Consider the following 68,269-nt stretch of genomic DNA (forward strand, 5'->3'; position numbering starts at 1 on the left):
AACTATTTGGCATGGTTATTCTGAAGAGAAAGCCAATTATGTGTTATTTTCCACAAGACAAAGCTCATTTCCCCATTACGATATCCTTGCCAGATTTCTTTAAATATGTTTCTCCACCACCCAGGGTGCGATGAAGTCCCCATTTCGTATTGAGGTCTATCGGCAACATTTGATCCTGTAGGAGCACCCTATATGCAGCTTTGGCTTTAATTCCCCGCAATTGGCTTTACCTAATGACCACTAATGGGCTGTCAGGCCCCTAGAAACAATGCTTTTAGTTGGCCAAATCCTCGAAAACTCTACTCAAAATTGAATGCATAAAAGCCGTTGAGTTAGGTCTTACCTAGCCACCAATGATGGGCTCTCAGGCCCCTAGAACCAATGCTATCAATCAGCCAATCCTTAGAAACTCTACTTAGAATTGAATGCCTAAAGGCTTCCTCCCTCACATTGAGGAGAAACCGATAGCTTATCTCTCCCAGGTGAATCCAATAGCCTTTACTAATATCCCAAATGTGATCCCAGTGGCTTATACCTTTCCTAAAGAGGGTTTGGGAACAAGAGACATTTAGGAGGGCCAAGGACTACCCATCCACAACAATTGATTTACTCCACCAAATGCACTCCCCAAAGCTGGCATCGCCCCGCAAACCTCCCGATCCTTTCCATGAGCACTTGCCTATGATGACTTTCCATGTAGCAACGAGACTCGCTATCAGGTCTGAGCGCTCCAAGAAATTAGAAAATAACATTTCATACTAAGAAAGCCTTGGCCATGTGCTTGCCCCATTACTCTTACCATTTTCCACAAACCGACAAACCACCTCCACCCACAGAGTTGCATCACCAAAAAGCTTTGGCGACCACTTCATAATTAAGGAGATATTTTTGAGGGCCACATCAATAATTCCAAGCCCCCGTCTCATTCCTTGATGGGTTCCCAAGGAATATAGTGCATCCAATGTTTACCACCCTCGTCAATCGACAAGAAGGCTTGCAAGCATCTCTCAATGTCCAACCAACGGGATTGACGAATATTCCACACTTAGGGCACATAGGTAATTGACGCTGAGAGAACATGCTAATAACCAGTGCTCTAGCATTCCACCCATGGCACAAGCCATGCCACCCCTTTAACTTAGCCTGATACACTCGCTAAACAACTCAAACCTTTGCCTTAAAGTCACCTCCAAACTCAAAGGTGCACCAAGGTAGCGAATTATCTCACCCCTCGCTAGTGTTTTTGTTCGACTACCTGGAAAAAGAACTTGGATGGGCAATCACCAAGCTCCAACCAAGTCTACCTACTACGTATTCTGGCCAAATTGGCCTCCTTAAGCTCCCTACTCTGTAGTTCTTCCTCAACCTTAGCTATCAAAGTAAACATAACCTCTCATCAGGAGAAGTTTTCACTGCCATTCTTAAACTGACAGCCACCGAGTCCTCAAATTTCCACTTAGCAGCTCGATCCTGCTTGTCCCAAGCAAGGGCCTCCTTCAAAATTGCCTAATAGTAGAGTCCCATCTAACACATGGGTGAGCACAACATGGCATTTCGAGTCCTTCCAAACCGCCCTAATACGCATGCAAAACAACTTAGAAGCCAGTAACTTCTTGTTAAATTTGAAAGGGATGTCTAAAGATCTCCCACAGCCGAAGTTCGGAGGCTAAATCTCCATGTTACAAGCACATAATTCGGCAGAGAGGTCCTCACACCCTTCGTGGGAGGGCACATCCACCACCCCTCACTAGAAGAGTACATCCTATTCACTCTACCTGCCTTGAAGTCCTCTCCCTTCCTTACACCAGGAGAACTCATTAAGACCAGCAAGGTCCAGCTCTAGACAATCTATCAACCCCAACTCATGACAAAGTTCATCCCAAACCACCGACTCATCAGCACATGACGACACTCGAGAGAGATGAGATCTATCCTCTATTGCCTTTGTAAAATTCCAATCACCACCCAACTACTAATACTCTCTTGAGATAAGCGACCTAAGGGTAAGCCGACAATTGCATCTCTCTGTGGAAGGAGTAGGGGCACACAAACTAAGAACGTCGAAGAGAAACCCATCAACACACACAGACACTGAATAAACACACACAGATGCTACAATAAACCAGCAGTCTAGGTGACAGAAACATACCCGAGCAACAAATGACGATCTAGCTAGGACAACACACCCTCCTTTACCCCTAACCGAACAATTTACAAACACATCATACCCAAGGCTCGGCATCGTAAACAAAAAAGGATCACTCTCTCCACACTTGAGTTCTTGTAAAGAGAATAATATCATTATTGACATTTCTTAAGACCATAAGGCATCCTTTCTGCTTAATTGGGTTGCAAGGTCATCATCAATCTCCATGAACCCAACCCCCTAGTCTCCTAGCAAGTGTCTCAACAAAGGATAATGGAGGAAGAAGAGAGAGACAGAGAGAGAGAGAGAGAGAGAGAGAGAGAAAAGATGGAAGATACAAATAGCAAGAAAGGGAGACAAATAGCACGTGCATGTGTACAAAAATTCATGAAAAACGTAATTTTCACTTGCACTAAACGAGTGAGCCTTGACTATAGCCTACTCATCTAGGGCAGGCCAAAAAGTGGCCCAATCAAACGGTGGAGATCTGACATCCAATGGTTTTGTTACGAGAGGTTTGGTGCACAAGCGAGGCTTCCTCGTTGTCTGCTTGCCGATGTGCTAGTCAGGCCAAGTGCTCGAGATGGGTTGAGACGTACGGTGGGGTTGAGACGTACAATGAGGTGCATGTGAGGGTTGTGCAATGTCCGAGGACACGTGTGGTTCCGAGGGTTGTGGTGAGCTGGTGCGGGTGCTCTCAGTTTTCAATTCGCCCCCTTTTCAGTGCACCATCTGGGGGAGGCCACATGAATGGAATTCTGGCCCTCTCGTATGAGATTCCAATATAGAATAACCAGCCCATAAGTATACTAACCTGCCCACAAAAACAAAGAATCAAGAGGTCCTCGGAAAGTGCCCGCGCGCGGTCGCCTTTCCACCTCAGTGGGCAAACCCATGGAGAGTATATTGGGGCCTTTGTCACAGTAGACGTTCTCACTTCTGGCGACGAGAGTATCTCTGTAGCGCGTGAACTCAATCAACAACACTACAAGTGAGAAGATTGGCTTGCTTCGGTATGCCACTCTGCCCTCTTCTTTTTTCTCCACATATGCCTTCGTAAACTGCATTTGATTTGCAGCTTGTCAACTCAGAATCGGTGGGTAGGACTTTGAAAACAAACTCCTGCTTCTGCCACAAAGAATGGCCGACTCAAGAATGCTTGAGGTGGAAGAGCCATACTTTTACAGGCATGCTGCAATAACAAGGCCTTGGCGAATGGAAAGTCCACGCCCACATAATCAAGAATGTGAGCCGAGTTAAAAGGACCGTGCCAATCGTTTCGCATATATCTGCTAGATGTGCGCTAGTTGAAATGCGCAACATCGTAGCTGGTCGGGGGAACAGGCCTGGGTTGAACCGTGACTAGAGTGACTAGAACCAGCGGACATGGATGAAGCCGAACTACCTCGTGACTGATGGGAGCAGGCGGCCTCACAAGAAAGCAAATGAACGAAGCCGAACCGCTTGATTTCTCAGTATTTCACAGAGCGGCTTAGTGACTGAATGGAGCCGTTGAAAGTGCAATTGTAGCTGAACCGTGAAACGAGACATGGTTAATATTTTAAGGAGCGGAGATGGAAGGAGCCAGGGAGCCAATCTGGTTAGGGGCCATTCAGCGCATGATATATATACACCAGCATGAGGAGCGTTGAAGATCTCAAAAAATCAGTATGAGGAGTTAAGGGTTTTTGGTGATATGGGGAGAGGGTGGATCACAAGGACTCAGGAGAAAGAAGGCGGTGGTGTGGTGAATGGCTTTGCTTGCTTTCACTTGCAGGAGCAGCGAACTGACGTCAGGTACAGCGTTATGAGATAGATTCGATGATTGGAAACTGATGCAGCCCACAGAGAGCTATCGACGGGTTTCAACTGGATGAGTTTAACATCTTACATGCATCTTTACAAGCTTTCTCCTTCACACGAATTTCATGAATTTCAGCATTTTACAGCTGTAGACAACGGTCATGGATGAATGCCTCATCTTACAGGCATATCTGATGCTCCTTGCGTATCCATGTCCATAAACAACGCAACGCCAAGCTTTGTTCAATTTCAATGCGAATTGGTGTGAAAGACCATATGCTCTACACAAAGCATACAATAGGTGGATCCTTATGCAGCTCGTATGGTGTGTTCCTCTGGAGTGAGGCTGAAAATTCTCTTGGTTGAAAAATGACCTCTCTCATATAAAGAAGGTTATAAGCTGTGACTGATGAGGTGATTTGGCGCAGGGATATCAAGGTTGTACTCAAATACAAGCATATCATCTATTATGAGACGCTGAGGTTCAAACCACATGAAAACCTAGGCATACCAACACGTAGATACACGTGTTCGTAAAATGTACGTGAAGACTCTGGTGCTAGCCAAGGTAGACTGTGCACTTCATGGAGATGTTAACTACAGCGGTTCTGATCCCACATGTTGCGAGAAATCAGCTTTAGCAAGCCATTGAGGGTGCACATATACTCAAATCAAGGTTTTCCAGCACTTTCTTGTATCTTAGTGCAAGTTTGCATGTAGGTCAAGGTGGTTTTCTACCACAACAGCTAGGGCCTCAGACAATGGTATGCCTCGTTTGGAAGAGAAGCAAAATGTTACAAACTTTGATGTGTGGCAGGTTACAGTCAGCATGCTTTTGATCGGCGAATGATTACAAAATATATTTGAGGGCATATGACCCCTTACAGATGCCAAAATTGTAGGTGACAAAGATGGGTATCTACATGCATTATGCTTTTCTCATGCATCAAATGAGCTCAAACAAAAGCTACTTGATAAAGCTGATATTTGCCTTTTATTGACAACTAGCCAGGGACTGGATTTGGTGGCACAAAACCAGAGGACATAGATACATTCGGTCAAGTGTTGCTGTTCAATGAACTGTATCCAGGCCTCCAGCACAGTAGGTATTGGAGCAGAGGTCTTGTTACATCTTCAATATGATTGACCAGGGCTTGACCATGATTGTAAAATGTGCTCTACTATCTAGAGCAGCCCAAGACCTAGCCGTAGTTCCAAGGCCCTTGGGCACCACGTGGTGGTATGGGACACCAGGCTGGTTGTGAACTGGTTGGATGATGTGCCAACAGCTCAGCTCTTGGCTCGGGGGGGATGTCCGAGATTCACGAGTCCTTCATTTGAGCTATCCTGCCCTAATCTAGTTGTTTCCATGCGTTTTGCAGGTCTAGGTTTCTAGGAGCTTTGGGATCGTGACAGTTAGTATCAGAGCCAACTCTTGGAAGGCGAATTCCTATAGATGGAGTTGATGGCCAAGGCCTTCCTCAAGATGAAATTTAGGGTATGGATCATGGTATGTACCTGCTAGTGGGTGACGATGAAGGCTCACATGACGATTTGGTCACCAAATTAGTTTTCCAGGACTTTTTGACGACGCTGGATGTGAGATAGTCAAGGCTGCAAGAACATTTCTGCAAGACAACGCAGAATACAAGATCAAGTGGAAGGCTCTTGTAGAGGAGGATTCTACATGGGAGTCATTGCCTATCCTTCAAAGAGAGTTTCCTTACCTTCTTATGAACTCGGGATTGAGTCCTTTGAGGAGGGGGACTATGTCATGTGCATGGACTGTTTCTGATGTGTGCTCTGGTCACACAAGGCTAACTCAGCAAGCCTGGGGAGGCTTGGAGCTGGTAGGCAAGGCCACAGTTGAATTAGGGTTTCCTGCTATTTCAGGCGTATTGGGCTTGAGCGTATAAGGAGCCTAGAGGTTCAATTGTCAGCGGTGCAAGTGGGAGCGAGTCATGTTCCTCTTTGCCGGTCTGATCCTTGATCCTGTCCGGATGTGCGCTGGCTATTTAGCGTAGCCCATGACTCAGTCGCAATTCCAAGCCCCTTGGGCGCTGCCTGGTCGTATTTGGACACCAGGCTGGTTGAGAATTGGGTGGATGATGTGCTAGTAGCCGAGCTCGTGGCTTGGAGGGGACGCCCCAGATTCAAGAGTCCTTCATTCTGTCATGGTTGGGTGGTGAGCTAGCGATCGAGTTGTTTCCATGATTGTTTCTTTGTGCTAAAAATTCTATTTTGGACTTTAGAACAACAAAAATCTGATTTTGTACAGTTCGATATATTTTGGTCTTACAAAGGTATATTTTTCTATCACCTCAGCGGACATGGAAATTAGTGCAGCAACTCACGTTGTCACTGGGTCATGCAACTCGAAAAGCTGATAACTTCATTGCATCGAGCTAACACATCCACCGTAGAACCATGCTCTCAAGTTTGTAATTAGTGCACGAATTCATTTGACCCTGCTCTCATACCAAATTGTAAAGAACAATATAACCCTTCTCTAATCAAGAACTATGCATGTAAGCCACACAAATGCGCAAAGGCGAGTCATTTCCTTCCTAACTACTCAACATGCACAAAGGGTCGACATTTGCTTGATACACCACCTATGTATCTTTGTCATTCTTAACTTAATGTGTATTGACACACTTTATCCGAGAAGGTTCCTATCTACCCTTAGCATCTTGCCAAGTATTAACCCCTTACGCTTTCCCCCATAGGGCATTCCTGTGCTCCTTCTATAGGGATTACCATTTGTCTCTATGCTCATTAATTACCACTAGGCAATTTCCCATATAACAAATACATATCCACAAATAAAGGAATCCTTGGAAACCCCTAGTCCATCAAGCACCTTGACAAAGCTATCTTTGACTATTAGTTTCACCATGTAACTTGCAAACCAAACACAAACCACACCAGATTTCAATATAAAACCAAACCGATATGAACAATAATTTACATAATTGGGTTACATCAAGCCATTTTATGGTCTCTCTAAAGACTTATGTCAACCGATCCATCCAAGGTCATGCTGATTCAAACTTGAACACAATAGTGTCATGTAAAGAGTGAAAGTAACTTCTCTTCCCTACTACCATATTGGGGTTATCCACATCAGAGTTATGTAGACCAGGAAGACTTGTTCTTTCCCAACAGATATATATATTTTTCCAGACTTTAGAACAATAAAAATCTGAATTTGTACAATTGGATATATTATAGTCTTACAAAGGTATATTTTTCTATCACCTTAGCGGACATGCAAATTCTTTGAGTTTTCATCCTAGTGGTGATCAGCTGTTCAATTATATCGAAATATCTTACGTGGGCATAAAAGCTACAACAGCTAAAAATTGTATTTTGGACTCTAGAGCAACAAAAATGTGAATTTGTACGATTGGATATATTCTAGTCTTATAAAAGGTATATATTGTTTCTATGTGTGTTTTTTGCAGGTCCTGGTTTTTCAAGAGCTTTGGGATCGTGTAACTTTACATTGTTATCAGAGCCAGCCTTGAGGTTTCTAGAGGAATTTGTGTTTGTTTACCGCACGCTTGTGTTGGAAGGGATACAAGAACAACTTTTGATAAGGTACTTTCTAAATTGCAAATTCGAATTTGTAATTCTTCCAAATTCTTGTTACAAGACTATCCAGTTTCAATACACGACAATGAGACTGTTGTGAAGGTCTTGTTGGTGTCAACAGAGCGAATTGTTGACGACTAGTTTTGGAATTGTGATTGCCATAAAGAGAGTTTGCAGAAGCCATTGCCAACTGGGTGTTTTTGCAAGCTGGTAAAATCAGCGATCTCCTAAAATTTTTTCATGATAGGCACAGCCATGGAAGATACCACTGGAGATACCACATATCCACAATCTGGCTGATGAACAAGCCCGGTGGGGAGCTTGACAGTTGAGGGACAGTCTTCAGAATGTCCAAGCAAGAAGTATTGCCCATTCTGGACCTTGAATGTTCCAATCCACAATATGTACAGCAAATATGGACATATTCCTTGAGTTCTACTCACTACGTACATGCTCCCCTTGCTTACGCTCAACCAAGTTGCTTTGCTCAAACTCATTTTGCTCCTCTGTATGCAGCTATTCTGGTTGATACCCTCCTCGTCAACCCAATAATCACCCTATCGTGTGCAGTGTGGTGAGTATGAGCATTTTAAAGGAAGATGTCTAGTTCTCAAAGGTGCATCCCCTCATCAGAATCACCCCGAGGCCAAGGATCATTATACAAGAGATTGTCCCAAAGGCAAGACATAGTTGCGAAGGTATGTTTTGAATAAGGGACAGGTGTCTTTTGATGAAGCGACGTTCTTTGCTGAAAAGAAAAAATGGAAGTTGCAAAATGTGGCCGAGTATTGTGATATGGCAAGATAGATCAGGATGGGCAAACCTGTTTTCCAGTGGTAGATTGTGTTGATGCTATGTTTCCTTCACTCATTGCAATAATCGACAACTTGATTGCCACATTCAAGTTAAGGAAGAGATTGTAGAAGAGAGGGACGAAGTTCCCTTCAGTAAAGGAGGAAAACATCATTGATGATGTGGTTATATGTGAGGAATTGAAGGAGATGGTGAGTGTCCAAGAGGGCACTCTAGTTGTGTGTGATGAGGTGGTCGAAGTTTCAAATGCTTTTGACAAAGGATGTGAATGAGGTTATTGTGGACATGATGTGTAGGTATTTTCTGGGAGCGTTCTTTAAATGGATGCTTGCTTGCTCTTGGGATTCGTCGATGACTTAGGTGATGTGTCTGAAAGTATTACAACTTGCAGGGATGAGGCAGTAGAGCTTGTTGAGAGATCTTTGGGTATAGATCGTGGGCTGGGTTAGTGGAAGGGATCTATCTTTGTGGAATTGACCTCAAAGGCTGTGGCTTTTGTGGAGATGGGCCAGTGTCATGGTATAGTTGTGATGCCTGATGACCATGGAGTTATGTGGTGTTGCAACCTGGGGTGGGTTGGCTGATTGGTTGGTTACTATGCATAATCATGTTGGTTTGATGTCAGTATTGAAATTGCACAAAAGGAGTGCCCGCCCAGAGAGAGGTGTAGTATGTGAGTCCTTTCTCACTGTGTTTTGTGTAGGGTAGTTGGGAGTTTAGTATGGTTTGGAGGCTGTTTAGGGCCAGATTTAAACAGCCTCATCAGACAGGGTTGGGGGCCAGATTTGGCCACCCAACTAGGTCGGGTTAAGCCGACCAGACTCAACCCAATTGTGTTGGGTTAGAGTGACAAGAAGTCGGCCCAGTCAGTAGCGGAACTCCCCTGAGAAATAGGCGCTCCTGTCCTCTTGTATCTATACCATTCGTGGAATTTTTTCTCAGCAGTCAACACATAGTTTTCCCTGACATCTCCTTGGCATTTCCATCTCTCTCCACTCGCATCTCTTTGCTTTTTCAGTTTGCATGTTCTGATTGCATATCCGCTGCACTTTAGTTTTGCTGGAAGGTGTGAACAGTTCGGAGTTTGCTGCTGGTATCAAACCTTCAGAATTTGCTGACTCTGAGATATTGTCGCCGCCCATATCCCACCCACCCTTACGGCATTGCACATGGATGAAACTGCATTGTGCATGGATGAAACATTGCCTGTGTCTTGATGGTGTGGTGACTGCGCATGTAACATCAGCGCACAAGATTGTGTGAAGTCTGATCCCGGAGAGCGTGAGGGGCAGACACAAGCTGCTGCTGATTTCTGAAGATGTGGACAGATTGGGAAGAAGACAAACCACAGTAGAAGGTGTGGGCAGCAAGGGAGTCGAAGATCCGTTGAAGGAGGCGACACTGTAGCAACTCCTCCTCTCTTCCTTCTTTTCCAACCACCCATCTCTTCTTTCCCAGCCACCCTCCTGTTCACAAGAGCAAGTTCTCCCCCCCTCTAAGATGGCTAGTCTATTGGAGATGGCTGAGAAGTAAGTCAATATTCCGGTTCTTCCCACATTTCCTGTTGACCATCAGCTGGATGGCAACACCTATAGGGTTTAGAAAGTTATGATGGAGTCCTTCCTACAGTCTTATGACCTGGCTGACCCCATCCTTGTGGGAGTTGCCAGATGTAATGAAGGGGAAAAAGGGCCAATTTAGAGGACCTTTAGAGGCCTCTTAGGTGGGAAATGTGGAGGGACTATATAAGTCCCATCCTCCCCTATTTGTACACTTTTGATGTGACATCTAAATTTATCTACTCCCACCTCCTTCCTCCTACGTGCTCTCTACTCTCTCTCTCTCTCTCTCTCTCTCTCCCAATCTCTCTCTCTCTCTTTCCCTCACTCCTTTTCTCTCTCTTCCTCTCCCTCTACCCCTTTCCTCTTATCTCTCTCTCTCTCTCCTCCTTCCTCTCCACTATCTCTTCCCCTTTCTGCCATCTCTGGCCCTTCACCAAATCTGTCCTTGCCCCCTTCCATTGCATTGATTAGGGTTAGTTAGTTTGGGGCTAGGTTAGGTTAGTGCTAACTAGGTTTAAAGGTTGGTTATGTTGGCCTAAGTCAAAGTCCTAGCAGTCCTAATAGTCTTAGGTTAGTGCTGTACTAACTAGTTGTCCTAGGTGACTTAGGGAAACCCCTCACCAAAAAAGGAAAAAAAAAGAAAAAGAAAAAAAAAGAGGAGTCAACTTGTCAACCTCTTTTTAGGGGCCTTTCACAGCCTGTTTGGAGCCATTTCGACTCCATTTTGAAGCCTCTTCATCGATCACATATAGCCAAATGCAACCAGTGCATCAGATGGCAGCAGCTACTACGCAGCAGGGGGTTAGTGGTGGGCAGCAGGCCACTTTTGAGATGCTAGTGGATTCCTTGCGTTCATATAAGGCCCTACTTGGAGCCATCAAACTTGAGATGTCTTTCTCCGAGTATGTGAACCTCAAGCGTGATGATGCCCACACTTCTAGAGGTTACTGAAGAGACATGGTGGCTAGCTAGGAACGGAATGGAAATATGGAAAGCATAATGAAAGGCAAAATGGAAAGGAAGGAAAGTACAAGTGCAAGGCAATAACCAAAATACTCACAATGTATTGATAGCTTGATGTTGACATATATTAGACAATAGACAAGTACAACAATATGTAGTGTGCCACTAGACTCTAGAAAGTCACAATGTCTATGGAATATCTCCCAATATGACACGTGGCATGTCTAGGACTCACTAGACTATAAAACCACCAGTACACTCATTTTTTACTCACTTTGGCTTCATATTCCAACACCCCCCCATGAAGGCAAGGTGAGAGACTACTGAAATGGAACCAAGAACAGAACATGACAATGATGGTCTAAGGTGAGGGACTATTGGAATGGAACTAAGAATAGAACATGATAATGACGGTCATCAAACTGTGCACCTTATGTAACTCAAAGGCTAAAGTCTGAGCGTGTTCAGAGGTTGATCCAAGATCTCCCAATATGACACGTGGCATGTCCAGGACTCACTAGACTATAAAACCACTAGTACACTCATTTTTGACTCACTTTGGCTTCATATTCCAATAGTTACGCACATAGGAATTATGCAGCCAAGGATGTCTAGGACAGACTTTGGAGGGGATTTAAAGAAATGATGGTTACTACCTTCCTATCCCCACTCATCTTGGATTAGTACCTGGCTGAATTCTATGGATTGATGTTAACTACCTTCTCTGTTTCCTACTTCAGATCACGGGAGTAGCATCGATATTATTCCACCCAGCCTTTCTTGCTGAAACGTGAGAGCTAGCTGAGAATTCGAATTCAAAAAATACGTGAAAGCTCATTCTCACCTCTCACTAGCTTCAACAAGCCCCATCTCCCTAGATGGATCTAGATGCCACATGTCATCATTATAGGGCCTTACTAATGCAACATTTCACCCCTCTCTTGGGATGCTTTAGTTTCCTTTGCCCCTAGGCACATTTCTTGCATTAGACCCTTAGCCTTAGATCCACCTAGTCTGGTGCTATCAACCCTCACCTAGGACCTTGACATTAATTCCCTCTCGATCATTTACATGAAGCGCAAACAAATATATTACAAATATAGATCCTTTAAGGAAAATGTCGACTGATTCTTCCGAGGTCATGCTACCTCGGCTAGAGCGTAACATTCCTTCCCTCTTCAGACATCAGCGTCCTCGATGATAAAGTCTGGGAATACTCTCCGCAACTGGTATACGGATTCCCAGGTAGCTTTGGATAGAGGCTGACCATGCCATGCAACCAACACCGTGGGTATCTTCCGATTTCGTATTTGCATTGTTCCTCGGTCCAGGATTCTTGTTGGTTTGCGCCTCGCATTATCCTCTATCTCCTGAAACAAAACCACACCTTCGATTAGTGAGTCACCTGTATGTAAAAATTTCTTTAAGCGCGAAACATGAAAAACCGGGTGCACCTTACACCCCTGTGGCAATTCTAATTTGTAGGCTACCTTGCCTCTTCTCCTTAGAATTAACCACGGCCCACAGTATCGAGGTGATAACTTAGCACACTCTCCTGAAGTTAACGACTTCGAGTGCGAAGGAACTCTGAGAAAAACTTTTTCTGCTTCCTTAAATATTCTTATAGACCGGTTTTCATCCGCATACGCCTTGGCTCTATCCATAGCCTGGCGAATATTAGCTCTCGCAAGTGCTAGCATCTCCCGCATCTGAACCACAAAGTTCGCGGCGCTAGGCACTCTCTGAGGTACTCCAACTATAGTTGGATTCACTGGTCTATAACCATAGTTCAGCTCAAACGGACTGAATCCTGTAGAGGAATGTTTTCTATCATTGTAGGCAAACTCTAACAATGGCAACCACTTGCCCCATGTATGTTGCCTCAATGACACATATGCCCTCAGCATATCTCTGGTTGACACTCTCCGTCTGACCATCCGTCTCAGGATGATCCCCACTTACTCATTCCCAACTCAGTCCTTAGTGTCTCAAATACCGTTGTTCAACGTTTTAACACCATAAAACAAGCTGTGGTCACAGGACCGGTGTTAAAAATAGTTGATCCCCAGAAACCGTTGTTCCTCGAAACCGATGCAAGTGGCATTGCAGTAGGAGCAGTTCTCCTTCAAGAGGGAAGTAGCCTTTGAAAGCAAGAAGCTTCTCCCTCTCAAAGGAATTGGCCAACTCATGAATTGGAGTTATATGCTGTTATCCATGCTTTGAAAACATGGAGGCATTATTTGTATGGTTCAGAGTTTTATGTGGATGTGGATCATGATACTCTAAAACATTTTTGTAAACAGCCTGACTTGAGGGGCCGCTAAGCTAGGTGGGCAGAGCTCATGCTGGAGTTTAATTTAACGATTCGGTACCGAAGAGGAAAAGATAATAAGGTTGCTGATGCGTTGTCTCGCATTATGCACAATATGAGTTTTACGGTATTAGAGAGTGCTCTAATGACTAAGATTAGAGAAACTCAAAAGGTGGACGAGTTTGTCCAGAGCTTATGTCCTAAAGCTCATGTGTTAAAACCCAGGGAAAACGAAAAGGATGACCTGGCATCCAGAAAAGGCCAAACATATGCAAGATATACCATAAGGAATGGTATGTTGAAAAGAAATGGCAAGGTTATAGTACCTAATCAGAATGCTGTCAGGCAAAGAGTCATTCGACAGTGCCATGATAGCCCGTGTGCAGGACACCCAGGGGTCGAGAAGACATATGATCTCGTGAAGTGAGATTTCTTTTGGCCAAAGATGAAAAAGCATATTCATGAATATGTGACACGGTGTTTTTCGTGTCAGGTAAGCAAAGCCGAGCGGGTGAAGCCACCCGGACTTTTACAGCCCTTGGAGATACCACTAAGTAAGTGCGAGAGCATTTCCATGGACTTCATTGTAGGGCTGCCTACGACACAAGGAGGGTATGATTCTATCCTTGTGGTGGTTGATCGTCTAACCAAGATGGCTCACTTTATTCCGACTAGAGAGTCTGTTAGTGCCCCGCAAGTGGCGGATTTGTTCATTAGACATATATTTCGTCTGCATGGATTGCCTAGATCTATAGTGTCAGACAGAGATGTCAGATTTACCGGTCCCCATATAAAAGGTACTTTATCTGAGGTCAGATCAGTCAATGGCGATACTATTTCGGAATATCCTTTGATATGCCTTCTATAAAATTGAACAAACCCCAAGAATGATCGCAACGTGGTCAGACTCTGAGGGATTGGCCAAGTCAGTATCGCAGCCACTTTCTTTGGATCCATTTCTACCCCCTCAGGAGTAATTATGAATCCTAAATATTCAAGCCTAACCATACACAGTATAGTTTTCTTTTTATTTACATAAAGACTGGCTTTTCTCAAAGTACAAAACACTATTCTCAAGTGTTCACGATGCTCAGTAATACTTTTACTGAACACTAGAATATCGTCAATAAAATGTACTACAAACTTTCCGATATACGGACGTAGTAAATCGTTCATAAGCATGACGAATGTAGCAGGAGCATTGGTAAGTCCGAAGGGCATTACCAAAAACTCATAATGACCAAACCTGCTTTTGAAAGCGGTTTTATGCACATCCTCGGCTCTAATTCGGATCTGATGGTAGCTACACTTAAGATCTATCTTGCTGAAAACCACGACTCCATGTAATGCATCTAGCAAATCATCAATCTGAGCCATCGGATACCTGTGCTTAACAGTGATATTATTCAATGCTCTGTAATCTATACAGAGGCGAAACGTATCATCCTTTTTCTTCTTTAATATCATTGGCGAAGCAAAAGGTGAGAAACTTGGTTGAATCTGCCCCAACTTGAGGTATTCTTCCAGTTGTCTACGCACCTCCGCCTCTTCAGTAAAACTCATTCTATAGGGAGGTCTATTTACAGGTTCTGCCCCCGGGATCAGTTCAATCTTATGCTGAACATTCCGCTCCGGAAACCAACGGTCCCTGAGGTATATCTTTTTCACCTCGCAAGACATAAAGCACATCATTCATCTTGAATTGATATACGTGCTTTTTCCAATCAATGGCTGGATTCTTCCTAGAATGCCACGCCATACCCAGGGCTATATTTGCATGAGCAAGCTTAGTCATTTCAAAATCAAGCTTCTCAGCATAGTCCTGAATACGAAGCTCCAACTGGGTAACCCTTTGGTCCCATACTTCAGTTGAACTTCCATCTATCATCCTGACTGTAGACGCATAGTCAGATGGGTTAGTCTTTAATTTCAGCCTCTTCACGAGCTTGGAGTTAATCACATTGTGAGTTGATGCAATGTCAAACAACACAATGACATCATGATTGGCCACTTGCCCTTTCATTTTAATTAACTCTGTATCATTAAAGGCTGTATACCCTGTTGCTGCGGGCTTAGATAGGATGTTATTAGGTGCACTCGTTACTAGCTTAGCAACAGACACACATAACAAACAAGGTACTGACCTCTGAGAAGATCCTGCTAGTTGAATCTGCATCTCTTCCGCTCTGGGACTTCCCTCCATTTCCACGTCGCATTCTGAGACTACCATCTCAGCCATCCGACAATCCTTATTACGTGGACAATCCTTCCATTGATGAGGCTGAAGGCATCCAAAACACAAGCCTTCTCTCCTCGCCTTTTCTCTTTGTTCTGGGTTTAAGGGAGACTTAGACCAAGCCCGGGCTGCCATTGGGGTTACTTTCCTCTTCACTCCAATGGTGGTACTTGGTTTAGGAGTTTCAGCTGGTTTCGCCTGCTTGGCTTGACCACTCGGCTGAGAACCACTCCCTTTACTAATCCATTTCTTCTTAAACCCAGATTTCTTTGGATACCCATACTAGGTTCCGACCTGTGCAAACCCACTTGGCCTGCTGCCCTTGGCATCTTCATAGTTCAGGGCTATGGCTATTGCATCATCTAACGTGTTCGCGTACTTAGCCCGAACTTCCATTTTTATCCGATCATTCAATCCAAATATGAAATCTTTCACTTGGATTGATTGAGGCAGGGGTTCATCGACCTTCATTACGCTCTCTCGAAACTTATCAGTGTATTCTGCCACTAACAAATTTCTCTGACGAAGGTTCCTATATTGATCCCAAGCTCGGGATGCTTCGTTAGGAGGTAAGAAGTGTTTCCTGAATTCTCTTTTAAACCCCTCCCAAGTAGTGGATGCTATACCATCTTTTTATTGCTTAATCCACCACCGATCCGTTGCCTCACTAAACATGTGGGTGGCCTCGCGGATCTTCTTGATGTCATTTCTGATTTCATGGTGAACGCCTCGTCCCATTTGTGTAACCAGGTCTCAATGACATCAGAACTACGGTCATTCATCCGACCAGAATACTTTTCTGGCCTGTAATTGGTAATATTTGGTACTTTAGCCTTCCTAGGCTCGACCGTATGGACACTAGACTCCGGTTCCATTGGAGCCTTTCCTTTCTCCTCTCGAGAAGGTCTGGCAGACATACTATGTATTGCTCTTCTAAGTTCAGACTGCCCTGCATTTGTCTGTAACTGTTGCGCTAATAACTGCTGCAAGGCATTCTCAAGTAATGCAATCCTGCCAGATAAGGTGTGAGCTCCTGGGCGCGACACCTGCTGGGTCGGCCGGACTCCTGACTCACCAGGGTCCCTCCTGGAAGCCCCTTCTTTGCTTTCATTTAGTTCAATGGGTGTTTTGTTTTGTTTTTTTTTAAAACACTGCTAAAACACTGTATTTACAAACTGACACAATTCAGTGTACTGACACTCTGACACAATTCCCTATACTAGGGAATACCTGCAATCCCACATGCACACTGACTAGGCATTTGACACATGCATAACCCAAATAGTGCTTTTCCCTATACTAGGGAAATTCCTGCAAACTAACTCTGATTGAAGCACACATGCATATGCACAGGCATAATCTGTCCTTGCTATAGCATCGTAAACTGCAAACACTGCTACAACCACAAAAGCCTAATCTGTTTCTGACAAAACAGGAATGACAGAACAAAAGGGAAAATGAGTAAAGTGCTCCTTGGTCTAAATCTGCCTGAGGGAATCTGTCTCAGCTCCACATCGTTCAAGCCTCTACGCTCCTGCGATAAGTCTTCAGCCTAGAGCTTTACTTGAGCGTCGATCCAATTCACATATCGCGTTCCCGAACCACTGCCCGTGCGTGAGTCACTTCACTGATTCCATTGGTAGCTTATCTCAGATGAACACGCTGTCCGTGCGTCCATCTACCCCGCTAGTCCGTCATTAGATCATTAGTAATTCGTCAACCATCCTTGCGAGACCCGTTCGATCCACGTATCGCTTAATTACCAAAGCTTTCACCTAATACACCGCAAGCTCTTGCTAGCCACCCCGGGAATACCACCAAACAGATACGTTGTTCCTCGTCACTTCACAACAGCTACCCGCTCACGACGCCTTTCACGTCCCGTCCAATCATTGCCTGTCTCGCAGGTCTTTCACCCAACCCCTCGTTCAACTTGAGGGCTCTGATACCAATTATTAACTACCTTCTCTGTTTCCTACTGCAGATCACGGGAGTAGCACCGATATTATTCCACCCAGCCTTTCTTGCTGAAACGTGAGAGCTAGCTGAGAATTCGAATTCAAAAAATACGTGAAAGCTCATTCTCACCTCTCACTAGCTTCAACAAGCCCCATCTCCCTAGATGGATCTAGATGCCACATGTCATCATTATAGGGCCTTACTAATGCAACATTTCACCCCTCTCTTGGGATGCTTTAGTTTCCTTTGCCCCTAGGCACATTTCTTGCATTAGACCCTTAGCCTTAGATTCACCTAGTCTGGTGCTATCAACCCTCACCTAGGACCTTGACATTAATTCCCTCCCGATCATTTACATGAAGCGCAAACAAATATATTACAAATATAGATCCTTTAAGGGAAATGTCGACTGATTCTTCCGAGGTCATGCTACCTCAGCTAGAGCGTAACAATTGACGTAGACTGGTACAGTCCAAGAGTACTAGCAGCGCTTCTGGAGACTTTCCTTGTTTGTACGGGACGTATCTGAGAAAGGGAAGTTGCTGCGTTTCATCCAGGGATTGACTCCTTCCCTGGCTGAGATGTGAAGGCGCATAACGCTCAAACAATTGAGCGTGCAACCCAATTGGCAGAGGTGTTTGAGCCCAAATATGCTAGCAAGTATAAGATGGGAGCGGTCAACGCATATGGGAGTGCAAATGAGGTTGAGAAGAAGCCTAAGGTGACTGATTGGCATGATAGGAAATCAGCAGCAGCACCATTTCCGAGAGGTTTCCCACTATTACAGGCAGCAAGATGCCATATGCTAAGCCATACAGGTCATCTGATGCTAAGCCAAGTGCTGGTAATGAAAAACCAGAATTTAAACAACACACTAGGGCTATTATGGACAGTAGAAAGCGGGTAAACTTATGCTTTAAGTGTGGTGAGAAGTGGACTTCTGAGCATCGGGAAGTTTGCAAAATACGTAACAGTGGTATTGCAAAACTCAGCATGATTATTGAGATATCGGATGTGGAGTTAATGGATGCTTCTGAGACCTTGGATGCCACTCATGATGATTTAGAGGGTGCACATGACGTGGAAGAAGCTCGAGATAGTGGAGCCGGGGGTTGATTTCCCCTTTGATCCTGGTGGTGCTATTGAATATAATATGCATGGTATACAATCCAATGACACTCAGGCCATGCGAGGAGGTTGGCCTACAGCCTTTCATGTGGAGCATCCGGTTGCTATGCCTTTTAATGCGCGAGAGGATGCAATTGGAAATGTTCCTGTGGACCCTCGAGGAAATCTATTGGGATGCACAGCAAACAATTTATGCTATCTCTGTTCATGCCTTGATGGGTGCCAGAAGTGCTGAAACTATTAGATTGAAAGGGCAAATTAATGGCAGGACTGTTCTCATCTTGTGGACAGTGGTAGCACTCATAGTTTCATCAATTCTAAGACCTTACGGAAGGTGGGACTGATTGCTATTGAGATTGATCATGGGCTGAGAGTACAGGTGGCAAATGGACAGCATTTGATCAGTAAATTTTGCTGCCAAGATGCAAGGATCAAGCTTTCTGAGGATTATGAATTTGTTGGGGAAGAGGACAAGGCCATTGCATTGCTGTTCTACCTATCTTCCCACTATTCAGCATTCTATTTTTCTCTCATCACCAGTGGGAGGTTGAACACTCACACTTGGGACGAGATTGTGCGTATGGTTCTTGATCAGGAGGAGCGTTTTCAAAACCCTCCCTAGGGTGGAGGTGCGGAGGCATTGGCTGCCCCATAGGACAGCAAGGGTAGGTGGAACTCTTCTCCATCCACAGAGAAGAAGTCCAATGCAGAGCAAGCGACCTTGAATGAGGAGCAAACGTGTAACCATTGTGGCACGAAAAGTCATTATTGGAGGTGGTGCCTTCATAGGAGTAATGATAAGAGTATTGATTCCTTTGCCGTGCAGCTGCTACTACTCCGCCGGACTTTGTTCATAAAGAGAGCTTGGATGTTCCATCTTCTTCCAGAGGAGAGGGGGCTGCTATAATTGTTGGAGATTCATTGGAATGGATACTGCTTCTAGGCACATGACACCGTCTCGTGATTTGTTGAAAGACCTTTGGTTGAAGTCAAGCCACATCTACATCAGAGACGATTCCATACTTATAGCTCGAGTAGAAGGAAAGCTTGAAATCGTTATGGATGGCTGAGGGGGGAAGCATTCTTCCTAGGTACATCACTCGGCTTTCATTTGTTGTCAGTTCATGAAGTATGTGAACTTGGCACATGTGTAGAGTTCGATGAAGATTCCGTGGCCATCAGGTAACAGGGACAAAGTAACCGGCCAAGTTGTCTGGGATGGCACGGTGGATAATGGCATCTACAAGCTCTCGGATATCTTCTATCATAGGTACTTCTCTTGGTGACCTATGGCATTTCAGATACGGTCACCTGCACGTGGGTGTGCTCTTGCGAGCCTTCCGAGACCACATGGTGGATGGCTTGCCCGATGTGGGCAGCAAGCGAGGAAGCTATAGTTCCTGCATTCGAGGGAAGTAACACAGGGAGGCCTTTCTGAAGAGGCTGACAGGCAGGCTTCGAGACCTCTAGAGATAGTTCATGCAGATCTTTGTGGGTCTATGCAGATCTAAACTCTACTCTATTTTATGTTGCTGGTTGATGTTAGCAGGGGGAAGATGGAATCCAAGTCCCAAAACCTGGTCCTTTTGGGATACAACTTTTGTCGATAGGGTACAGCTTGTATGACCCTGTCAGGAGAGAGATTGTGGTCAGTAGGGATGTGACGTTTGAGGAGTAGTTCTGGTTTCCACAGTTGAGGAGCTGCGTGGTCCCTCTGCGAGCCAATTGGGAGGGAAATCCATCACTCCAGAATCTCGAAGCATCTCTATCAAACCACTTAGGAACATGATGATAACTATGAGCCTCTGCCTACTCGCATCATCAACTTTTGGATCAGCTTCTGGTACCTAGTCTGGCTCAGGGCACCTTCCAGCTCCTTGGGGTCGACTCTACATCCAGGAGCTGAGAGGGGTGTTACACTTAGTCATCTCCTGTAGGTATATTAGAGAGTTAGAGGGCTGCTATGTGGGTATGCTCGCCTAGATAGAGGTGTAGTGTGTGAGTCCTTTCTCACTGTGTTTTCCATAGGGTAGTTTGGGAGTTTAGCCAGGGCACATTGCCAAGGCTAGCTGTTGGATGGAGGGTTGCACATTGGCCTGGAGTTAGGGTTGGTTGGGAGGTCGTTTAGGGCCAGATTTGGCCAGCCTCATCAGACAGGGTTGAGGCCAGATTTGGCCACCCAACCAGGTGAGGTGACCCAACCAGTTTGGTTGGGTTAAACAGACAAGACCCGACCTAGTTGGGTTGGGTTAGACCATCCAGAACTCGGTCCAGTCAGCAGGGGAGCCCCCGGCCCTCTTTTATTCAGATTCTGTACGGTTTGTGGAGGTTTTTCTGACCAGTCAATGCAGAGTTTTCCATGACATCTCTTGTGTGTTTCCATCTGTCTCCACTCGTTCTGTATTATGTCTCAAAAGACAAGATATAACCATGTTTCTGCTCTCAGTTTCTGCCCGCATGTCCGCTGCACTTTCACGGATGGGCCTTTCTTGGGAAGTTCAGCTCATGTAGCTATTGAGTACGCACTTTATACTCCGCACCTGGGGGGGAATATTGCACAAAAAATAATGTTTCATGGCTTTTTGGGGTAGTTTATGGTTTTTAGTGACACCGGTGTGGGAGGCCCTACTGAGGGTTTTGTAAACCCACCCTCCGCTAGGGAGTCTAGAGGGAGGTTGGGTGTCTTGCAGGCTTCTAGAGCTGACCTGTTTCACGATGATCAGGTCAAAATCCATGTTATGTAATTAAAACATGTTGGGTCTGGTCGAGGCCCCATAGGGGGTACAATGGTTAATTTGACACAGGTCTAAACTGTGGTGTAAATGGAACTAGGGGAAGAGCCTAGGGGATTAGAGAATGGAAGAGCTCTAGAGAGGAAAAAAGAAAGTAGGAAAGGGCAGGGGACGTCGTGCAAGTTGGGGGGAGGAGAAGAAGTAACAATGTATAGAGGGTAGAAAAAGAACCTGAGGGAAGTCTTTCCCTCTCAGCAAAGTGCCTTGGTGAGCCCTCTGCTTCAGCCCACAGTGGCTTGTATGGGTTATCCTTGTGATTGTACTTTGCCTCATAGGCTTGTGAGGCCTCCCGAAGACGGTAATACATCTTTCTTTCTTTCTTTCTCCCTCTTTCACATTCCTGATCTCCTCTATGTTTGTTGGTCTAACGTGAATGAAACCATTTCCTTGAGCTTCCTCATTTTTTACAATTATATTTATATGTTGCTTAGATTTTCTTCCTCTATACCCCTCCTTTCTATGCTACATGTTGCAAAGCCGGAAGTTCTGTATATAGATTGACAAAGGAAACTTTAACTTCAATTTCTAATAGTTTCAATTGCTGACTTGTGCATCTTGAATTATGCTAATTAGTAACAGATACAAATGCTGCTGCCTTTGGGTTTATACATGGACTTTGGCAAGTTTGTGGGTGTGCTAATCCTTGAATATTGTCTAGAAGTTTAAAACAGATGCTAATTTCTGCAATTGAAAAACGTCGCATGCCCTATGACAGAAGCTTCACCAGGTTGACACTGCAAATATGCTTTTCTGAGGATACATTATTTCCAAACTTGAGGTCTGTGAAAGAAACCAAAATGAGAAGTACCCCAAAGGAAGAATGCATTTCCCTGCTTTGTGATTTGGGTTGGGCGGTTTATTCAAGATGATAATGGTGATTCAATCTCATAGATACCCAGGCACAAGCTAACATTATATAGTTTAACAATTTTAATAAGGTTACAGATTCAAGCTTGAATTAAAATGGAGACTTTATGATGTTGCTGTTGCAGAAACCTCTTATCTGCTTTTGTGGTAACATATACGAATTTTATTTGCTAGGGATAGAGCTTTGAAGATCAATCAACAAGCAAAGCTACCAAAATACTCTGCAATTGTCATAGCAGGAAGCTGAAGAGCGAGCCTTTTTGGCTTCTGCTGAAAGATGGGTTGGAAAAAGCCTCAAACTGTCTTCAAGCACTGGAAAATTCTTCGAGGTGATAAGGTGTAAAATTACTTTCCTTGTGGTGCATATTTTCTATGGTAGTGCAAGGAAGAAATGGAATTTATGTAGCAGGAAAATGATGGTATTTCATCCCAAATTGTAAAACTGGAAAAATCAGCAAGTCGACTTTTTAGTTTCTATATTGTTTTAGTAAAACTGGTAAAATCAGCAAGCCGACTTTTGAGTTTGATATTCCGATATATTTGTTTTTAGACATAAGATCCAATGGTCTACTAAATTACGCTGCCTATTCTGGTCAAGTGAGATTGATTGATTTCAGCTACTTATCATATTTGGAAATTTTCCTGATGGTTCCTTTCTATCCTTGTTTTAGCTTTTAAATAGAGCACTTCGCACATGGACAGGAGGTTTTGGTCCTGGTTCTAGCGCAACTGTTCAACCATGCAAATATGCCACGATGTCCCACCTACTTGGAGCACTACCACCATTGTACCGATACATAAGGCGGGGGACCCCATGGATACTGGGAACTACTGCACTCTCATTATTGGCCACACTTTGGCTAAGATTTATGGATCGGTACTGGAGAGGGAGATCAGTAGCCATACAGCGGACCATGGACAGCGGGCTCTTAGGCAGGCAGGCTTCCGGAGACAACCCTCCACACTGGACCATATTTTTACCCAGAGAGCCCATTATTGAGGAGGCGAAGTTGAGGCGCCAAAAGGTCTACACTTGCTTCGTGGACTTTCGGAAGGTTTTTGACAGTACCTCGCGCTCGCCTCAGGCGACTACAGGAGCTGCATCTCCCGGAGGTCATGATCTGGGGAGTGAAGAGTCTATACGAGTCCGTCAGAGGACGAGAGCGCACTTCTGGGGGGCTATCAGATTGTGTTGAGAGCACCATAGGGGTGAAGCAGGGTTGCCCCCTCTCACCGACTCTCTTCGGGTTATACATTGATGAGATCACATCCTTTGTTGATCGCCTAGGAGGAGAGGGCTCCCTGTTGGCTGATTTTTGGGGGAGTGACCTTTTAACTACTGACTGGAAGGGATTTGAGAGGCTATAGGTGATCATGGGATCTAGGATGATTCGGAGTAAGCCTTCAGTTCCCCATTAGATCATACAGGCAGAGTTCGCCATGACCTCTCTCCAAGTGGACACCCTCTTCTAGACCGTGACTTTTCTCCACACAGTTTGGGCCCTACCTCAGTGGAGATTACCGAGACTGGCATTGGAGTCATCTCGATGACTGGCAGAGAGAGGCTTTGATACAGCATGGTATGCGTGGGTGTCTACATGGTTTGATAGCCACGGTATCCAGATGGATAGTCTCCCCCTCTTTCAGTACATCATGGATGCACTATCGGAGCTCATTCCACATGATGAGATTAACCGTATCATACGGTTAGACCTTCTCCAGCTCCACACATCTCGGGCTTGGGGGGGGGATCAGGAGTTCCCCACCAAGACCCAGCTCTATCACGACCACTTTCTAAGGATATCGGAGCATGGTCTCATCATTAGGCCCCAGAACCTTGAGGATAGGAGAGTCTCACACACCTTGCGGATTGCTATCGGATAGATACGAGTCTCGTCCCACTAGTTGCGGATTGAGGTTGGGAGAGCGGCCGGCATACCTAGAGAGTAGAGGGGCATTTTCTATCTGTCTGTCCGGCCTACTATGAGATCCGAGGGCGATACCACTATCTCTTTCAGGAGGGGCTCAGCTTCGGACCACTTACACGACTGATACATTTCCCCGATCAGGTTTGCATTGGGCTCTACGTGATTGAGATGCAGAGACACCGAGATAAGGAGAGGCCTCAGGCCTCATTAATCATCCAGCAGAGCAGCTTTGGGAGGAGCAGAAAGGAGCAGCACATCCACCATCCTTGGGCCTCTACATAGGAAGTGAAGGAGAGAGGTGTTGCTGCAGGGAGAGGCTGAACCTAGACTGTCTTCTAGGGCAGAAGGTTGCTGAGATCATCATCTTCTGGAGCAGCCAATCACAAGCAGTTTGGAGCAATGGAGCAGCTATCTTGGAGCCTACATTCAAGAGGACCAAGGGGACCTGTGTGCTGCAGACAAAGCTTGGCAGGGGCTGCCCACCTAGGCTGATTCATAGGTGGTAAGGTGGAGAAGAACACACTAGATAGAGAGTCTACAAACGCTCGAGGTGGAGCATGAGGGCTCAGAGATCTAGAAGTGCTTGACATCTAGTAGGAGAACCTTTTGGTATTGTATCCTGTCCTACTTTGTGGACGGACGGAAATATAAAGAGTTGCTTCTATATTTGTTTCTGAGCATTGTCTATTTACTGGCTTGCACATCTTTGCACATTAAGTTAAGAAGTTTATGATTCCACACCCCACACGCACACTGTGTGAGCTCCTGGGCATTACTATCAGTCTTCCGCTGTGCGTACCCTCTGTTGGGTCATTTCTAACAGTTTGCTCCTTATGAGCACAAAGAAAGTAGGTGTTAGGCCTTTACCAATTTAGAACCCTAGGGACACGTGGGTTTCCAAGAACAAGACACAATCAATGCGTTGACATCTTGTGTCTTTTAGGCACTTAAATAGTAGTGCGTTGACTATGTTTCATTTTGTTTCTAAAGTAAAATGTGGGTGATGAACAATGCTTCAATGCATGTGATGCTTTGAGCCATGAGATTTTCCAAAGAGCACATGCCTTCAAGTTTTTACTCCTAGTATCATGTGTAGTGAGATTGCTAGCTCCAAAGGAGCCACTTCAGCTTTGGGCTGGCTGCTCTGGAGTGCCGTCTAGCCACCCGGGGGCTTAATTTGCTGGGCTAAGAGGCTACACTAGCTGCTCATGGCTGGAACTGGCTATGGCAGAGGGAAGGGTACTATTTCTTCATTCATAGCAGTTTATCATTCTTGTTAATTGCATCCTCAAAGTACACTGGCTCTTATGTAGCCACAATGGTAGTCATAAGAGCATAATTGGTGCTTTCACTTGGATTGCTTTACCTTTTTGAGCATATGTCAACCTAGGTGGGTGGCTCTATTTTCTTGTAGACGGTCTGAGTTGTTGCCCTTGTTGGGGATCTTTTGGCAATGCTTGCTCTTCTTCATCAACCTTCTTCGTATGTGTTTGAGTTGTTGGTGTGACTCTTTCACGTGTGTTTGATGACTTCCATTCTGATTCTTTATCAAACACTACATCTCTAGAGATATGACCTTTCGGTTGATGTGATTGTGCAACTTGTATGTGTTGCTCTCATCATTATAGCCAACCATGATGCATTTATGTGACTTAACATCGAATGTTGTGCGATTATTGTCATTTATATGGGCATACGCTATGCAATCAAATTCGCATTGATGCCCAATGCGTGGCTTATATCCAGTCAATGTCTCATATGATGTCACACCTTGAATTGGTTCGATCGGAAGCCGATGAAGTAAGCAGTTTGCAGTATGGATTTGGCTAATACTTGTTTGGAAGATGCTTGTCATTGAGCATCGCTCTGCTAAAGTCCTGTTTTTGAGTTTCTTTGCAAAAAAAAGTTCCATTCTTCATTTGAGTTATTGTATTCTGTGGAGGAGTATTTGCACATGTAAATTGTATTCGGATTCCATCTACTCTTGCAAAAGTTCATGAATGAAAGACATGCATTCACCTCCTCTATTATGACCTTGAATCCTTGAAACTTGGCAAAATCTTCATCTTTCTTCTTGAGAAAAAAGGCCTTACAATATCTCCTGTAGTTGTCGATGAAAATGAGGTAATATATTGAACCATCAATGCTATCAAATATTTGTATGAATCAAATCAAGAGTACCTCGTGCTCTAGAGATGCTTCTTCCAAAGGTGGCTCTTGATTGTTTATCGAAGCAACATGCTTCGCAAACTTTCCAAGAAATTAAAGTTTTGGAATGCCAATTGCCATTTGATTTCTTTATTGCATGAAACTTTTGAAGTGATGACCATATCTCTGTTACAGAAAGTGGCACTGCTTGATGTTCAATTGACATTGCATGCAAGTCCGGTATTGATGTTAGAATTTGTGGTTAGTGCCCCACATGTTTTGTCCCCCCATTCATGAGGAGAAGGGCAAGGGGCTTAGGCGGTTAGAAAGGGGAGTGATTGAGAGGGGGTCACCAATCGGTCAAAGTCAATGGTCGGTGGCCAAGGTCAATGGTTGGTGGTCAATCCACCACCCCTTTGTGGCCTCTCCCCTCTATTATATAAAGCCCCCTTCCCCCTCACTATAAAATAGCACTCAAGCCTTCAGCCTCTCAGCACTGAAGCTGATCCAGCAGCGCGCACTTAGTAGGGAGAAGGCGACTTGTCTAGCCCATTGTTGGTGGAAGAAGATTGCAGCAACTGCAGCAACTGCTCCTCTTGCAGCCTTTTGCCCTTCATTCTAGAAGGAAACTTGTTCAGTTTTGCCATCTCCTTTGTTACTTTGTTGCTACACTTTTGTTGAATTGTTTTCCAGCAAGTATTCATCTCTTTTGCTTCCGTTGTACTGTGATTTCTAACATGGTATCAGAGCCCATGTTCTAGGGCTCACCTAGGAGCTTGAAGGAAGGAACTTCCACGCGAGAATCTTCGCCGAAGATAGACCCGGTTCAAGTATTACTTGCTGCCCTTGCTGTCCGAATAGTAAGGAAGAAGATTTCTGTTTCCAGACATGTCGACAAAAGCCTCATCCACGACAGTCCCCTCTCCCTCTTCTTCTCATGTTCCTTCTTCCTTCATCCCCAACTTCGGAGAAAGTGGGAAGCTCGATGGTACCAACTACCTGATATGGAAGGTGAAGATCCGGAGTCACCTCGTGGCCCGAAAACTATGGAGGCTTGTCACGGGAGGTGATCCAAGGCCGGTAGACACCTTGGACAGCAAAGGAAACATAGTTACCCCGGCCAATCTGGATGATCTCGAATACTGGGAAGACCGAGATGCTCAAGCTCTTGCCATGCTTATTGGGACGACGGCAGACACGGTCATCCCGCATATCCAGATGGCAGACTTCCGTAGAGGCATGGGCCATTTTGAAAGACCTCTACGAGACGGACAACACGGCCCACATCTTCACTCTCTAGCATCAACTTCACAACATGGATATGAGTGAGGGAGACAAGGTACACGACCACCTGACGAAGGTGAAGGTTGTGAGAGGCCAACTTGTGGCAGTTGGTCAAAAGGTGGATTCAAGCCGGTTGGCACTGATGGTGCTACATAAGCTACCAAGGAGCTTCAAAGGTTTCGTGACGACAGTCATAGCTGGTCAAAGAACAAAGCCCATGACTTTTGAAGAGCTTTGCCCTCTTCTCATCCAGGAGGAGGCTAGAGAGGATTTGTACTCCAAGGCAGATGAGAAAGCCCTAACTGTGAAGGGCAGGCCCGGAAGGGCAAGTCTAAGGACTTTCACAAGAAGATTGACGATCAGGAGTGCAAGAAGAACATGAAATGCTTCTATTGCGAGAAGCCTGGTCATATGGCGAAGGAATGCCGCAAGAAGAAGGCAGACCTAAAGCGAAAGAAGCAGAACAAGGGCAAGGAGGAGTCAAGTGGGGAGGCGGCAAATGTTACCACAGAGAAGCTCTTCATGATCTCAGAAATATGCTCTGCTCTCTTGGTAGGAGAGAATGACAATGGCTGGTTCGTGACAGCAGTGCCTTGAAACACGTCCTTCAAAAAGGATTGGTTCACCACCATGGAGTCTACTCATCCAGGCTCCAAAGTAACGGTGGGGGACAGCAGAACGTGCCCGGTCAAAGGTGTTGAAGTATTCCTTTCGTCACGAGCTCCGGCAAAGAGAAGGTAATATCTGGTGTACTTTATGTTCCTGACTTATGCAAAAACCTTCTGTCTGTGAGCCAGATGGACCAGCATGTACAGGACCATGGGTTGTATCGACTCAATGCCCTACTTGTTCATGGAGATCAAGGCCGGTCCAAACTCTGGCACGAATGGTTCAGGCATGTGAATTATGGCACTTTGACCGACATGCAGAAGACCAAAATGGTGGATGGGCTTCCACTAATCACAAGCAAAGTGGTGTTTGTCGAGCTTGCTTGGAGGCAAGCAACATCGAGACAAGTTCCCTCAAGAGGCTTCATCCAGGGCTAAGGCCCCTCTAGAGTTGGTCCATTCCGACTTATATGGAATAATGTCGACAAACTCCTTTGCAGGTTCAAGGTATTCTCTTTTATTTGTCGACGACTTAAGCAGGATGACTTGGGTTTAATGTATTGCCAAGAAATCTCAGTCCTTTGAAAAGTTTAAGGAATGGAAGGCAAAGGTGGAGAAAGAAACAGAGAGGCAGGTCAAGGCTTTCCTTACCGATCGGGGAGGTGAGTTTACATCAACTGAATTCAACAGCTTTTGCAAAATACATGGAATCAAGCGACAATTGACTACAGCCAGGACTTCTCAGCAAAATGGTGTAGCTGAAAGGAAACACATGACCTCAATTGAGATGGGTTTGACTATGTTGCAAGGCAAGAATCTTGCCAAAGCCTATTGGGGGGAAGCCCTTGCAACTGCAATTCATATTCTCAACTAGACGAAGACAAAGGCTGTGGAACACATGACTCCATACGAGGCGTACTATGGTAAGAAACCAATAATCTCTCACTTACGGGTTTTTGGTTCTAACGCCTATGTTCATGTGCACAAGGATGAACGGAAGAAGCTTGATCCCAAAAGCCAGCAATGCATCTTTGTTGGCTACAGTGAAGAGTCTAAGGCATACAGACTCTTTGACTCCAAGAAGAAGCAGATAATTGTCAGTCAAGATGTGGTGTTTGAGGAGACACTGCCAGAGACTGTTGATGATGATCAGGAATTCAAAGCTCTTCCCCCTCCCCCACCAAAGTTGTCATTGAGGAGGTCCCCCAGGAGGCCCCAAAAGCCGAAGACGAGGAGGAGCAACCAGCTCTAGTACCCACTTCAGAGGATCCTCAGCCAGTGAGGAAACTCCCAAAGTGGTATCTTAGGACTTTACAGGAGTCCCGAGTGACAGATATACCTGAGAGCAGTTCTGGCCTTCGGAGGTCCCAGCGGCATGCTTCGGCTTCATCTGCTCATTGTGCGTTGGTGACTCAGGTCACAGAACCCACGTCCTTTGAGGAGGCCAAGGACATCCCAGAGTGGCAGGCGGCCATGCAAACAGAGATGGATACCATCCAGAAGAACCACACATGGGACTTGGTGGATCGACCTTGCAAGAGGAAGGTCATTGGAACCAAGTGGGTCTACAAGCAGAAGTTCAAGTCTGATGGGAGCTTGGACAAATACAAAGCTAGATTGGTGGTGAAGGGATATGCTCAATCAGAGGGTCTTGACTTTGATGAGACCTTTGCCCCAACTGCTCGGATGACATCAATCCGGACAGTCACAGCTTTGGCTGCACATCACGGTTGGTCCATCTTTCAGATGGATGTCAAATCTGCGTTCCTTAATGGGACCCTGGAGGAGGAGGTTCATGTTGAGCAACCCCCAAGGTTTCATGTTCCAGGGTCCACATCACAGGTCTGCAGATTGAGGAAGGCACTATACAGGCTGAAACAGGCCCCCAGAGCATGGTACCAGCAGATAGATGAGTTCTTTGACAGGATTGGGCTCAAGAGGAGTCCTTTTGATCCCAACCTCCATTGAGGGAGGGATGATGCTGGTTATCATTTTGTATGTGGATGATCTCATGCTCATAGGGAATCACAAGGACAGAATAGCCCAAGTCAAGAAGCTGCTTATGACAGAGTTCGAGATGTCAGACTTGGGATTGCTCCACTACTTCCTTGGTAATTGAGTTATGGCAGAGCAGTGACAATATTTTCATTTGTCAGGAGAAATATTGTCATGAATTGCTTAGGAGGTTTCAGATGGAGAACTGCAAGCTTGCAGGCTGCAGCCGATGGAGGTTGGGCTGAAATTCAGCATCCATGATTCATCAACATTGGTGGATGTTGGACGTTACCGGCGGTTGGTAGGGAGTCTTCTGTACCTTACCAACACTTGGCTCGACATTTCTTTCTCCGTTGGAGTCTTATGCAAGTTCTCTGCCAAACCCAGGTAGGCACACTGGAGAGCAAGATTAAGAGTACTACGGTACCTACAGGGTACTAGCACCTATGGCATTACCTACACCTTAGGCTTGGACCTTGGGGGTTTCTGTGATTCCGACTGGGCCGGGGACTTCGACACTCGGAGGTCCACTACATGCTATTGTTTTGTGCTTTCTTTAGGAGCTATCTCATGGCTCAGCAAGAAGCAACCTTCCATTGCCCTCTCATCGACGGAGGTGGAGTACATGGCTGCATGCACCGCAGCATGCGAATCTTTATGGCTCAGATGGATCTTGGAGGATCTGGACCAGACACAGACGGAGGCGACCGTTATCCTGTGTGACAACCAGAGTTGCATGGCGATTGCGAAGAATCCGGTGTTTCACGCCAAAACCAAGCACATCGAGGCTCACTATCATTTTGTTCGAGAGCTCTGTTAGAATTATTATTATAATTCAGCAGTGACCAACGTAATGTAATAAGTAGGTTAGGGGCACTTTTCCCTCATTTAGAGGTTTTTCCCCTTAACCACAGTTAGCTCACTAACTATGATTAGTGAAGGATAAGGTTTTGTCACTTAGACAACACCCATCCCACTCCTTGTATTAGTCACTTCTTCTATTGCAAACACTACGTTCAGCTCTCTTGCTCTCACTCTTTCGTTTTAACATTTGGTATCAGAGCAGCAAGACCTTGCTCCTAGCTTCCTTGCCTGCAAGCTTCAGCTCCCGCAAGCTTCCTGCTCAGCTACCCTGCTCCCTGCTCTTCTTGCTCGTCGTCCGTACAGTCCATCCGAACAATCTGTCCGGAATGATTCCGTACAGCCCGTACACTCATCGTACACCCGTACAGCTCCTGCACCGCCGTACATGTGCTGCCATTCCATACATTCCGTACCGTCGCACATGTGCCGTAACTTCGTTGTACGACTGCTGTACAATAGTACGGTCATCGTACTGCCTGCATTTCGCACGTGCGAACTGTACATCTCGTATGTCGTCGTCTGTACCATCGGTTAGCTCGTTAGGCGTCCGTACATCCGTACACAAGCATTCCGTAATGCGTGGCACCATTCCGTACCTGACTGCGCTAGTTGTCTGTACTCCATACAACTACCATTGGTATAGGTTTCTGCAAATCCGTACACGTACGGATTTCTGTACATTTTGCAGGACCTTGTACTTTTGGTTGGCATCCGCACTTTTGTGCAGGTTATGTTCTTGCAGGTGCTCTAGTAGTTGGTTTTTTGGCAGGCATTGTTTGCAGATAGCCATTGTTTGGCTTAGATCTTGCAGAGAATTTGGGGCATTCTGTATTTGTGGGCAGACATTGCATTTGGGTTGCAGGTTGTCCAAAATTTGGGGCTTTTGCAATCACACTGCAATTTTGCAGTGAAATTTGGGGCTTTTGCAGGCAGAGTGCAATTTGTGCAACACTTGGGGCTTTTAGACCATCTGCCCTCTTTTGTATGCAATTTCCCACAAGAAATTGGGGCTTTTGCATTTGGGTTGCAATTTTGCAGGTAAAAGAGCATTTTGGAAGTTTGCAAACATTTTTGGACTTAGTACGAGTCAAATTGCAGACTTTTGCCACCTTTTGCAGATTCTATTTGCAGATTTGTGGGCATTGAGCAGAGCATTGTGGTGCATTTTGAGCCTTTGACAGGCTGTGACAGTATTTGTCACTGTGGGCATATTTTTCTTTGCAGATTTTATTTGTGCATCTTACATCCTAGGAAGGGACTTTACTTGTTCAATTTGTTGTATTTCTGAGTTTATTTGGCAAAAATGGCACAGAACAACTCAAATGAGGTGTTCGGGGTTCTCACACAGGAGGATAAGTTGGATGGCACCAACTACTCCTTGTGGAGTTTCATGGTTTGAAATATCTTAGTTGGCAGAAATCTTTGGGATTATGTCAATGGAGATGAAGAAAGACCAGATACAACGCCTATACTTGTCACTCCTACGGTTGGAGGCTGGGGTAGAGGTACAAATACAGCACAGGTGATTGGAGCAGCTGCTCCAGGAGCTCCCACAGCAGAGCAGAAAAGATGGGACTCTAGAGATGCACAAGCTCTTTCAGTAATTTCTCTTTCTGTCAAGAGGTTCATTATACCTCATATTCGGTCATGCAAGACATCTATGGCAGCTTGGGTAATACTGGAGAGTATGTTTGCAGCAAGAAACGATGCCAGAGTTTCCTTTCTGAAGTGAGAACTTTCCCATACACATATGGAGGAGGGAGATTCCATGAATTCTCACCTCACGAAGCTTCAGGTTCTCAGGGAACAATTGCTGAACATTGATGAAGTCATTCCGGATTCAGAGATGATCTCTACCACTCTGAACTCTCTTCCTGAGTCCTATCTCGGTTTCCACACCTCGCTGAATTTGTCATTGAGGGGGGGCAGCAATCCTCTCTCCTTTCACGAGTTGGTAGGACTTCTGTTGCAGGAAGAACAAACACGCAGAAATATGACAACCCGGGCTGGCGAGCATGCTATGCTCTCCAAGTTCAAGCCCAAGGGTAAAGGGCAGCATAAGCCACATGCCAATCAGCCCACACATCAGCATAAAGCTGATTCTGGACAGCCTTCTTATAAGGCACAGGGTGATACAAACAAGCAGAAAAAGAAGGGCATCTGTCATTATTGCAAGAAGCGAGGTCATTATATTGGAGAGTGCAAGAAGCGCATAGCCAAAGAAAAGAAAATGGATTCCGGTATGGCTGTATCAGATGCATCAGGTCCACATTGCCATGATGGAGGAGATGTTGCAGCCAACTTGGTTGAAGAGCATTATGTCTTTTTGTCTTGCACTTCAGATTCTTTAGTGGGTAGTTCAGATACTACAGCCACTAATGATGATGACCCATGACTCGCAGTTACGATCCTTAAAAGGATGAATGCTCTTTCAGTGTTGATGACACACTACATACTTCGTATTTTGATAGTGGTGCTTCAAAGCACATCACTTCCAAGAAAAATCTGTTTGTAACTTTGCATTCTTCACCCACCAAGAAGAAGGTAACTTGTGCAAATAATCTTCTCATTCAGTGTGTGGAGTGGGAGACATTATTCTCACATCCACTGATGGCACAGATTTCAGAATTTCAGATGTACTCTATGTGCCAGGTATAAAGAAGAATTTGCTTTCAGTGTCCTCACTCAATAGAGGAGGATTTCAGGTTGTTTTCGATGATGACAAGTGTGCAGTCAGAGACAAAGAACATGAATATGCTTTGAGGTTGTTTGGCACTTTGTATCGGGGTCTTTTTCAGCTTGATTTATATGAAAAAAGATCCCATCTTGCATTATCAGTTAGCACTCCCACTGCTGCGATGCACAATGCGGAGTTATGGCATGCCAGGTATGGGCACATGAGCTATGGCAGCTTAATGACACTTCAGAGGCATGATATGGTTGATGCATTACCTCCTTTGGAGTCGCCTCCTCCTCATGCATGTGAAGGTTGCATTCTTGGCAAAATGCATAGGCTTCCCTTCAAGAAGGATGGTGCAGTGAAAGCTACAAGAAAATTGCAGCTTATTCACAATGATGTCTGCGGTCCCATGAGGACACCTGCTTTTGGGGGTTATCTCTATTTTGTTACATTCATAGATGACTTTACCAACTACACTTGGGTCTATGGTCTCAAGGCAAAATCAAAAGTGTTTATGCATTTCAAACACTTTGTGGCTATGGTTGAAAATGAGACAGGACTCAAGGTGCAGACACTTCGCACAGATCGAGGGGGGGAGTACATGTCTCATGAATTTGAGACATTTCTGAAAGAAAAAGGCATTATGCATCAGCTTACAGTGAGGCTTACACCTCAACAGAATGGCAAAGCTAAGCGGAAGAATCACACCACCATGGAAATGGATAGATGCATGCTGACAAGTAAGAAGTTGCCTCACAGGTTTTGGTTGGAAGGCCTCATGTGTGCCAACTATATTTTAAATCGGGCTCCTACAAAGGCTTTGAAGACAATCACTCCCTATGAGGCATGGCATGGGAGAAAGCCTTCAGTGGACCACTTCATAGTTTTTGGTTGTGTTGCATATGCCCCCGTGCCTGTGGAGTTCAGACACAAGTTGTCAGATAAGGCACTAAAATGCATTTTTTGTGGGATATAGTTCACAAAGCAAAGGCTATCGTCTCTACAATCCTGCTACACGCAAGATTTTTGTCAGTAGAGATGTCATATTCTCTGAAAATTCTGCACATACAAATGCTGAATTTCAGATTCCGGCCTCTTCAGATGATGTGTTTGAGGGGATGCTTCCTATAGCATTTGGTTCCCCCGCTGAAAATCAGAATTTACAGCAACCTCCGCCAGCTCCACAAGTACAGATTCAGCCCCCAGCTGAATTGGTACAACCTCAGGGTGTGGATGAAGTTGTCAGGCAAGAAATTCAAGAGATACACGCAGCCAAAACAGTCCCGCATTGGTTACTTCAGACTCTCAGGGAGAGTAGGCTTGAAGCTCCATTGCCTGGCAGAACTCGTAGTGTAGTAAGGCAGATGGAGGGAGCTCATTCAATGCAGGTACTCTTCTTGATGAGGAGGAGCCTGAGACATTTGAAGAAGCAAAAGATAATGTGCATTGGATGAATGCCTTTACGATGAGTTGCAGTCCATTCGTAAAAATCAGACTTGGGATGTTGTGGATTTGCCACCAGGGAAGAATGCCATAGGTACACGGTGGGTTTTCAAAGTCAAAAGAAAACCAGATGGGTCCATTGATCGGTACAAGGCAAGGCTGGTTGCAAAAGGATATGCTCAGAAAAAGAGCATAGATTATGAGGAGACTTTTGCTCCCACATCCAGGATGACAACCATCAGGTCAGTTATAGCCATGGCTGCAAATTTTGAATGGAATGTTCATCAGTTGGACATTAAAACAACTTTCCTTAATGGAGACTTGTTGGAAGAGGTTTATGTCAAACAACCTTCGGGCTTTGAAATTTCAGGAAATGCACTTCAGGTATGCAAGCTGAATAAAGCTTTGTATGGGTTGAAACAAGCCCCACGTGCATGGTATGCCAAAATTGATGCCTTTCTGACTAGCAAGGGGCTGCACAATAGTCCAACTGAGAGCACCCTCTACATCAAGAAGGATGGGGGGGATATTCTGGTCATCATTCTTTATGTAGATGACATGCTGCTCACCGGATCAAATGAGGAAGTAATTGCAGATTTCAAGGCCCAATTGAAAGGTTCATTTGATATGTCAGACTTGGGCTTGTTACATTTCTTTTTGGGGATCCAGTTTATTCAAGAGAAATGTGGCATTGTTATGTCTCAGTCCAAGTATGTTCAAAAGCTCTTGGACAGATTCAACATGCATGATTGCAAGCCTATGTCCACTCCATTGAGCCAGGGCTGAAGCTTACAATGCATGATGCGGGTGAATCAATTGATGTCACACTCTATAGTCAGGCTGTTGGATGCCTCATTTATCTCTGCAATACACGACCTGATATTCAGTTTTCAGTTTCTCAGGTGAGTAGGTATATGCACAGCCCAAAGATTATGCATTGGCAGGTTGTAAGACACATCTTCCGTTACTTGCAAGGTACAAAGTCTTTTGGCTTGATGTTTCTCAGGGGGGTGACTTGCAGATGCATGCTTACAGTGACTCAGATTGGGCTGGAGACTATGATACTAGGCAGTCCACCAGTGGGAATTGTTTCTTTCTAGGACATGCTTGCATTTCTTGGTTGAGCAAGAAACAGTCTACAGTGGCTACCTCCTCATGTGAAGCTGAGTACAGGGCAGCTTTCACAGCGACAGTTGAATGTGTTTGGCTACGTCGTTTATTTGCTGATCTTCATCTTTCATTGGAGGGTCCTTCTCCGATTCTCACTGATAGTCAGAGTGCTATAGCAGTGGCAAAGAATCCTGTGTTTCATGCTCGCACGAAGCACATTGAGGTTCACTATCACTATGTCAGAGAGAAGTTGCATGCAGGAGAGATCAGTATGATCTATGTGTCAAAACATGACAATGTTGCAGACATCTTCACCAAAGCACTTCCACGTGAAAAGTTTGAGGCATTTCGTAGTGCCCTGAACTTATATCCTTTTGGTGATTGATCATTTCCTTGTACATGACATTGGCACTGCAGGGGGGTGTTAGAATTATTATTATAATTCAGCAGTGACCAATGTAATGTAATAAGTAGGTTAGGGGCACTTTTTCCTCATTTAGAGGTTTTTTTCCCTAACCACAGTTAGTTCACTAACTACGGTTAGTGAAGGATAAGGTTTTGTCACTTAGACAAAACCCATCCCACTCCTTGTATGAGTCACTTCTTCTATTGCAAACACTACGTTCAGCTCTCTTGCTCTCACTCTCTCGTTTCTAACAAGCTCATCATTGATGGCATTGTTGAGCTGATGTACGTCCCCACGGCCGACAACCTTGCCGATGTTTTTACGAAGGCTCTTTCTCGAGAGCAATTGGAGCATCTGATCACACGCATGGGTATCGGCCCACCATTGGGTCATTAAGAGGGCGTGTTAGAATTCGTGGTTAATGCCCCACATGTTTTGCCCCCCCATTTCTGGTAAAATCATTCATAGGGACCATGTCTTTTCCTTGAATAGGAGATCTGTAGTGTGAATAACATTTTTGGGTCATTCTAATGTTTTGATCTCTGAAAACCAGATGTTCTATCATATGAGATGATGCACCACTATTAGTGTACCATGGATCCCGATCTGCATGGTCTGCATACCCTCAATCACAAGATACATTGTGTCAAGTTCATGGCATAATGACTATGACTTTGATGTCCACCACGATGATTACGTCTTCCAGGCAAATTTTCTCTATTGTCTCTATTGCTACTAGATTGACCTCCTTGGTCATATTGCTTCTTGCAATAATTTGTTTCATAATGTTCAAACTTATGACACTAGTTGCACTTTTTGTTTGACGCATTGCTAAATGTATTTTCTCTTTCTTCAAATTTGACTCTATTTGAATGATTTCCTCTTAATTGCTATGATTATGTTGATGTTGGTGCTGATGCCCATGTCTTTAAGATGATCTACTTTCTCTTTGCCTCTGTTTGAGGTTGAAAATGCTTGCTCATTGGATTGGCCTTTCCTTGCTTAAATAGCTTCTAAGTTCATTCCCAAGTAATACTTGCTTTCTTCAAGTAATACTCTGGACTAGATTCTCATATACCTCACAAGTCCATTGATTGTACATGTCCTTCAATTCTGTGTACATAGGCATGACCAAATTCATAGGCAATTCAAAACTCTAATTGATTTGGTTTTTGAGTGTCAGAATTGTGGAAATGTTCTTGGACTCATAAAGAGTTGAGAACATATCCCATGATGCCTTGGGTGTCTTGATCGTGTTCGGTTGTCCAAGCACAACATTCTGACCATTTTGCTTAATCAAATAATTGACATACTTGTCTTTCTTATCCAATTTTGCCTTGCTCAAGCAATGGTAGGATTTGCTCTAGGTTCGCCAGATGGGCTAGGTGTTAACCCATCTATATACTTCCACTTGTCTTGTAGAACAAGTATGGTCTCCATCTGATACTTCCAAAACTGTAGTTGGGATTGTCTAGCTTACCAAATGACTTTGGATTGAGGTTGCTAGATTTAGACATGATGTAAAAGTATTTAGAGTGCATGTGCTGCCTATGTCAAGTCTACTTGTGAATATAGAATTTGCAAGGTAACGTAATTTGTTATAAGACTTTGTCTGACAGTAATAGCCTAGAAGGCTTTACAAGGAAAAGTCTTAAATTGAAGGCATGTGAAGTGCAAAATGAACAAGCTTCAATTTGCCCACCGTATATAATGCCAATATCTTTTTATACTATAAACTTTGCTCACTGTACTGTAAATGCTTGAGTTTCATGATATTTAATGAGTGTGAAACCACAAGTGAGTGAAGGGATTGACTCTGATAAAAACTAGTCGGGTGAGTTCAGACAAGGGCTCAATTGGCTTTGGGGAGTTCAATCTCCTCTGAGATAAACTAATGTATGCTAGATAAAGTATTAAATAATTTATTTTCTTATGTGCTGGAGTTAGGCATGTTGATGAAGAGGCTTCGATGTGCAAAAGAAGTGGCTTTAATGTAGATACTTAGTGGTATTGCCACATGTTGGATGATGTGGCATGTGTGCCATGGCATGATGTGATTAGTATGTAGAGCTCGAAAGATCGCTCACTTTTTCTATTTGGACCACTTGAAAATTCTTCTAGAATCAAAAGTTTTGGCTTGCTAAACTTTGATGAAGTGTGCCTGTGAAGCACAATGATGTGGCAAGTGTATGTGCATGTTGTCTGCACAATGTGCTTGGCAAGAGGTAACATTGCTTAAGTGGCGTGGTATGCTATGTGGCAATGGTGATGTGGCAAATGTTGATATGGATTTCACGTGTCACTTTGCTAATGTGGTAGTGATGGCTTGGTAATGATGATGTGGGAATTGCCACGTGTGTTCGTACGTGGTGGCATTATTTTAGTAACCTCTGGCACGTATCAGTTGATTGGACCTTATCTTGCTAGGTGATAATGTGCCACGTGGCAACTTCTTGACCAAAGTCTAGAGCTAACCCTAGGTGCCGGTGACCTTGATGATGTAGCATACCACATCACCCTATGAAGAAACTTTAGAGCTGAAGCTTGTAAATGGAGTCCCTTGTTCCGTCGTCGAGCTTCGTTGAAGGGGAGTTTTTCATTCTGCTATATCACGCCCCTTTTGTTGTAGCTAGGTATTCTGTCAAGGTAGTCCGTTTGTAGACGTCACCTTACTTTGTGTTTGTTTATTTGTCATCCTTGTGTTGAGTGAAGCTTTGTTCGTTCGCTTCTTGCAGCTCGCGTCTGCGTTTTAGTTGTCGTTTGTTGTTGGTCAGCCTTTTGTAGGTGCTGGTTTGTCTCTAAGTTGTAGCTAGGTTTGTGTGAGTGTAGACAAAATGAAGCCGATCATTGTGCTGTTGCAGGTTGCTTAGGTAGCAAGCGACCTCAAGTGATGGATAGCGACTTAGCATCATGTTGTTGTGTAGGTTGTCTGCACCTCGCGTTGTAGCTTGCTTAAGCATTAGGCCTCTATTTTTAATTGTCTCACCATGGTTTGGTTACTTATGATCTTACGGTACGCTGAGCAATAAGAAAGTAGGGCAGCTTTAGACTTTACACACTTATGTAGAAGAAAGGGTTATCACCAAACATTTTCACCTTTGTGGCTATCCTAAAAGTGTGTGGCAACTTGGGAGCTCTAGGGAAAGGAAAGGAACTACATTCTCAAATCAGTAGGCTTGGATTGAGACTGTTGCAGTTGTTGCTGACCGTCTTCTTCACATGTATGCCAAATGTGGTAGCATGGGTGATGCCCAACGCAAGACTATCAATACATCAGCCTCTATATAAATGGGTGCTCATATCTTTGTGTGGTGTGTGGACATGTGGTTATTATGAAATACAATGTTTATACAATTTGTGGCTATCAACATGTGAAAAAGTACTTCGTGTGATTTTTGTTCTACATGCTGAGTTTGAGCATGTCACATTATCTTTACTTTATATGTTATACAAGGCTGTTTGTCTTACTTGACGTCTTCACTTGTTTATGTTGGTGTGTGGTATTGGAGCAGGTAATGATAATAGCAGGGAAGGACAAGGGGCTCACAGGATTTGTGCGTGAAGTTGTCCGCTCTAAAAATCGAGTGATCGTCGAGGGTAGAAATTTGGTTAGTCTTTCAAAGAATTATTTATGTAGCTATTTACAGTGCTACCTAAGAGAGCTTTATAAGATTATGTTAAGGGCAAATAATAAAAGAGCCTTGCTAAATGAGATTTGACACCTCCTCCGTCTTTGATGCTTCTTAGGATTTGAAGGTCCTTGTGGATTTCCCTAGCATAAATCCCTATGAAGATGCCATCTATTATTTTTGAATCTCCTTGCTTAGTTTCAAATTCCAATGTTGGTGGTCTATTATAATGTGTAAAGTTAGTAGAAACGTAGTTTATACGAATGCAACTAGCATGCGGTGGAAGTGTGTAATCATGAACAATTTTAAGTTCTCTTGCTCGAATATTATCATTCAAATATTGACTATAACACTTGACATTCAATAAAGATGAAAGAGCAAATAGCATCACACATAGACATCCATGAGCAAAGGTTGTAGACAAAAATTGCAGCATGGATCTGAAAGCACCTTCCCTCAATTGCCATGGGATATTAAGGAGACATAAATTTACAGTTTACAACAATACCTCATGGAGGAGAGTGTAGGATTTCCTAGAAATTAAAAACTACGGCATAAAAAACAAATTTGTCCATGTATATCCACATTGACGTGGAGATCGGAACTAAACCAACACTCTTAAGAAGTAGGAAAGCCAACATCTTTGATTTAATAAAACTTCCTATCCAAAAAGAGCCATAAAAATGACCTTGACTATTTGAATATTGTATCTCTAGATGTCATTATGAGGCATATTCAACATAAACATTCGACCTCCAACAAATTGCAATCTAAAGCAATCAAAGCTCATGTAGCAAAAACAATTCTTACATATGGGTCAACACTATTGTTGAGATAGAGTTGAGATGGAGATTTTAGTGAATGGATTAAGCAAATGGGGCCTTGGCAGAGAGGTAGAGTGAAATCATGATTTGTGAAGAGGGACTTTTAGGCTTATGCTCACATGGATTGGATAATGCCCTCATGGTTGTACTATTGAGTCTACACTAGGTTTGCATCATGTGTAACTAGTAATAGGGTCCTAGACCTTTTGGAGAGTTCATATGTAGAATGTGTCTCTAGTTCATTGAAGGAGTTTAGGGCCTTCATGGGCTGGTTTGCAGTGTACATGTGACACTCTGCGAAGTGTCGCTCTAGCTGTACTCTTAGTCCAAGGTTTAGGCTTTCTTATGAACCCGCACATTTCTTTATGTTTTTAGTGTGTACAATCCACTTTGTCTTTCTTAAGCTCTCTCCAATGTTTTGCGTTCTCTGCATTTTCACGAACTTTAGAAGTGATATCAGAGGCATCTACCCAAGATATTCTTACACAAGCTTACATGTGTGAATCCTTGGAGGTGACATGTAGGAAACAACGGCAAGTAAGATAAGTTTTAGTATTGGTGCTCCTTTAAATTGGAGGCAGATTGCTTGATGTGACACGAGCACTTTATGCAGCTCTGGGCAGCCAGCAAGCAGCCCAGCAAGCTTATCATCGGGCAGTCGTACAAAGTGTCAGTACAAGCATTCATAGAGTCCATAGAGAAGTATTGCACAGTCAAAAGAGGCAATCTCAGTAAAACATGTGAAAACAGCTTTGAGATGGGCAGAATTTGGAAAAACAATGTTCTTGCAGCCTGGTCAGGCAAAAGTTGCAGTTTTTCAAAGAAATTGCAGGTTTTACAGTCTTTTCACTTTCGACAGTGAAATTTCACACTTAAATGCATTTGGGCACGCAAAAATTGAGTTTCTTCTATGCATTTGTGACAGTTCTGAGACCAAATTAGGCTGCAGAATAGCCAATTCTTACTGACATGCACATTTGCAGTTATCTTGGCCACAGATTACTTCACCAAGTGGGTAGAAGGGAGAGCCACCGGGAAAGCTGATGTGAGATCCACCACTAAGTTCTTATACGAGCAAGTCATCACATAGTTTGGATGTCCATAAGAGCTGGTCAGTGACTGAGGAACTCATTTCCTCAATGAAACTATAGTGATCCTGACCAGTGAATCCTGATTATACATAGGAAATCAATGCCATATTATCCAAGGGCAAATGGCCTGGCTGAGAGCTCAAATAAAACTTGCTGCAAGATTATAACTTGCATGGTGGAGGCCAGTCGTACCGATTGGGAACATAAGCTCATCGCAGCATTGTGGGCTGTTAAAGCAGTTTAAAGTGCGGCAAAAGGCCTTTGCATTTCAAGGTGAAATTTGCATGTTTTAGCAATTGCTACATCTCTGTTTTGGTAATTTCAGCCAGCCTACGTCAGGGTTTTCACCTTTTGGAAAGGTGATTTTTTACAGCAGTCGTATTTGCGGATACCATCTGTTTGCAACTGGGACCTCAAACTATGTAAGGAAGAATATAGCTAGAAGTGGAAGAGAGGACGGCCAAGCTGAGAGCTCCAATGAGACCCTATGCAACATCTTGACATGCACTGTAGAGGCTAGTTGAAGTGACTGGGAGTACAAGCTAAAGTTGCAATTAATAACACCCCGTTCAGTCTCGCTTTCAGGGTCAAAGCGGTAATGCCCATGGAGTTTATCACACCTAGCCTAAGGGTGGCGGTTCAGGCAATTCCACAGCAAAGGAAATAGGCTAGGGGAAGATAGCTGTTTATCGGCTTCCTTCTGCCCTTCCCTAGGCAGCCTAGAGGGCTGGTTTTGAGGGCCAACCAGCCGACTGGCTGGTCGGCTAATTTTGGCTTGTTGGGCCAGCCAACCAACCCCCGCCCCCCCCCCCCGCCCCCTTCCCAATATAAAGGGGGCCTTGCTGCCCTCATTCCTCATTCAGTTTCTTTTAAATTCAGCCTTCCTCTCCAGCCCCAGAGCAGCCGCTAGCCCCTCCCGAGTTCCCTGCAGGACAGCAGCAAACTTAGCAGTCCCTTTGATGATTCCAGGAGGGTGCCTATGCAGCACCATAGCCTGGGCTCAGAGTAGAGGTTTGGGGTTTTGTTTCGGTAGCCTTCTTTTTCTGTTTTCAGCTCTTTTGTTAGCTCTTTTTCAACTCTCTTTAGCTCCACATCTCTCAGCTTTCATACAGTTTCTCAAGCTCCATATCTCTCAAATTTCCGTCCTCCCCTCCCCTCTCTCACTCGTGCAGCTCTGCTGCATGCTTGGGGATAGCACAAGCCTCTTCTATAGCCTTTGCACAGTGGTCTACATCGACGGTCTGGGCTGTGTTGGCCTTGGTTGAGATTGGGTTGTTTCTCAGACATTCGTGGGTGAGCTCTCATAGTCATCCTCGGAGTTGCATTCCCTGCTCTTTGAAGGATTGTTCTTTGTATTTCGCAGTTCTCTAAGTATAAAGCAAATACTTCCCTATTTGGGGAAGAGGGCCTTCAGTGGGTATAGGGACCTAATTTGGTGTCGTCTACACTTCTCTAACCCTAAAACTATCTCTCTCTTTCTCTATGTGGTGCATACTCATACGCCTCACAAAACGGTTTAAAGGTCTCGATGCGATTACACGATCATTACTCGTTGCATGTTACACTAATGGTTCGACTAGTCGTTGATCCACCATGCAAACTCGGAATGGAGAGGGCTTCAAAGTCTTGAGTTTTAGTCGTTGGACAATAGCTTCTGAGATTATATTAACTATTGGGGTGTCGATGACTAGGATGGTCACAAGAGAATTTACCTCTTTGTTTGACTTCTCCTCCTCTTATATGGGGCACTCTTTAACAATTCAGCTATTGTGAGCCTGAGCTTCATACTGCGGAATAATTCCCATGCCTTAACAATCTCTGAGCTTGGCTGAGGTTTGCGTCATACTCGGATCAACGGTTGGTTCTTTGCCCTTTAGTTCTCGGGATATTCGTGATGCAAATTGCTTTTGTGTTTATCACTATCTACTTGACCTTGTGACTAACTAACTGCACGAGCATCCACCAAGTCTGGGATTTTCGCTAGTATAGATCGGCATCCGAGATCTACTGATTTAAGATGCTTCTGCCACAGTGGACACTCGGCCTTAGTATGGTTCTCTCCATAGACGTAGCACCGAATCTGTGATGGGTCTACCTACACCTGTGCCTTACTTGAGTCTAGGTGGACGTACATCTTTTGCCTTAGTGTCAATTTCCACCTGATTTACATATGCAGTCCTCTTCTTTGCATACCAATAGTTAGACTCGTCATGCTCAAATTTGGTACAAGCATCACAGTATTTTGTCTTGCATTCGTTTTCATTGTGTACTTTTCGAGAACACTTGTTACATCTTTTTTTCCATCTGGCTGCATCCGTCAACCTTTTCTTCGACTTCTTCTTGGCAGGTCTGCTTTTCTCCAAATGCAACTGCTCAGGTCATGCTCAAATTTGGTACAAGCATCACAGTATTTTGTCTTGCATTCGTTTTCATTGTGTACTTTTCGAGAACACTTGTTACATCTTTTTTTCCTTCTGGCTGCATCCGTCAACCTTTTTTTCGAGATCTTCTTGGCAGGTCTGCTTTTCTCCAAATGCAACTGCTCAGTTCAACAATTCTTCATAGATTTAGTCGGGTTGACTATTTTTGGGAGATCTTAGATTAATCTGAGTGCAACCTATGATCAACCATGCATGAGGTGACTTATCATCTGGTGGTGTGCTGAGTTGATTGAGAAGAGCCCGCATTCTCAATACAAAGCTCTAGATAATTCATTCTCCTTCTGTTTTAAATCACTGAGCTTGGCAGACATCTTCTTTATTTATTTCTTATCTGAACCGTTTGAGGAAAGTCTCCGACATCCATATAAATCCCAATTGGAAATTGATTGAACCTGTGCTGTCCTGTCTTAGTAAAAGGGTGCAAGGTCTTGCAAGTTGTTGTTGTCTTCGAATTCTGCATGTGCTTTTCATATGTGACGTGATAGATTGTGGAGGCAACTGGCAATGTGCAAGCCCACATTCTGGTATGGACAAGACATTTGCAATCACATTTTCTTTACCCTTCTTGTATATAATGTCTTTGGGCTGCACTAGAGCCAACCACCTCTTTTCCGTAGTTGACAAATCTGGGTTGTGTAAGAAGGTATCTGTCACGAGGGCGTGATATATGATGGTTTTCGCGGCCAGTGGAAGTGGGCGAGGATTGGCTGAAGGCAGAGCCATCGTCAATCAGGGTGGAAAGGCTGACTCGAACATTGTTGAGCTCCGTCCGACTAAAAAGCTGCTTATGAAGAGGGTGTAGGCAGAGGAGAGTTTGAGAGAGAGGCTAGAAGAGGGTGAGGGTGAGGGCAGAGGGAGAGGCTAGGAAGGGGGGGGGGGATGAAAGGAGAGGGGCTGAAAGAGGAGGGGAGGGGAGAGGCAGAGGGGCTGAAGGGGTGGGACAGGAGGTGAGGGAGGTGGGGGAGGGGGCGGGGGCGGGGGCGGGGGGTGAGGAAAGGGGCTGAGGAGGCGAGGGCAGGGGCACCCCTAGAAATTGTGCCTTGGGGGTGATTTTTGTGGTTTGGACCAGAAAAGGAGGCAAAATACCCTTAGTTTTGAAGTTGGTCCTTGGTGGGGTTTTAAAAAGGCTCCACTAGAGGGGGGCCTAGGGGCAAATGAAGCCCTTAGGAGCAACCTAAGGCATGGGCTGCCACGTGGCATGGCCATGCAAGTCCCTTTTGAAAAGGAACTCCATGGAAGGAGTTGGCTGGCAAGGGGGCGCACGAAAAGACCTTGGAGCAGAGGAAGAAGGGAGATGGAAAAAAAGAGAGTGCGCAGCCGGATCGTCATGAGGGCGGTGGATCATAGGTATAAAAGAAACTCGAGGGCTGTGACTATGCACGGGAGCTTCGCGGGTGTTGAGAGACCACGCTCAACATCATGTGATTACATGTGCATAGCACTAACACATATAGAGTGATATAAAGGAAAGGGTTAGATGCCCTAACCCTAACATTAAATGGGTTTGTATATATTCTACATTTTCAACTGAATCTTCAACTGAATCTACTGTACAGTTAGTCATTTGTGGTGTGCTCTCTAGCTGTGCCCTCTCTCCTCATCTCCACTCTTCTCCTCTCTCCTCTTCATATTTTGTCATGGTATTAGAGCTCCCTTGCCTTCCGCTGAGGCATTGCGATTCTTGTATGAGAGCGAGAGAAAGAATGGACTAGGATAGGGATCCGAGAATCTAGTCCAGAGTATTATCATTTAACGGTAAATTTCGACATTGGAAGAATTTTAGTTAGTTTTACTTGGTGAAGAACTCAAGACTCAGGCCATTCATATACACAAAGATCATTCCAATGATCATGCATTCACAGCTTCAGACAGAAGCAAAGGCAGAGTTTTGTCATTCAACGGTAAATTTCGACACTGATAGAACTTCAATCAGTTTTAGTTGGCGAAGAACTCATGACTCAGGTCATTCATACACGCAAAGATCATTCCAATGATCAGGCATTCACAGCTTCAGATAGAAGCAAAGACAGAGGCAGAGACAGAGGCAGAGGGAGATCATTCTAGCGAAGTGGTCATCATCAGCAACAAAGTCATCAACAACAAAGTCATCGGCAAAGTCAGAATCAACATCATCCTCAGCATCATCGACAAAATTTGAAGAGGGGAGAGGAGAAGAGTGGAGATGAGGAGAGAGGGCACAGCTAGAGACAAATCCAAAGGATTTCAGCTAGTAGGAAAAGGAGTCAAGGAAGAACGCTTGTACAGAATGCTAGCTATAGTATCAGATTTGCATGCCATGTCAGCTCAACTGCAACAGGTGCCACTATCCGCAAAATGACACAAGAGATATAGACATGTCAATTTCAAGAGCTTGATAGATCTCAGGAAACAGAATATGGCAATTAGGATTTCTAAGCTACAGTTTCATGGAAAAGTTTGCAAAGCATGCTGCTTCGGCAAACAAAAGCGAACCAACTTTGGTAGAATCACCTCTCAAGCAAGAGATATTCTTGATTTGATACATATAGATGTATGGGATTATGCCCAGACATGCAGTATCAATGGTTCACTTTACTACTTGACTTTCCTCGACAACTAGAGCAGATATTGTTGGGTCTACTTTCTGAAAGAGAAATCTGAAGTCTTTTTCAGATTTCAAAAATTCGAAGCTATGGTAGAAAACCAGACAGGCAGAAAGATCAAAGTCATGAGATCAGATAGAGAAGGTGAATACATGTCTTCAACATTCATGAACTTTTGCAGAAGTCATGGCATTCGAAGACAATTCACTTGTTCAGATACTCCTCAGTAGAATGCAAGAGATGAAAGGAAGAATGATACTTTAGCAAATAGTGCTAGAGCAATGCTTAGTGAGAAGCATTTTTTGAATAAGTATTGAGCAGAAGCAATAGCAACTGTAAACTATTTGCTTAATCGGCTTCCTACTGAACCGATTCAGGGTATGACACCTTATGAAGCATTCAATGGACATAAGCCACGCATTGGGCATCTCTGCATATTTGGTTGCATAGCATATGTCCACATACATGTCGACCATCGCAGGAAATTGGATGCGAAGTCACGCAAATGCATCATGGTTGGCTACAGTGAAGAAAGCAAAGCATACAAGTTGTATGATCCCATCAACCGCAAGGTCATTATCTCTAGGGATGTAATCTTTGATGAGAAATCAGAATGGAAAACCTCAAATACATAGGAGATAGATGCATTGATTACTCAATTATTTTTCAGAAAATGTTGACGAAAAAGAGTAAGAATTGTCTCAAAAACCCCAAGCAGAGCCACAACAACTCAGACGGTCTACTAGGGAAAGCAAACCTCCAGTCAGATTGACATATGCTCAGAAAGGCAAAGCAGTTCATGTTGAAACCACCAACTATGCTGTTATGACTACCATCATGGCTACAGAAGAGCCAGTGTACTTCGAAGATGCAATGAACAAGTCAGAATGGCAAATTGCCATGAATGAAGAAATGGAAGCTATAATACTTGGGAATTATGCGACCTGCCACCAGGAAAGAAGGCCATAGCAAACAAATGGGTACATAAAGTTAAGTACAATTCAGATGGAAGCATTTAAAGATACAAGGCCAGACTAGTTGCAAAAGAATTTGCACAGCAATATGATCAGGATTATGATGACACTTATGCTCCAATAGCAAAGATGGATTCCATACGGTTCTTGATATCACTAGCGACACTCAGCAGTTGGAATGTGTACTAGCTCGATGTCAAGAATGCATTTCTCAATGGTTACCTAGACAAGGAAGTCTACATGCAACAACCAGCAGGTTATGTTGAACCAAGAAAGGAGAAATAGGTTTGCCATCTCAAGAAGAGTCTCTACGGCTTAAAGCAAGCACCCAAAAGTTGGTACAACAGAATTGACAAGTATTTTACTGATTTGGGATACATGAAATCCAATGCAGATCATACTCTTTACTACAAAGTTCAAGGGGAAGACATTACTATTGCACTTTTGTACGTAGATGATCTGATTGTGACCTTAAGCAAGAATAACTTCATTAAAAAGCTAAAACAAGACTTATCTATAGGGTTCGACATGAAAGATCTTGGACTTAAGCACTATTGTCTTTGTATTGAGTTCTGGAGAGATTCAGTCAGCACCTTTATGAGTCAGCTTAAATATGTTGACAGTCTCCTGAAGAAATTTCATATGGCAGATTACAAGATTGCAACCATTTCCATGGAACAGAGTTTGAAACTTACAAAAGATTCAGAAAGGCCTACAGTCAATGACAGGTGCTACATGCAACTTATCGAATCTCTTATATATCTGACTATCACACGGTCATATATTTGTTATAGCAAGTTCACTTGCATAGTTTATGGCAAATCCAAAACAGTCTCACTGGAATGCAGCCAAAAGAGTCTTGAGATACATCAGAGGTACAAGACAGTCTGGGATGGAATACAAAGGAACTCATCCACGGTTGTATGGATACTATGACAGTGACTATGCTGGAGATCATGAGACCAGGAGATCCACACAGGGATATGCGTTTTTTCTTGGTCAAGGTGCTATATCATGGTTGTCAAACAAACAGCCAACTGTTTTTTTGTCTTCGATTGAAGGATAATATAGGGCTCTCACTACAGGTGTATGTGAGGCTATATGGCTCAGAAGACTATTGTCAGAAAGAGATTACTTTGATGAATCAAAGCCAACAACAATATACTGTGATAATCAATCGGCTCAAGCATTGGTCAAGAATCCAGTATATCACTCCAAGACAAAGCACATTGATGTCAGAGAGTATTTCATAAAAGAAAGAGTGTTACTTGGTGACATCACCTTGCAGCATTGTGATAGCAAAGAGAATGTTGCTGACATCTTTATCAAACCACTCGGTAAAAAGCTTTTCAAGAAACACCGACAAGCTCTTGGTTTGACGCAGAGGAAGGAGATTCCCATTACAAGGGTGTGATGGAATGTAATGTTCAATCCTTCTTCGATTTTCCAGAATCATCATCTTGAGGGAAGGCCTACTTCATGATGTTGATCTTGAGGGAAGGCATTGAGAGACCACGCTCAACATCATGTGATTACATGTGCATAGCACTAACAGATATAGAGTGCTATAAAGGAAAGGGTTAGATGTCCTAACCTTAACCCTAACCCTAACCCTAACCCTATATGGGTTTATTCTGCATTTTCAACTGAATCTAGTGTACAGTTAGTCATTTGTGGTGTGTTCTCTAGCTGTGTCCTCTCTCCTCATCTCCACTCTTCTCCTCTCCCCTCTTCATATTTTGTCAGCGGGGACGAAGTGGGATGTGTGCGGGTGTTGGCTGATGTGGCCTTCCCAAGGTCACAAAAACCATACGAAATCCTTGGTAGGAAGGTACGGAAGGCTTTTGGGCTGTTGTCCGTATGGGATTGTACGGATAGTCGTACGGTCAATTCTCCTACGTGCAGGTTGCTGTATACAGTAGTTGTACCCATACGGATGCAAAGCTGGCAAGGCAGTCCTGATGTTGTACGGTTTGGGTACGAGGAGACATTATCACTACCACTTGTTGGAGCTTGTGACAAGCTGAGTTTAGTCACCTTTTGCTTGACCATCGACTCTATGCTTACGCTCAAACGGTCGTTACTTGTGAAGGGCACTCCCATCCCTTCTCATGATTGAGAATTGGGCTGTGTTTTTGAACATACTTGCTTGGCAGGACGATTACAATGAATGCTTCTAGAGGTTGTTCGTGCTTCTGAGGACGGTGGACAGTTCAGTTATGCTTACACCCGTTGTTTGGGTATTCAAGTGAGTCAGGGGCACTTGTGATTTGTCTGGGGAGCGTGTGGCCTTGTGGGGGCTGCTAGTAAACGCTCTCGGGTTAAATGCAGGTGTTTGCATTGAGAATGGATGCCTATGGTCACATGGGTGTGAGGAGCCCCGCAGGGCTAATGTGTTGTGATATTGATGCCTACTGAGTAAGGGAAGGGCATTGAATGCAAGCGAGTTCTAATTCATTGTGTATCCTATTTGCTGGCTTTGGCAAGGAACATGTTCTGTGTGGGAGTATGTTTTTTGGTTTCTCAAGGAGATGGGTCACATGCAGGCAGTGGTTACTAGGGAGACGGCACATCTTTGGTACAGCCCTGAGTAAACAGGGGTCGGGAATCCATGCTTGGAATGGGAAGGTTCCCTAGAACCCTGAGAGGGATGGTACAGGTGTGACTGCCATAGTGCTTGCTGTATTGTGATGCTAGATCTCTTTTGGGAAACAAGTTATCGTATCAGGATATGTGCGACCCATAGGGTGAGAGACTATTGGTCATGGCAGTCCTGGACAGTGGAGAAAGCTCCTATATGCTTTCTCCCTTTGCTTTGAGCAGATGGATGACTAGTTGGGCACTACCTTTGCTTTGAGCAGATGGATGACTAGTTGGGCACTAGTGACAGCTATGGTGAACTGAGTGGCCGAATGGGCTGCTAGTAACAGTTCTGGGCTGTGTGGGGGCGCCAAGGTTTGGGGCCAATCTGTGTCTTTGTCTTGGTGCAGGGGCACTCTAGCTCCCAATCTGTTGGTCATACTTTTGCTGAATTGTAAATGTGACAGTGTTGACTGGTTACTTGTTAGTTTTACTGCTCTTTAATTATTGAAGGCCGGTTTCAGTATTTGAGAGTCCTATGGTTCATCTTGATGTCACTCTTGCTCCCATAAGGTGTGCAGATTTCTGACGTTTCCTAGTCATAGTGAGCTCTTTTTCATCAGACTTTCTGCTTCTAAAGGCTATCACTCCATGCAATTGCTAATTCTTTGCTACATGCATCTGCCCCCACAATGAATGATCTTGAAAAGTCTGGGCATACCAACATTGGGGCCTGGTTCATTAGAATTTCAAAGATGACGTGTGATCCTTTCGACCACACAAAGGCATACTTCTTCAAGAGATCTATGAGAGTTGTCCTTTTTGCAAACGACCTATAAATCGATTGTAGAGCGAGCTAAGGCAAAAAATCCTCTTAGTTGAGTGGGGTGTGTGGCTGCGGCCATTTGCTCACACATGTCACATTCGAGGAGTCAAATTCGACCCCATATCGGTCCACAATGTGCTTTAGATATTCAACTTGTAGGCTCTTATGCCATAAAAGTGCATTTATTGTCTTTAGAATAAAGCTGATGCAACCCTTAATATTTCCAGCACGTGTTTGACATACTCGATGTGCTTTCACTTGCTCTTGTTTTGAACGGGATGTCTCAAAGAAAGGTAGCACAAATCAGAATTGAGTTATTCAATATCATATTCATAAGTGCCCAAAAGTGGCCGATGTATTAGCCAACACAAAAAGGCATCACATTGACCTTATATAGGCCTCTTTTGGTGTGGAAGGCTGTCTTATGCTCATCACCTTGTTTCACTTCAATCTAGTGGTACCCTGATCTTGGATCTATCTTGATGCAAAAGTAAGCACCTGTCAGTTCATCCAACGATTCATCAATCTTAGGTGAGGGTAGCCCCTACCAAGAGAGTTATGGTGGTTAGGGGTCAAGAATTGTCTTGATGTCCCAGATGATTAACCCATCACATTGGACATGTTAGTCTTGATCTTGCAGCCTCGCAAAGGTGGATCTATTGGCACAGCAGGCAGCACTTTCCATTCTTTGTGGGGTTTTAATTTCACAGCCACATGAGGGGAGCAATGGACCCCCTTCTCTTAACTTTATGATGATGCACGATCATATGTTCGGCATGATGGAGGAGTGGTTGGGACAGCAAGAGATGGAGATGTGCATCACCGATGGTCATTTTAGCTTGCTTTCTTGAGAGAGAAACGAGGCTTGGGTCTAGCGATTCACTATGATCCATTTGTGGCCTGAGGAGGAGCTCTGACGGGTCACACACTAGCTGCCGAACTAGGGCACTAACAGGGTAGGAGTGGAGGACTCTTTCTTGATTAAAGGTGGGCATTGAGCCGAGTTTGCAGCTGTGCCACCACCTTGCTGACATTATTCATGATACACGGAGAAGTTGTGTCTTGGAATGCAACATCCTAGACAACATTTTCACCTTTTGGCAAGTAGTAGATTGGCCCGTCAAGAGTCTCAACCTATCACAATCCTTCTCTTGTTTATCTAGCTTTCGGGGCTCATTCCAACTCTCTTAGTGCACTTCATGATGATTATTCCTCTGTCATTGGTGGCATGTAGCATCCTTCTTCATCCATGATCTTGATTTCTTTGGAAGATTTTAGAGAAAGAGAGAGAGAGAGAGAGTTTTGGAAGATTTTGTTTCTTGACTTGCTTGTTTATTTTTGCTTAGTCATCTTCTTCCTTTCTTCTTTATCTCTTGTTTTCTTTCTCTTTTGTTTATTTGACATATTTAGTAAGCATTGGGTTTGCCCAAGAGACTCCGCGGGTCTTTAGAAACCCAGTATAGCTGCTTATGCTTGGGCACTGATGACGACATAAGTGTTGCTTTACTTGCTAAGTATGTCTTCCTTTTGTTTGTCATAAAAGTTTTTGTTTATCTCTTTTTTCTTCTCTTTCATTTTCTCTTTTATTTTCTGTGTAGATTTTTGGGCAATATGAGGGCCACTTCATGTTCTGGAAATAGAGTATGGCTCGCAGTCACTGCAGGCCATGTAATCAAACCTGAGTTTTCAGCAGGCTTGTGCCCATTGGGCGGAAGCACTTGTCCAGGTACGAGGCGGAAGTGGCCTCCTAGCTGAGACAATTTTCTTCAGAGATTGCCAGCCATCATTTGAGGATTTTCCCCTTGCTTTTGCTTGAGCTGTAGGGGTCATTTTTGAATTTCCATTGGAGTAACCTATCCCTTGCCTTTATCGTGGACAACTGGAACCGGCTTATTATTATAATTTAATCCTTGAAGTCCTAGGAACATCCTTGCTCTATGTAGGAGCACACATAGCTTCAAGGGGCATCTTATTCAACGCTAGGGAACATTGCGAAGCCATGTGACCAAATATCCTGCATTCAAAACAAGCGCCTGCAAAAAGACCCCATTTAAGCTTGTAGAATGCACTACCCCTTGCCACATTGCTCACACTAATAGAGTACGATTGCGGCATGAGGACATCCGTGTCCCGTAAGATGCAAAAATCATTTGAGTTCCCATTGTGCCTGGGTGGACTTACCACCTTTTCCAATGAAGCTGCAATTTTTGGAAATAGTTTTGCCAGGAACTGAGGGAAATCTACAACCTCGACCCATATGGCGCAACAATGGCGAATCAAAGATGGATAGTCTCGGGTGGGAGACCAAGGCAATATATGCACCATCTGCTGCTCATAAAAGAGGGGAGAGTGCTCCAGAAGTATTTGCTTATCATTTGTCATGATCACTTCAAAAAAACCCTGAGCAGCATAATGCGCTTTTTGAACAAAAAAACCACCCAAAGTGGTCGTGATCCAGTTTCCCACATCTGCTAATTACTGCATTCTTGGCATATGCCATGACAGGATCAACTATATCATCGACCTCGACAATGATGCCAACCGTAGGAGCAGGCTCCTTCCAATCCTCTGGAGTGTCTTCAAACCCTTCATGCATCACTTCATAAACTAGCTGGGCTTCATGAGATACATTAGGAGGGTCATCCTCACGCACGCACACACGTAGAGAGAGAGAGAGAGAGAGAGAGAGAGAGAGAGAGAGGCTGATGTGTCTTTTCATTTGTGTCAGGTGAAGAAACATATTAAGAGAACAGAGACAAGTCAAGGTGGAATATTCTCCAAAGAGGCTCCTCTGCATGTCTCTAATGTGCAGCATCTTGATCCTGTCACAGGGTAAGCACATGCCATGGTGCAACTAGTCAAGGTATCATACAATGTCCTTCCTGCAAGAGTGAACTATATCTCATTTGGTCTTCTGAGTTGCTGTGCAGATCACCATGCAAGGTTGGTTATAGGTTTTTAGAAGATGGAACAAAAGTTCGAGTGTCAAGAGGTATTGGGACATCAGGCAGCATACTTCCACGCCCTGAAATCCTCAAGGAAAGAAGGAAGCCACGTATCACAGAATGTAACATGTTCACTTCCTCTCCTGTCTCATTGATTGTCTCCATTAGTTTGTCTTGCTGGAGTGTGGTTTGTGCAGACTCTACATGAGGAAGGAGTGAAAGGATGCTAAGTGTTTTATTGAGTGCTCTCACAATTCAATTCAATCTGCATTACATTTATTTGAGAGCTCCTTGGATGAGCATCTTTTAATGACAGATGTGACTGAATAGCTCTGTGCATGTAAGTGCCATGCTGATCACTACCCTGTTTTTTTTAAAAACCCAGGTGGAATGAGGGACACACCTAAGGAAGAGGTCCTGCGAAGAACCTATGATCCTTATGAGGATGGAAAGAAGGGCTTGCCTGAGCTTTTGAAGTCTTATGAATTTGGAAGGCGGCAGAACTGAGAACTTGCCATGCAAGTTTGGAAGACGCCCGAAAGATTTTGAGATATTGACATGAGACATGAAAAATTTTGGTGCTCATTAAAAAAAAAGCCAGAACTAAGACTAGTGTTGAGCTGGCTAATATTGACCAAGTTTGAAGGAGTTTAAAAAGAAAACTTCTGTGCACTGCCCGCTTTACCCTGTCATGGCTGTTATCAAATAAATCTGGTGCCTGATTCCTATTGATATAGTTTACTGTCCAGTAATCAAATTCGTCATGTGGTTCTATGCAATTACATTTTAATAAAGCTGGCACTCAAATGAACTGAAGGAGATCAAAGCAATGCATGAAGATCATCATGCACACTACTCTTTTCGGATGGAACATTATGATTACCAGTAAAATTTAGAATGGTTAATAGTTCAAATATTCAAATTTCCATCTGAGGATAGAGTACCGATCATCGTACACAAAGGAAAAGACATTGGTCCATAAAGAGGCGATGTTTGCGTAGTGACATGGCATTGCTGTCGTACAAAGAGTGGGAGCTAGAAAGTAAAGCCAAGAGATGTGACTCAAATTTGTGACTTTAGACTGTGATTTAGAAATAGCGATTTGTACTTTCTTTGGATGGTTTCTCCAAGGCAAATAATTTGTCACTTTAAGGGGACCATCTTGTTTACTAGAGGTTGTCATTTGTAAAAATCTTTATCCATACAGAGAGTCCAACTGTTTATTTCTTTCCTTGCCCATGCTTGTTGCAGTGTGATTATTGTCAGAGGTCAATGCTCCACCCAGTGGACATCACCTAATTCCAGATGCTCCACATGTAGAAGACCGCAGACATAGGAGAACCAAAAGAGCAACAGGATTGGTGAAAAATTCAGTGGTAAAGATATGGAGATAGCAGACTGCCCATACTTGGATTTACCAGGTATGACAGGGTCCATCAAAAGATCTTGGATATACGTCAGTCCATTGTGCTGATATGGTAGCCATGGCTCATATGGCAGTCACCTGGTGTGGTAGATAGGTCAGTCATGACAGACACATGATTCTGATGTGTCATAGGTGGATAATGATGTTGTAGACATGGTAGCTGACATGTCATAATTGGACTGTATGTTGACATAGCAACAGTTGGTAGACTGTTCATGAGACATGATCAGTTGGCACGTGGTAGTTGGTTGACGTGTGGTCAGCTGCCATGTGGCATTCAGCCAGCTTGTAGGTCAAGTCTCCCAGAGAGCAGTCAGGTCATTTCCAACCCACTGGGAGGCTACCAAAAGGTGGGAGTTGCACTCTCCTCTCCATCACTGCTGATGCATTTCCTCTCCATCCATTGGAAGGAGCTTTGGATGCTACTGACATCCAGTAGGAATATGGCTTGTTAAAGTTGGATCTTCTTTAGCCTGATTGGGTAGCATCTATATGAGATGGCTTGTTAAAGTTGGATCGTCTTTAGCCTGATTGGGTAGCATCTATATGAGATCCTCCTTGTTCATGTTCATCATCTTTATGTGTGAACTAGAACCTGAGTTAATTTCTTCGTATGTGCATATTTACATGGCGAATCTCTTACATGATATCAAGCCAAGCTTAATTAGTAGAGAGATCTCGAGTAAGGTGCCTGTAAGGAGCTCAAGGGAGTCATCTTTACTTCCTGTGATACTCGTGAGTAAAGCCACGACATCTACCCTAGTGAGGAATTCTGCTTGCTTTCAAGAAGATTTGCAAGGTGGGGAGCAGCCCGACACATCCTCTCATTAGCTACAGGCAAGCTTTGTACAAAAAGGCATTCAGCTTGCCGTTTTAATTCAAGTTACTTCGATTTCAGCGAGGAAAGGAACTTCAACCAAGTATCTTTTGTGGACATCATGGAGATTATGGAAGGAGGCAGTTGGAAGGTATGTGAAGCCCTAGGCAATGGGGATAAGCACCACAGTTACGCCCCAGATCCATCAACTTGGAAGTGTGGGAAGAGAAGGAAGCCGATGCAGATGAATTTCCTAGAGACAAATATAATGTCATTCCTTTGATCTAGATGGCTCCTAGTGCACATGAAGCATGGGTCATTCTCTTAGGACCTTTGTGAGATAGATACATAAGAAACTAGTTTTACTCAATTAATATGGGAGAGGGAAACACAATGTCATTGTTGACGAATGATCAAGGTCTTAAGGTTCCATTGGTTGTCTCAACCCAATTCATGTTTGTATGTAAAGAGAAAATTGGAGAGTCCTTTGAGGACATGCATGGGTGTGGAGTGTTATCACCCAAGGCCATAGCATGAGGTGACATTAATTATGGGTTTAGGTCCAAGCAATGGTTTCTTTAAAAGGGGTCAGTTAGTTACACCCAGTGTACGGGTGCTCTCATTGAGACCTAGAGCAAGCGTATGCCTAGTTTGGCCGAACACATGGATTGGTGGACTCCTATGGTGTGGTTGTGGCCATGGACATGGCACGGTCCTTGGCTAACCTTGGAGGGTGATCCGTTATAGTGGATCTATGGTTAGTTGGTGAGCTCGCAAGCCCTCCCTACTTGGTTTAGGACCCTTTTGTGAAGCTTTAGATGTTACTTTTGGGTGATTTGTTAGCGAGAGTAAGCCAATGAATGCACTTGAAAGCTACCCTAGGGTGCCTCACAATCTAACAAATCCCCCATGTAGTGCCAGTATGAACATGTTTAGAGAAATGGATCAATCACCAAAAGGAAATAAGCCTAAAACTTTGAAAGCTTTAAATTTTTCTCTAGGTAGTCCTTTGTGAACAGATCAACAACAGTCCTATGTAGAGAGTAGGTCAATGTGATCTCCCTTGTGTGAAGCCTCTCTCTACAAAATGATAATGAATCTCAATGTGCTTGGTATATGCATCATGAAAGCTAGATTCTTGGTCACAACCATACTACTTTGATTCTCAATGAGAATGGTAGTGGGTGTTTGCCAACGCTCATAAAGATCTTCGAGTAACCTCACAAGTAGACGTGGCAACTGTGGGTTGTGTTTACTTAACCAAGGCATGCATGATTTGGCAAGAAAAATAAATTCCCAATGGTGGACTATAGGGTATCATAATCACCTGCTTAGTTTGAATAATTGAAAGCATATAATTGCAAGTTGTCCCCCCTTCGATAAAGCAATCAAGATTTTGTGTATTCTGTAGGTAACAGAAAATGCGCTTAGTTGCTTGGCAATGCTTAGTAACCGAGACTACGCATAAACTTGCAGTCTGAGAAAAAGCAAATTGAATATTTGGTATAGTGTTACGCATATATATCTGACATCCAACGGCCTGGTTGTACATATCCATATCATAGGGCTTTGCTCGATCTTATATACTCAACTTCAATCCGTGCTCCATAGGAGACGAGTAGAAATAGGCTTGCAATCCCAAAAACCATACTTATGCAGGAGCTTTTGTGTGTACGTGGATTGAAGTAACACTATGCCTTCATTTGATAGCACAAAGTAAGTAATAGTACAAAAACCTAGATTTGACATTTCAAATGTTTGTTGTAAATCAACTTTGAAAGTTGAGATGGCATCTAGATTATTCCGAGTCAATAGCATACCATCCACAAACATTTTGAGCACAACTAGAGCACCATGACCCTCTTTAACATAGAGGGTGCTCTCAGTTGGATTGTTCTTGAATTTCAAGCTCGGGGAGTTTGTTTGAGACAATAAAGTGTCTTTCTTGGCTTACACAACTTGGTTTATTGACTGGACACAAGCAAACCAATGGGATTAACAAAAATTTATCTCAAATCCCCATTTTAAGAAGGTTGCTTTTATATGCAATTGACGCAGATTCCGTCCATGATGGGCAACCAAAGCAACTAGACATCTGATATTGGACAATCGAGAGTAGGAGCAAAAGTCTCGTCAAAATTTATGCCCTTTTGTTGAGCATAGCCTTTAGCCACAAGTTTGGCCTTGTACCTATCAGTGGTACCGTTAGACTTTCTTGACTTTGTATACCTACTTTGTGCCTCTAGGCTTCTTCACATGTGGTAGATTCTACTAAATTCCTTGTACCATTTGTTTCATGGTTCCTTGCCATTGTTCATCTTCTTGAGCTTCTTCAAATGAAGCTGGCTCATTTGCATCATAGAATGCTCATACATGCCACATTTGTGTGCTCTATAGCAATTCTTGCGCTAGCCCGTGTCCTACTTGATAGAGGAGCTGAGAGCTTACTCTTCTATAGGGTACGGATCAACTTACATGAAACTGTTCTAGCTTGTTTCATGGTTGCTCTCTCTTCGTGTATTGGTTGATTTTGAGGTTGATTTTTTGCCTCAACATGCTTTTCGTTAGGCATTACAATCAATGGCTTTCATGTAACCATCTTTTATTCAAGATTCTGTGCTTGAATGGATCAAAGAGACAGTACCCCTTACTGGCACTGATGTAACCCACAAAAATATACATTTAGTTGCCTTGTCAACTAATTTTCCTCTTATCTATGAAGGCACATGAACATAAGCAAGGCTACCAAAATTCTTGAGATAGTCAACAATCTTAGGCTTTCTATCATATAAAGCCTCAAATAGAGTGATGGTCTTCAAAGCCTAAGTAGGGGACTTGTTTTTGAATGTATCCTGCACACATGATGGCCTCAAGCCAAAACATATGAGGCAAATGTTTACCCTTTATCATGCATCTTGCCTGCATCTTGCCATCTGCATCAAGGTTTTGTTCTTCCTTTTAGCAACACCATTCATCTCTAGTACGTGTGTGGCATGGTACACTGATGCATTATCCCCTTTTCTGCTAAGTATGCTTTGGAAGCATCTGACAAACGTTCCCCTTCTCTATATGTACAAATGGTTTGGACCTTGCAACCTGATTCATTTATAGCCATTGCAACAAATTGCTAAAAACACTTAAATAATTAAACCTTTGCTTTCAATTAGATAAACCCAAGAAAATCTAGAGAAATGATTTAATGAAGGTGATAAAATATAGATACTTTCCAAAAGAGGGTGTCGGAATGGGATCACACACATATGCAATTTCTTGATAGCCCTTACTGACCGATCCTTTCAAATAGCATTCTTGAGCATTTTATGCAAGGTGGAAGAAGACACACGTGCGTTGGTGGCAACCCTACATGAGGCATATTTTTTCATTAAGCTGCCATAATTCACATGCCCAAACCTCCTTATGCATGTCAGATGTAGATACTGTAGCAACCATACATGCATCCTATTCTCTCTTCGAAAAAGAGTCCAAATAATACAAGCCCTCGTATAATGTTCTAGAAGTGACCATCATGTAGTCCTGTCTATCCCTCGCTGTGCATATGTCATCCTAGAAATTTATAGCATAACCTTGCTTTACTTGGCGCAAATAACATAGTTGAAATGCACAAACCTATACCATTAGCAATAGTAAGAGTTATTTCATGCATGCCTTTCATTGGATATGCAAAATTATTAAAATAGGTAACCTTTTGTCCTATTGGAGGAGTGCTCAAAGACTTAAACAAATTCATTCTAGAGGGACTTGTTTTTCATTCACATTGAGGGACATGTTATGCATCATAAATCCAAACCAAGAAAGATGACTCACCTTGCACAAAGTTTGCTAAGTCATCAACTTTATTTGTTGCAGTGATGATAGAAGAGGTGTCAACAAACAAACCTTAATTCTCTGGTCTTTTCTTTTGCCAATCTCTTCCTGCATGCACTTACATAGTGCCCCAGATTTTTACAATAAAGGCACTTCCTTCTCTTCTTGGGATGCCTTGCATCAACCTTTGCTTTACTTGACTAATGTCTCAAAACACCCTTTGACTGAAAATCTATTAAAGTTCTACCTTTGCTCTTGCCATGGGTAGCACATAACTGATCATTGCCACACTGAAAAAGATTCATTATTCATTGTGGTCTCTTCTTGCAACAAACTAACTCCTCACACTTAAGGGCTTGAGCATTACTCCTCAAAGATAAAATAATCATGAAAAGGTATTCTTTGCAATGACAACAAAGTCCTAGACATAAACTCCTCCTTGGAGAATTTCATTAATATTCAGGTACTGGTCCTGCAAATTTGAATCTTTGTAAGATGATTAGCCATGCTAGCATTTTCATGCATCTCCAAAGTATCATGCTCGCTTAGAAAAGAAACTCTTGCCTCATAAGCTTGATACATGGTCTCAAGAATCTCCCATGTTTGATGTGAAGTCTTGCATGAACGGATGTGATGAATCTCTTGGTTGATATGGAGATCATAGTTAGTGCTTGAGCATCAAATGAATTCACCTCCTCTGATCTTCTGTGGGAATTGAAGGTCTTGTAATTTGCTATGTAGTAGCTTGGTCTCCATCTCTAAGAGGTATGGCAAGTGCAATATCTATAGGACAAAGCTTATCCCGATTAACATATCCCCGTAAAATATTTGTGACAAATAGAATTTTGACCATAAAACTCCACACGTACATGGTTCCATCCACTGTCCTCACATGAGTCCGAATATCTATAAAAATTGTCATGAATCTACACTAGACTCAAAATGCTACAACAATGGCTCAAGCCCTAAATTGTTGCAAAAGGACCCACACAATACTATAAATACCCCTATGTACTGATTAAATAGCAAAGCAAGATGGCAACCACATACGACATAGTCTTATGAAGATTATACTCTCTACTATAAAGTATAAAAATAAGACAACAAAATTACACTTCTATACTTAGATGATCTCATAGGGATAGGCACCAAAGATTATATTACAAAATGGAAGAAAGATTTTGATAAAAAAGATTTGGGAATCGTGGTTTATTGCCTTCTTATTGAGACTTGAATAGATTTCAAGAATATTAATGTTGTATCGAAGATATCCAACATGCAAGATTATGGCTACAGGTATGGGATAATACTCTAATTCACAAAAGGTAAAGACAAGCCCACATGAATTACATGTATTATAGGAAACTCTTTTTTTCATCGATTTCCAATAGCATTTTAGTTGCCATCATCACCAAATTTATGGCTTAATGATATCTACACGTTTCTATCTATTGTTACATCCCAAGGTGTTGAAACAACCAGGGTTAAGTCTAGCTAGCCTAGTTTTAGTTGTGGGTGAGGGTTATAATCTAGAGTGAGGAATAGATTAAGATTGAGATTGAAGGTAGCATGGATGCATTTAGACCTAGTGGACTAGGATACTGTAGGAAAGGCTAGGCTAATCTTGGAAAAGAGAGGATTTGTGGAGAAGCAAGGCTATTAAGGTTAATTGAGATTGGAGGTAGCATGAATAGCTTTAGACCCCGTGGACTAGGATCTATTAGGAAAAACAAGGCTAATTGGGGACAAGAGAGGTTTAGGGAGAAGCAAGGCTATTTAGGCATAACTCCCAAAATAGGAGTTGGATACTAAAGATAGAGGAGCTAGTATTTAGGGGCTTTGTTCGTGGGGTATTGTTGTCTTTGGGAGCTTATGGGAGTAGTTGGAGTTGATGTGGTCATCCTTCAAAGTGATGGCCTATGGTATGGGATGTAGGTTCTTATTGTCAAGTGGAATAGCCCATAGTGGCCTAGATCTCAGGCTTGGGGTGGTTCAAGGCATTAAATATATGTTCGAGAGTTGAGCTTACTAGATTTACCCTTAGGGTTTCATTATGTAGTGCTAGCTCTACTAAGATACTGACAAGTGGGTGGATTTTGATTTAAAAATATCATCGAGAGACATTAAATACAAAAAGAATTTTTTTCATTTTCACAAATTAAGAAATTCACTAATTATATCTCCCCCATGCTCACTATTGACACATAATTCTAGGGTACCCTAGGAAATGAGGTTGGGACTCATGAAGCAAGTTGCAAGAGAGATAGCATTTACTCTCAGTGCCTCACAGATAGATGACTCTCTGTATTGTTTCTAATCTTTACTAGATGATACTTTTCTCTAGGGAAAATAAAATATGTGAATTAGCTATACAGCATGAGGTTGCATGATGTAAATGTCAATTAAAGAACATGCATGAATGCGAACATGCATGTGAAAATAAAACTCAAATAAAACAACATTTATTGCAGTTATATGCTATGCACCACTTCACTATTGCACTTATTCTCAATGCCCAACTTGTGGGTATAACTATTTGGATTGTGAACTTAGCTTGGTTTGGGGTTTTACTATTATTTGGATACAACTCATGGGTGAAACTATTTTCAATGCTCAAGTTATGGGTGAACTATTTGGATTGTGAACCTTAGCTTGGCCTGAGATTGTACTACTATGTTGTACTCCTACCTGTCCATCTATGTAGCAAGGAGCCCGTTCTATAGTGGTCTCTTTGTCTACTTCTGTCATTGAATGAAGTCCACACCCAATACTATCAACTCTAATATTGGCAAGCTTGTTGGAAGCTTCTACAACTAGATCAAGCAATCATCTATGATATCTCAAAGTTCATTAGTGGATGAAAGATTGAGGACAAGACTTTAAGTGAAGATACTTAGCCTTTGGCTCTATAGTTGCTAAACTTTTTCTTTTCACTACTAGTAGTAGTAGAACTCCATGTCTTAGGGGCATTCGTTGTGTGTCACATTTGAAAACATTTGCCAATCTTTTTTCTTAATCTAAGTCGATTTCATATTCATATTCACAGTTGTGTTCTTCTCTCTTTTCTATGCGAGCTAGACCTTTAGTGCCCCCTCGAGTTCACTTAGATTGATCAATGATTCTTTGGTAATGTTTGCCTCTTTCAACGTGCATCCATGGTCTATATTAGTAGCTCTCCATTTGTCTATATTAGTATCTCTCCATTTTTCTATTCTCCATCCATCCTATTGCCAATGTTGACAAAATATGAAGAGGGGAGAGGAGAAGAGTGGAGATGAGGAGAGAGGGCACAGCTAGAGAGCACACCACAAATGACTAACTGTACACTAGATTTAGTTGAAAATGTAGAATATATACAAACCTATTTAGGGTTAGGGCTAGGGCATCTAACCCTTTCCTTTATAGCACTCTATATGTGTTAGTGCTATGCAAATGTAATCACATGATGTTGAGCGTGGTCTTTCAACACCTTCCCTCAAGATCAACATCATGAAGTAGACCTTCCCTCAAGATGATGATTCTGGGGAATCAAAAAAGGATTGAGCATTACATTCCATCACATCCCTTTAATGGGAATGTATTTCCTTTGAGTCAAACCATGAGCTTGTTTGTGTTTCTCAAAAAGATCTTTACTGAGTGGTTTGGTAAAGATGTCTGCAACATTTTCTTTGCTATCACAATGCTGCAGTGTGATATCACCAATAAGTAACACTCTTTCTTTTATGAAGTGCTTTCTGACATCAATGTGCTTTATCCTGGAGTGATATACTGGATTCTTGGCCAATGCTTGAGCCGATTGATTATTACAGTATATTGTTGTTGGCTTTGATTCATCAAAGTAAACTTTTTTTGATAATAGTCTTCTGAGCCATATAGCCTCACATGCACCTATAGTGAGTGCTCTATATTCTGCTTCAGTCAAAGGCAAAGAAATAGTTGGTTATTTATTTGACAATCATGATATAGCACCTTGACCAAGGAAAAATGCATATCCTTGTGTGGATCTCTTGGTCTCATGATCTCCGGCATAGTCACTATCACAATATCCATGCAACCTTGGATGACTTCCTCTATATTCTATCCCAAACTGTCTTGTACCTCTGATGTATCTCAAGACTCTTTTGGCTACATTCTAGTGAGACTGTTTTGGATTTGCGATAAACTATGCAAGTGAACTTACTGCATAACATATATCTGGCCATGTGATAGTCAGATATATAAGAGATCCGATGAGCTACCTGAAGTACCTGTCATTAACTGTAGGCTTTTCTCAATATTTTGTAAGTTTCAAACTCTGTTCCATGGGAGTGGTTGCAATCTTGCAATCTGCCATATGAAACTTCTTCAAGAGACTGTCAACATATTTGAGCTAACTCATAAAGGTGCTATCTAAATCTCTCCAGAACTCAATACCAAGATAATAGTGCATAAGTCCAAGATCTTTCATGTCGAACTCTGCAGATAAGTCTTGTTTCAACTTTCTGATGAAGCTATCCTTGCTTCCAGTCACAATCAGATCATCTACGTACAAAAGTGCAATAGTGATGTGTTTCCCTTGAACTTTGTAGTAGAGAGTATAATCTGCATTGGATTTCATGGATCCCAGATCATCAAAATACTTGTCGATTCTACTGTACCAACTTTTGGGTGCTTGCTTTAAGCCATAGAGACTTTTCTTGAGATGGCAAACCTGATTCTCCTTTCCTGGTTCAACATAACCTGCTGGTTGTTGCATGTAGACTTCCTTATCTAGGTAACCATTGAGAAAAGCATTCTTGACATCGAGCTGGTACACATTCCAGCTGCTGAGTGTCGTTAGTGATATCAAGAACCGTATAGAATCCATATTTGCTCCTGGAGCATAAGTCTAATCATAATCCTGACCATATTGTTGTGTAAATCCTTTTGCAACTAGTATGGCTTTGTATCTTTCAATGCTTCCATTTGGATTGTACTTCACTTTGTATACCCATTTGTTAGCTATGGCCTTCTTTCTTGGTGGAAGGTCACATAACTCCCAAGTATTATTCTTGTACAAAGCATCCATTTCTTCATTCATAGCAGTTTGCCATTCTCGCTAATAAATTGCGTCTTCAAAGTACGCAGGCTCTTCTGTAGCCATGATGGTAGTCATAAGAGCACGGTTGGTGGTTTCAACCTGAATTGCTTTGCCTTTTTGAGCATATGTCAATCTGGCTGGTGGTCTGCTTTCCCTAGTAGACTGTCTGAGTTGTTGTGTCTCTGCTTGGGCAATTCTTGCTCTTCTTTATCAACCTTTTCTGTAGATGATTGAGTAATCGGTGCGTCTATCTCCGGTGTATTTGAGGTTTTCCATTCTGACTCCTCATTGAAGATTACATCTGTGGAGATAATGACCTTGCGGTTAATGGGATTATACAACTTGTATGCTTTGTTGTCTTCATTGTAGCCAACCATGATGCATTTGCGTGACTTTGCATCCAATTTTTTGCGATGATCGTCATGTATGTGGGCATGTGCTATGTAACCAAATATGCAAAGATGCCCAATGCATGGCTTACGTCAAGTGAATGCTTCATAAGGTGTCATACCTTGAATCGGTTTGGTCAAAAGCTGACTAAGCAAGTAGTTTGTAGTGGCAATAGCTTCTGCCCAATACTGATTCGGAAGATACTTCTCACTAAGCATTGCTCTAGCATTGTCTGCTCAAGTACCATTTTTCCTTTCAGCTCTTGCATTTTGCTGAGAAGTATCTGCACATGTGAATTGCCTTCAAATGCCGTGACTTCTGTAAAAGTTCATGAATGTTGAAGACATGTATTCACCTCCTCTGTCTGATCTTATGACTTTGATCTTTCTGCCTATTTAGTTTTCTACCATGGCTTTGAATTCTTGAAATCTAGAAAATACTTCATATTTCTCTTTCAGAAAGTAGATCCAATAATATTTGCTGTAGTCGTCGATGAAGTCAAGTAGTAAAGTGAACCATTGATGTTGCGGGTCTGGGCATAACTACATACATCTGCATGTATCAAATCAAGAATACCTCTTGCGCGAGAGGTGCTTTTGCCGAAGTTTTTTTTGCCGAAGCACCATGCTTCGCAAACTTTTCCAAGAAACTGAAGTTTTGGAATTCCAATTGCCATATTCTGATTCCTGAGCTCAATCAAGCTCTTGAAATTGACATGTCCATATCTCTTGTGCCGTTTTACGAAAAGTGGCATTTGTTGTAGTTGAGATGACATGGCATGCAAATCTGGTACTGTGGCTACTGGCAAATAAATCTTGCACCATATCGTTGAACACCTCCTCCTCCACTGCCTCTTGAGGTTATGGTGGAGGGCTACTATTACCATCAATCCATGCATCCATAATGATCCCTCTTGAAGATCCCACCTCATAGTGCCGATGCTTCTCCTCCTCACGATGAGCATAAGGCATATGCGGGTGTGGCACTACATCCTATATCAAATTAGAAAAGGATCATATATCAAACACTTGAACACCCATAGATATCTCAATCAACCTCAACACTTTAACACTTAGCATGGATACGGTCACATCCCATTCTTCATCTTTGAGATGTGATTAATTGTAATTCTACATGCATGATACATGTTTCCTCGACATCGATCACACATACATTTGATTTTTTGCTCCAACCACATTTCTCGATGGTGGATATGGAGGGATTCCTCCTTCCTTTACTACTTTTTCTACTAGCTGAAATCCTCTAGATTTGTCTCTAATAGTGCATTCATCTCCATCGAAGATGACTCGATAGTTGTGTTCCATCATTTGACCTACTGACAAGAGGTTCTTATTGAGTTTCGGAACATAGAGTAGATCTTTCACCAATCCTTTCGTACCAGTGAAATTGTTCATAGGGACAATGCCTATCCCTTGAACTGGATTCGATGTATTATCTGTCATGTAGATGACATTCTTCTAACCTTCTAATGGTTTCATCTCTATGAACCATTCCTAATGCTTTGTTTTATGAGATGATGCACCGTTGTCGATGTACCAAGGATCCTGATCTTCTTGGTCGACTTGAAAGCCGAAATCCTCTTTTGAATTGCAATCAGTGTTTAGATACACTGTATCAGCCTTCTGCATTTCCTCGTTTGCAAGGGACATATTCCCAGGTTCATTTGCATAATGACTGTGACTAGAATGTCCACCACAATGATTTCCTCTTCCATAAAAAGTTTCTCAATTATTGCTAGATTGACCGTCTTGGTCATAATCTCTTTCATAGTGTCCAAACTTATGATAGTAGTTGCACTAAATTGTGTGGAGTGGCCGTTGCTGAGCAGAAGACCATAGCTCATAGATGAGGGTCTTCCAGGAGATTGTTATGGCAGAAGTTTTTTGTAGAGAAGGCATTAGTATGGTCGCTGGTGGACGTATGTTGAAGTCCCATAGGCTAGAAGGCCGTGTGTGCTGGGCTGGTGATAGCAGAAGGTGCCTCGAGGTTATTGCAGGTCATCGCTTAAAACAAAAGAGCTCTGCTATGATGCTGTTGTTAGAGCCCATTGGCTCGCTATCGCATGGCCATGCTGGAGTCATGAGGTATTTGTGCGGGACTAAGTCGGAGACGCTTGTTGGGACATTGTAGAGTCAGGCTAGCAGGCTGAGTCCTTTGAAGAGCTCATTGAAGTCGTAGAAGATCGGTTGGGACTGG

At 43.3% G+C, this 68,269-nt stretch overlaps 1 protein-coding gene across 7 annotated transcripts; it reads left to right on the forward strand.

The window, feature by feature from the left end:
- The first annotated feature begins 2,986 nt into the window (after positions 1 to 2,986).
- Positions 2,987 to 55,391, forward strand: LOC147895818 (KOW domain-containing protein). Of its 7 annotated transcripts, none has more exons than XM_087382708.1 (7): positions 2,987 to 3,159; positions 7,417 to 7,552; positions 22,352 to 22,514; positions 40,156 to 40,251; positions 54,319 to 54,422; positions 54,521 to 54,657; positions 54,921 to 55,371. In XM_087382708.1, exons 3-7 carry the CDS (start codon positions 22,455 to 22,457, stop codon positions 55,040 to 55,042), a joined length of 519 nt encoding a protein of 172 aa, XP_087238834.1. In that variant the 5' UTR covers positions 2,987 to 3,159; positions 7,417 to 7,552; positions 22,352 to 22,454; the 3' UTR covers positions 55,043 to 55,371. The 7 variants fall into 7 exon arrangements, with proteins under 7 accessions (XP_087238834.1, XP_087238835.1, XP_087238840.1 ...); XM_087382709.1 differs by having other exon boundaries at positions 7,433 to 7,552; XM_087382714.1 differs by lacking the exon at positions 7,417 to 7,552 and having other exon boundaries at positions 54,521 to 54,664; positions 54,921 to 55,391.
- Positions 55,392 to 68,269: the final 12,878 nt, after the last annotated feature.

Source organism: Dipteris shenzhenensis, chromosome 12 (assembly GCF_047967505.1).
Source record: "Dipteris shenzhenensis isolate YYH24624 ecotype China chromosome 12, Dip_SZ_1.0, whole genome shotgun sequence".
Lineage (NCBI taxonomy): Eukaryota > Viridiplantae > Streptophyta > Polypodiopsida > Gleicheniales > Dipteridaceae > Dipteris > Dipteris shenzhenensis.

Coding starts and splice junctions, on each gene's coding strand:
- LOC147895818 (XM_087382708.1), top strand. CDS start 22,455: ATGGGTTGGAAAAAGCCTCAAACTGTCTTCAAGCACTGGAAAATTCTT. Junction 22,515..40,155: donor AAATTCTTCGAGGTGATAAG/GTGTAAAATTAC, acceptor GTATTGGAGCAG/GTAATGATAATAGCAGGGAA. Junction 40,252..54,318: donor TCGTCGAGGGTAGAAATTTG/GTTAGTCTTTCA, acceptor CATTTGTGTCAG/GTGAAGAAACATATTAAGAG.